At 43.2% G+C, this 72,089-nt stretch overlaps 1 protein-coding gene and 1 long non-coding RNA gene across 8 annotated transcripts; one reads left to right on the top strand and one right to left on the bottom strand.

Annotated features, from left to right (window-relative positions):
• Positions 1 to 35,216: 35,216 nt before the first annotated feature.
• On the bottom strand, positions 35,217 to 41,943 carry LOC147034118 (uncharacterized). Of its 4 annotated transcripts, none has more exons than XR_015056993.1 (3): positions 40,773 to 41,022; positions 37,988 to 38,127; positions 35,217 to 37,229 (listed from the first exon to the last, which is right to left on the bottom strand). XR_015056993.1 is itself a non-coding variant. In XM_085876652.1 (3 exons), exons 1-3 carry the CDS (start codon positions 41,857 to 41,859, stop codon positions 36,792 to 36,794), a joined length of 621 nt encoding a protein of 206 aa, XP_085732778.1. In that variant the 5' UTR covers positions 41,860 to 41,943; the 3' UTR covers positions 35,217 to 36,791. The 4 variants fall into 4 exon arrangements, 2 of the variants coding, with proteins under 2 accessions (XP_085732778.1, XP_085732786.1); XR_015056994.1 differs by lacking the exon at positions 40,773 to 41,022 and adding an exon at positions 39,511 to 40,414; XM_085876652.1 differs by lacking the exon at positions 40,773 to 41,022 and adding an exon at positions 41,817 to 41,943.
• On the top strand, positions 37,106 to 60,371 carry LOC147034117 (uncharacterized). Of its 4 annotated transcripts, XR_015056997.1 has the most exons (4): positions 42,039 to 42,165; positions 43,185 to 43,264; positions 52,705 to 52,864; positions 55,085 to 60,371. It is a non-coding gene; the product is annotated as an uncharacterized LOC147034117 (long non-coding RNA). The 4 variants fall into 4 exon arrangements; XR_015056999.1 differs by lacking the exons at positions 42,039 to 42,165; positions 43,185 to 43,264 and adding an exon at positions 37,106 to 37,174; XR_015057000.1 differs by lacking the exons at positions 42,039 to 42,165; positions 43,185 to 43,264 and adding an exon at positions 41,069 to 41,168.
• Positions 60,372 to 72,089: the final 11,718 nt, after the last annotated feature.

Raw genomic sequence — 72,089 nt, 5'->3', positions numbered from 1 at the left:
TAGTACCACTGTGGCCCAATAGAGAAGCGGGATTCAGGTCACAGCGCGTCACTTCGGGTCGTCACCCACCCTTCGCCCGGGGCTTACAAAAGGCGGATTAAGGAGTCGTCCGCCCTCTTCTTCGCCTCTCTGCCTCGCCCTCTTCTTCGCCTCTCTGCCTCGCCCTCTTCTTCGCCTCTCTTCCCCTCCCTCTTCTTCGCCTCTCTGCCTCGCCCTCTTCTTCGCCTCTCTGCCTCGCCCTCTTCTTCGCCTCTCTGCCTCGCCCTCTTCTTCGCCTCTCAGCCTCGCCCTCTTCTTCGCCTCTCTGCCTCGCCCTCTTCTTCGCCTCTCAGCCTCGCCCTCTTCTTCGCCTCTCTGCCTCGCTCTCTCCTTCACCCCTCCGCCTCGCCCTCTTCTTCGCATCTCTGCCTCGCCCTCTCCTTCACCCCTCTGCTTCGCCCTCTTCACTGCTCCTCGTCTGCCCGTCGCTGGATCTTCACTCGTGGTTGTGTGACAGACGTTCTTCTTCCGGATGAAAAGTGCGGAGCGCACTTTGCCACGAGCCCCGGCAAAGTGACTAAGCCGGAGATAACGCGCCGACTCTTGATGTGGGAATGCTCAAGCGGAGCGTCCCACGGAAGTACACGCTACACTCACAGACCAATGCATAACTAGGCTAGGGATCTTTGCCTGACACATCTTCTCCTCTCTCTCTCTCTCTCTCTCTCTCTCTCTCTCTCTCTCTCTCTCTCTCTCTCTCTCTCTCTCTCTCTCTCTCTCTCTCTCTCTCTCTCTCTCTCTCTCTCTCTCTCTCCCTCCACCCCTTCTACCTCGTCCCCTTTGGATGCACAAAAGAGCATCCATTACTGATTCGCAATCACAGTTTCCTCTGGCACGACACAGCACCTCCCATATTGCACTACACCACACCCTCACTCCCACACCTTGGACAACAGTATTTCTCCCCCTACCTCCCCCAAAGCATACTGCATTGCGTTGGTCAGCCGATGGCGCCAGCTATTGCGAGGCCGTTTATCCTCATCTGCTCTCCTTCTTTGTGGCTATCTAATCTTCCTCGGGTTTGTGTGAGTGTTTGTGATGGCGCCTGTCGTAGCATAAGTTAAGATTGTAGAAGTGATAACGGGATAAGTCTGCTCTGTGTCTGCATTTGTAAATTGCTTGCCTTTTGTCACACCCCATGAATTCCTTGCTATCCCGACTGTAAATAATAATAAACCCCATTTACTGTGCCACATACATTTCCTCGATTGAGTGTAAATATATGATTTGTATATAAATGTTCCCAGCTCGTTTTTATCTTTTCCTTCATTGGTCCAGCATGGTTCGTATTCCAGCCGAGCCAGGACGTTATCCTCCAACGATCTGTTTTTTTCTAGCCGGTCCGTCCTTGGGCAGTTACGCTCGGCTGCATATGATCTTGTAAGGTGATCCCATTGGAACAAGGCGTACCGAGGGTGTGTCCCTCCGTAATTAGATCACGTGACCATTAGGTAAATGGTACTTATTTACAGAGGACCCTAAGTCACGTGAACGAGTTATTGGCGATCCCAGTCGATTAGCGACCCGCCGTGTCACAAAGTTATTCGTGTGTGACGGCCTGCAATTCTGGAGAGTCTGGTGGGAACCCGAGGTAGCTTCCCCCTCCCCCCAGTCTTCTTTCCCCTGACCCTGGGTCCGCAACACTTTGGTGTCTGGAACGGGATTCGAACCTGGGGTGTGCTTAATGTACCCCCAAAATTAAAAGCAGGTGAGGATGTAAATTTTATTTAATTATTTGTGCGGACTATGGTGGACCAAGCCGAGTTCGTTCTGGTGGGTTTTGAAACAACAATGTTTGAGGAATCCATGGCTCAGGACGACAGTTTTGACGGAGATCGTTCCCTGCAGCAATACCCAGAGGTAATGTTGCGGGCAACCGCGACAGCAACAATGCTTGGGGACCCCTACCACCAAATTTCCTTCATGGAGTCCCTAGCGATTCCAGTCGGCGCCACACCAAACAATAGTAGATCGGCCTCGCCAAAGCCGCTGGACATGCACCATTTTATAGAAATGATGACTCGTATAATGGATGATATGAAAGTGGATATACGTGTCGGACAAAATCAACAAATGAGTGATATGCAAACACTGAGAGAGGAAATGAAGGCAGGTCAGGAGGAAATTCGCTTCGTGCTTCATGCTCCGTCGCCCCGAGCGAGGTTTATTGTTTGTGTGTGTGTGTGTGTGTGTGTGTGTGTGTGTGTGTGTGTGTGTGTGTGTGTGTGTGTGTGTGTGTGTGTGTGTGTGTGTGTATATACATATATATATAGACAGATAGATAAAGAGAGAAATTAAGTTCAAAGGTCACATGAAAAATATTGTTATGGTTTTGTACAACTTACCCCAGAGGGAGACCATACATGGACACTGAGGTGACCTGAGGAACAGTTATTTACCTCTGCCACTGAAGGTGATGGAGGATATGTTTTCACCCCTTTCCGTCTGTTTGTTACTAACGAAATCTAAAGATTTCGTAAGTATATTGATGCCTTCCGTTTCTGTTTGTTTGTTTGTTTGTAGGCACGATAACTCGAGAACGGAAGAAGCTACCGATGTCAAATTACACCACGTGATTCAGGAGGGTGATGGCTAGTGCTGATTAGATTTTGGTCAAAATCGGTCAAAGGTCAAGGTCACAGTGAGGTCAAACATCCAAAAAATGATAACTCGAGAACGGAAGAAGCTCCCAATGTGAAATTACACCACCTGATTCAGGAGGGTGGTGGCTTGCGCTGATTAGATTTTGGTCAAAATCGGTCAAAGGTCAAGGTCACAGTGAGGTCAAACATCCAAAATGTTCGATTTTTGATGGTTTGGTACAGAAACAACGTAGAAACTTCTGGTTTGCGTCGCTACCTTCTCGAGAGACAGCTTTTATTAGACAAGGTCAGAGGTCAAGTTGACGATTTCGTAAGTACCAGTCTGTGACTGCTTGTTTGTTTGTTTGTTTGTTTGTAGGCATGATAACTCGAGAACGGAAGAAGCTACCAATGTCAAATTACACCATGTGATTCAGGAGGGTGATGGCTAGTGCTGGTTAGATTTTGGTCAAAATCGGTCAAAGGTCAAGGTCACAGTGAGGTGAAATATTCGATTTTTGATGGTTTGGTACAGATAACTTGAGAACGGAAGAAGCAACCAATGTCAAATTACACCACGTGATTCAGGAGGGTGGTGGCTAGCGCTGACTAGATTTTGGTCAAAATCGGTCAAAGGTCAAGGTCACAGTGAGGTCAAACATCCAAAACATTCGATTTTTGATGGTTTGGTACAGAATCATCATAGAAACTTCTGGTTTGCGTCGCTACCTTCTCTCGAGACAGCTTTTATTAGACAAGGTCAGAGGTCAAGTTGACGATTTCGTAAGTACCAGTCTATGACTGCTTGTTTGTTTGTTTGTGTACAGGATATCTCAAAAAGTTGAGGACGGATTCGGACGAAACTTAGTGAACATGTTGGGGGTGTGACACGGAAGAATTGATTTAATTTTGGTGAAGATCCAGATCCGGATCCGACTACTAGAATTCTTTAAGTGATCCATCATCATTGAGAGAGAGGGCCAAAAACGATATAGTACTGTACAGCATGATATTTACCTCCACCACTGAAGGTGAATGAGGTTTTGTTTTCACCCCTTTCTGTCTGTTTGTTTCGTGCAAAATCGAAGATTTTTCAAGTATATTGGTTGGTCGATTTTGGTCGTCGGTCTGTCTGTTTGTCACCTCCAGGTCACAATTTTCAACCATCGTCATGAAACTTCACCACATGGTAGAGTTTGGCATAAGGAAGAAGCCCTTCGTTTTTGAGATCAAAAGGTCAAAAGGTCAACAACTTAGGTGGAATTTCTAAAATCCTCAATTTTCATCCTATTGACTTGAAATTTGAAGAGGATTTATATTTCATGTCAATTAATTCAACCACCATTTATTTTGGAGGTCCACATCGGCCAAAAGGTCAGCATCGGCCAGATGTCTAAAATTGTCAATTTTCATCCAATTCACTTGAAATTTGAAGAGGAATCACGCATTTGGTCATTGAATTCAACCACCAGTTATTTTTGAGGTCAAATTTGATCCATGGATTTTGCAAGGATCGTGCTCTGCATGACGTCGTCTTCTTGTTTGTTACTTGACAAAATATACGATTTTGTCAAGTACAAGTGCATGCCCGTAGGTGCGCGCCAGTACGTGCATGGCCGTACGTGCAAACAAACAAACAAAAAAACTTTCAAACAGTGTGCTAGAAACAACAACCACACAGGCCGTTCCTTCGCTCTCACGTGGCCGTACGTGCGTGGCCATACGTGCATGGCCGTACGTGGGGAAAAAAAAGAAAAGAACAAATACTTTAAAACCGCTTGCCAGAAACAACCACACAGGCTGTTCCTTCGCTCTCGCGTGCCCGTACGTGCGTGGCCGTACGTGCAAAAAAAAAAGTAAAAAACTTTCAAACCGCGAGCCAGAAACAACCACACAGGCTGTTCCTGCGCTCTCGCGTGGCCGTACGTGCAAACCAAAAAATAAAAATAAAAAACTTTCAAACCGCGAACCAGAAACAATCACACAGTCCGTTCCTTCGCTCTTGCGTGCCCGTACGTGCAAACCCCCCTCCCCCTAAAAAAAAAACTTTCAAACCGCGAGCCAGAAACAACAACACAGGCCGTTCCTTCGCTCTCGTAAACGACGACTGGATTGGGGCGTTGTGTTTATCTATAAATGCGCATAAGAAATCGAGAAATTATAAGAATACATTAAGTCATCATCCGGAAGTAGTGTGTGCCTGTACGGAATGTTCACATGCATTCCACGAATTATCGTTTGCATTGAAGTAACAACTGCTGTGATACTTACACACACATAGTTAATTAAAATCCACATTAAAATCAAGTTTACCTCCCTGTCTTTGCTTGCCATGACATTCGCTGCCATTTACCATTGGCACTCCTACACCACGGTAACTAAGGCACCGATCGATCCCCAACGTCACCTGCACGGCACGTGACGTCATCGTCGGCCGGCCGCGCACCGGCCTACACAGCCACGCCTACGCAGCAACGTGTCCTGTGATTGGTAACTAAATGGTGCATCGGCCATGCCTACGCAGCACATGTCCTGTCATTGGTTGGTAAATAAATGGCCATAACTTGGGAATCACTTGTCCGATTAATATCAAATCTTGAAAAGGCACATCCTCAGGTCCCCAGCAATATAGCTGGCAAGTTTCAATTAGATCGGACCAGTGGTTGTCGGGAAACAGCGGTCACAGACACACAGACACAGACACACAGACAGACACACACACAGACACACACACAGATTGCTGGAATTATAGATAGATGAAATGAGGTCAATGAGATGACAAATGAAGGGGTTGAATGCAGACTGCAGAGCAATGAGTAAGGAAACCCTTCGTTGTGAATCGTTTTTACCACCAAATTGAGATGTACAGTATTTCGTTGGCAAGCATGTCGAGTAGAGCTGAATTCCTTAACACTTCCAAAGGCCACAGCGTTTTGACAATTGGAAAAAAAAGTTGTGCACTTTTCTTGATAAATTATTTTTGGAACAATTTTTCTTCAATAAATAAATAATATTAAAAATTGTCTCCATGTACATTGTACACACCTTTATCTCGTTAGCACCTCTTCATAAACAACATCGCTGAGGAAACGGCACTTCTTCTTTGTTTCCTCGTCCAGGGCAAGAATGCGGAGGCTGCTGGATCTGCCAACGTTTTGATAAATTATTAGTTTTAATGGCCAATTATTCAATTAACACCAATGTATTTTGCCTTTTCGCAATGAAAAACACAAAGAGAAGAGAAAAAACCCATAATGGCGAACGCGGCTGAGTTTCTCTTCCCCATCGACCACGCATACGCAGCAACGCTTCCTGTCATTGGTTGATAGAAAATTGGCCGCAGCAACGGTTCCTGTCATTGGTTGGTAAATAAATGGCCATAACTTGGTAAGCACTTGTCCGATTAATATCAAACCTTGAAAAGGCACATCCTCAGGTCCCCAGCAATATACCTGGCAAGTTTCAATTAGATCGGACCAGCGGTTGTCGAGAAACAGCGGTCACAAACACACACACACACACACACACACACACACACACACACACACACACACACACACACACACACACACACACACACACACACACATTGCTGGAATTATAGATAGATGTTGGTCAGTTCAGTTTGTTTGTTTGTGTGTACGTCTCGCTCTACAGGTCGCATTTCGAGTCGGAATGTCATGGAACTTCACCAATGGACTTATTGGCCACCAGAATAGAACCCGATAACTTTCGGCATGTCAAGGTCAAAGGTCAAGGTCAGGAAAAATTCCTGAAAATGGTGAAAATCCGTATCTTTTAGCATGGGCCGATTTTCAAAAATTCATGTCTCCGCCAAATCTTAACGGATTCCTTTCAAATTTGAAACACGGACGTAGGAGGGGAGTATCTTTGACTGGATTAAAAATTGATCACATCCGTTACGGATTACGGAGGTGATAAGTATTTTAATTTAACATGGTAAGTGCTACCATGTTATAAGTGCTACCATCTATGGTTTTTAATGGTAGTTATGATCACTTATGAATTTCGACAAGTCCTGGCCCGATGGGCCATTTTTATTTGTTTGTTTGTGCACAGGATATCTCAAAAGTTGTGGACGGATCCAGATTAAATTTTGTGGACAGGTTCGGTGTGTGACAAGGACGACCCGATTCGATTTTGGTGAAGATCCGCGCCCGGATACGACTACTAGAATTTTAAAACGTGATTCTTCACCATTGAGAGATCGGGCAAAAAACTATATTTCGCACAATATCTCAAAAAGTTGTGGACGGATTTGGATGAAACTTAGTGGACATATTGGGTGTGTGACAAGAACAAATTGATTCGATTTTAGTGAAGATCCAGATCCGGATCTGATAATTTTTTCAGTTATTCTTTACCATTGACAGGTAGGGCGAAACCAATATATAGCACGATATCTCAAAAGGTTGTGGACGGATTCGGATGAAACTTGGTGTACACGTGCGTGTGAAAAGAACAAATTGATTTGATTTTGGTGAAGATCCGAATCCAGATCCAGATACGATAATTTAATTTTTATTCAAAATTGCATTGTGCCTGATATGTTCTTGTGGATCAGGCATTGCATGGCGGAGGGATGCACTCTACGGAGTGCCCTTCTCGTTGATTTTGTTTTCGTTTTCAGATATCTCCTTTGACACGTGATGTCACATTTACTGTGAATGGCGTCCCCACAAGAAAAAGCGCAGCGTGTTGCCTGGTTTATTGAGAGCAACAAATCGGTTACGCAGGTTCAACAGAGCTTCAGGATGACTTATGGAAGGCAGACATTATAGAGAAAAATGTTTCACGAGTGGCAGAGAAAGTTTATGAAAACTGCTAGCATCCTGCAGAGGTAGGGGGCAGGCCAGCCAAGCACAAGTGGTGAAGATGCTGAACACGTTTGTGGTGTCTTTCGAGTGCAGTCCCCACAAGTCAATTTGAACTGCCACCAGTGAGCTGCAGCTGTTCCACTCAACTGTACATAAAGTGATGCACATGTGACTGTGGATGTACGCGTACAAAGTTTTTCAGCTGGTGCAGGCACTCAGGCCGGATGACTGCACACAACGATTTACAGTGGACATTTTAGAATGCTTAGACGAAGACTATGGAATCCTATGACGTGTGCCCTTCTCAGGTGAGTCAACTTTCCAATTTTGGGGAGGTTAACAGATAACTTCAGGATTTGGGGCTCTGACCCTTTCCATGATTTCTGAAAACTGGAGCACGACAGCCAAAATGTTAACGTTTTCTGTGGCATCATGCATGACCGAATCATTGGGCCTTTCTTCTTTGCTGAAGCCACGAACAAGTCTGAAAATTACCTGGATATGTTGGGGGAACTTGGCACTACCAAAATCAATGGTCCTGCATCCAGAGGTCATTTACCAACAGGACAGAGCTCCGCTGCACTGGAGTCTGATAGTTTGCAATTTTCTCTAAACGCTTCAATGATCGGTGTGACAATCCGATTCAGAGGTCACAAGTTTGCCGGACTTAACCGCTCTGGATTTTTTTTTCTATGGGATTAAGTGAAGGACATTTACCATTTTGAATGGTAAAGTGCAACTTCCCCAAAAAGAAAAATTTCATCATGGAAAAAGTTTACACACATTTATTTTATGAATGGAGAAATACAGGATGGGTGGATGACATTTTTGGTGGGGAAGTGTTGTACTTTTTGCTTCAAATGCTCGCCCTTCTGAAAGATACAACCTCTTTTTATTCGTGTGTACTTACTTCCTGGAATTTGAATAAATTCCTCATTATGCAGGAAATATGACCTTCGTTGACACCGAGGCGAGAGTAGAAAATGTTCACAATGGCAGTGAGAATTATAGTTTAAACAAATGTGCAGTACTGTATTTCTCAGGTTATTCTCATTTGCTATTGTTTCCGTGAAGTTGTTTTCCCAGTGGCTCACTTTACAAAAAAAAATAAGGAATACAATCAACACAACGACAAAGTTTAATTCTTGTGACCTTTAATTAATATAAAAGGAAGCAGTGGGTTGACTCTGTGTGTCTCTCTCTCTCCCTTTCTCCTCTCTATGTCTCTCTGTCTGTCTGTTTCTCTGTCTCTGTCTCTCTATGTGTCTCTGTGTCTCCCAGTTGAAAATAATCAGAGTTAATAACCTGCAAATTTCTGGTTCACTGATCCTAAAACATGTCATGCTTCTGGCAATCAACACATCATACTCTGGAATTACTTCATCGAGTCCTATTTTGAGAGGAAACCTTTCTATTTTCTGCAGGAATGGAAATCCCGCTTCTGGTTCTTCGACTTGCAGAACAACCAAACAAAGCATTTGATTTCACAACAGTGGTGTCACTTTGTTTGCCCTGAAGCACCACTTGCATTAGTCTATAAATTTTTTTTTTCTAAATATGGAAAATAAACCACATCATATACCCGTGCTATATATTCTAACCACCTAATAATGTCTTCTCTGTCTCTCTCTCTGTCTGTCTGTCTGTCTGTCTGTCTGTCTGTCTGTCTGTCTCTCTCTCTCTCTCTCTCTCTCTCTCTCTCTCTCTCTCTCGCTCTCTCTCTCTCTCTCTCTCTCTCTCTCTCTCTCTCTCTCGCTCTCTCTCTCTCTCTCACTTATGCCTTGTTAGCAGTTATCAGAAGTGAATTTTGAAATAATACCCCGCTTCTCATTGTCATGAATATTACACCACCGTAAAGGCCGAGCCGAGTGCTCAATGTAATGTCATAATGATGTCCCAGATGTAACGCATCTTACGGCACTGCCATCTTACTAAATCTGTCATTCAGAACGTCACCTATGAACTTCACATCGAGTCAGATATATATATATATATATATATATATATGTGCGTGTTATTGTGTTCAACTGCCGTCAGCTAAGCGACGGGACAGATTGAGTGCTGGACGCCAGGATGCCATGCACATCCATAGAGGCCGAGCTTGGCACGATACGTAATGGCATGATGTTGTCCCAGTGAAAAGAGCATGACAGACAGATAGACATACATACAGACGGACGGATGGGTGGAGAAATCCAGCTCCTTTAACATATAGATGAACGAGTGTGTTTATTTGTTTATTTATTACTTATACGTTTCCAAAAACCTGCGCCAATTTCACCAACATTTGATCGACCGCCTTGTTTTCACCAGGCTAAGATGCGAGGTCAACATCACAATGTAAACTTTCAATTCGTCATCAAATTGAGGTTAAAACATGAAATAATGGTGCCTTCAGCGACCTCGCATCTTGCGTCACGTAACTTATGCCGGTCTCTCATCTCACGCTGGCTCGTGTTGTGGTGCATCACTAGCTCAGCCAAGAAAGGAATGGAGCTTGGGCTGTACATGCGCATCTAGCCAGTCTGTAGACATTGCGTACTGCCTGCTGCATGCATGGTCAGATATAATGGATGATCATGAGACCTGTATTTATGATTGCTTATTTATGACATCCTTAGATAACAATCATCTCAATGATTTGCTAAAGTACAAAATTATAACCCAATCTTAATTGCATGACTGTGTATGTGTGTGTATATCGATATATATATATATATATATATATATATATATATATATATATATATATATATATATATATATATATATATATATATGTATGAGTTTTTTTTTTGCTGGAATCTTCAAACACGTTACCGTTTTTGGACGTGTTGGTTGATAGATCCAACCTCGGTTTCACAACATCCGTCTACCGGAAGCCGACTTTCACAGGGCAGTATACTCGCTGGGACTCCTACAGCTCCACGAGATACAAAATTGCGTTGATCAATATCCAGGTTAACAGAGCACAGAAGATTTGTTCACCTTGTAATCTTCCTGCTGAAATTGACAAAATCATGAATATACTCGGAGAGAATGGTTATCCTGAGCATATAGTTAAGAGATACATACACAAGTTTCTAAACTTGACAAAAGATCGGAAGATTGGTCCGGACAAATGTCCAGTCTATATCAGGATTCCCTGGAAAGGGCAATCATCACGAAGGTTTGAAGTACAAATCAAACACATTGTATCCAACACGTTTCTGGCTGTGCAACCCCGAGTAATCTTTACCTCTCGCCGTTTGCTGACGTCGGTCAACAAGGATGTGCTACCCACCTCACAAACCAGCAATGTTATTTATGAGTTTAAGTGCCGATGTGAGGCTCAGTACGTGGGCCGCACAACACTAAGATTGGCTGATCGGATCAAACAACACATCCCTTTGGCGATTCGAAGAAAGATTGTGAGGGTTGGAACACAACCAGTGCGAGTATGGAGAAATATCCAGTAACCACCGACAACTGTACCTGCTTCATCTGCCATTGCACAGCACCTGGTTGCCAACCCTATCTGTGCAGACCAGTACAATGCAGATATGTTCAGGATATTGAGCTGAGGTCGGAGCTCGTTTCATTTCCGTATGTTGGAAGCAACCTTCATCCTTACCACCGATCCAATACTATGTCATCAAAAGGAATTTGTAAGATCTCTGTGTCTCTTTCAGCATGGAAAGATCAAGGGAAGTACGGTAATAAATGGTGAATGGACCTTCAGGGAAACCCATCCCCCCTCTCTCCAGGATGCGGTTGCAAGTGTCAATCATCGACGAACTCTGCTCCAGCCAATGGGAGCTCGAGGTGAAGATGATGAGCCGACCAATGGGCGTTCGGTTTGACCATGACATCATTATGGTTGAACCAATCAGCGTCTACCTTAATGAGACCATCGTACAAAGCACGCGCCTTCACTTGCTGCGATTTTTACCCTGAAGAGTGCAGCACAAAAAGCTTCAGTCACTATTATGTCATGTTTGTTTGTATCCATATTATTTCTACTTTACAATTAAGAGGTTTACCATCCAGATTTTACTCTTAAAATTTGGCTCATGGAAGATTCAGGTGTTGGGGACGTCTCAAGGGAAGCAAACACAGTGGGGCATCAGGCAGGCACAACAAACGAGAGAAAGAATGAGCAGGAAATGAGCAGATGAAAAAGAAAATGATCGTGAACACCTTTGAGAATAAATATTGAAACTTTCATTCAAGCATAAATTGTGGTGTTACCAGTGCATTGGTTGTGAAAAACAGAGTTGCTTCTTTTTTTCCCCACTTTAGCATGTTATTATTATAGACTGTCTAAAACCAGGAAGTATTACAAGGAAAGTAAATGTCTTCCAAGAGAGTCATCATTTGCTATTCCATGAGCCTCAATCGTATTTAAATAAATAAATAAGTAAAAATCAATGATTGCTTATTACTGTTTCTCACAAGTTGTCACCGGCCTGTGATCTCGCGAAGCTCTGACCACACCAGTTATGAAACAGCATGACAACAAATTTAAACCTCCAGGGATAGCAAATGAACCAGATAGTTTGTGACAAAATGGCAGACACACAAGGCAAACCGTTTCTTCAGAGATAAGAATATAATGCATGCATTACGTAAGACGGTATAAATCCATCCATTGGGACCATACTCTGTGCAGAGTGTTGGCGCTGCCTCAGCAGTCTCATTGGTTAGTGGGTACAATCCTGGACGGGTCGCCACTCCGACACAGGATACCGGCAAGCTGGCACTCATTTTGCCGACCTCGGAAGGACGACAGGCAGAGTCAACCCCACCTGGTATTAATTCAACAGCTGAGGGGTTTTGAACTTGGATCCTAGGATCCCAAGGCCACCACCCAAACCATGAAGCCAACACCAGGCATACAGTATATATGCAATTCCTGAAACAAAACAAAAAAACCCCACAATACATCAACCTATCTCCAAATTGGAAGTGCAGCAAACCACAATTATATGAAATGGCAAATGTGAATATAGGCTAAATTACCCACACACATCATTACAACACTAGATCACGGCATTTACAACACAGGTCAGATCAGGTCAGGTATGGGAGCATGTGCCAGAACAGCGCGTCGCTGCGTCCACTTTCCGCCGGTACACCAGGGGCCTCCGTCTGGCCATCCCCCAGGCAGATGCCAGGCCCATCCCCATCTCCTTGAGATGATGGTCAACCTGCTGCAACCACGAGGCACGTGGTCGGCCCACTGGCCTCCTCCACTCATGAGACTCCCTCGCGAGAGAATCTGGTGAACAGGATCAGCGTCAGGAAAAAGAGCCACATGTCCATACAGCCGCAACTGACGCTCACGGACCATGCAGGCGACAAATCTCATCCAAGTCTCTCAGCAACCGCTCATTGGACACAAAATCTGACCAGCGATAGCCAAGGATTCTCCGAAGAGACCTGGTACCAAAGGAATTAAGTCTCCGTCTCAGATCCTTGGTCAGAGTCCAAGTCTCGCATCCATAGAGCAAGACTGGAAGTACCAAGGACCTGAAGACTCGGACTTTCGTCCTCCCGCACAGGTACCGGCAGCACCACACCCCCATGATCCAGTGAACCCATGACTCCCCAGGCCCGACCCAGACGTCTATTGACCTCTGGCTCACAGCCAGCAGAGACATGAATATCACTGCCAAGGTAAGTGAATCTCTCCGTGACCTCAACATCCTCACCACAAACAGGCACAGACAGGACAGCAGCATCCAAGATGTCACCGAAAGCAGAGATCTTCGTTTTGACCCAAGAAACCCATAATCCCAGCGGCTCCGACTCCTCATTCAGCACCTCGAGGGCCCCCAAAAGGATATCTAAAGTCTCCGCAAAGATGACTGCATCATCTGAAAATCAAGGTCCGAGATCTTGACATTCCCAAACAATGCACCGCAGCTTGATCTCTCCGACATCCTCCCAAAAACCCAGTCCATACAAGTGCTGAAAAGTGCGGGGGCCAGTACACACCCCTGACGAACTCCAGTAACAACTGGAAATAAGTCAGAGATGGTACCACCACACTTCACAGCACTCTCAGTAACAGAGTAGAGTTCAGACATCAGATCGATCAGTTTTGGTGGCACCCCACGAAGACCAAGAATCCTCCAGAGGACATCCCGATTCACTGAATCGAACGCTTTACAGAGATCAACATAGGCTGCAAGCAGCCCCTGCCGAAACTCTCGTCTGCGTTCGGTGAGGACACGAAGAGCAAGGATACGGTCAATCGTTGACCTCTTTGGTGTAAAGCCTGACTGCTCTGGACGCTGGTGCTCAAGCAGATGGTGGCGAACCCTTTCAAGAATTATCCGAGCAAAGACCTTGCCCGGCACTGAGAGCAGCGTCACCCCTCGGTAGTTGTTGCAGTCTTGGCGATCACCCTTCCCTTTCCAGAGAGGAACAACAAGGCCCCTCTTCCAGTCAGTTGGGATGATGCCTGTGTTCCAGGCAGAGCACAAAACTGCATGCAACGACACGAGTGCAGCATTTCCACCAGCCTTGAGAAGTTCGGCATGGATGCCACGGATCCCTGGAGCTTTGCCCCGTTTCAACTGGTTCACCGCAGCCTGTGTTTCCACAAGCGTAGGTGGACCACAGTTGATTCGAGGGTCAGCAACAGGGATTGTAACACCCTTGATGTCCAACTCGACAGCTGGGGGATCAGCCTGGTACAACCGCTCAAAGTAACCGACCCAGCGGGCCTTCACTTCAGACTCCTCTGTCAAGAGCCTACTACTCTCTGCTCGAACTGCAGTGCTCCGAGGGATGGGCTTGGATGAACGCAATGCGCAAATTCCCCTGTAAGCGGGATGAGAATCACCTGTCCACAGGTGATGCTCGACCCCCTCACAGATTCCTCGCACATAGGCCTCCTTGTCCACCCTCAGTGCACGTACAGTTTTACGCCTCAGCTCCCTGAACAGCTCAGCTCTGCCATTCAGCATGGCCCTGCGACTCTGGTCAATGGTATCCGGTGTCCCTTGAGAGACAAAATTCTTCTTTGCCCTGCGGTGAGTTCCAAGACCTCCACCGGCAACATCAAGCACGGTGGTCTTGAAGGCACGCCACAACTCTTCAGGACCCCCCAAAGCACCCAGACCCCCCAAGTGTCCACTCAGCCTGTTCGCAAACTCCTCAGCTACTCTCTCATCCCTGAGCTTGCCAACATCCAGCCGAGGCTGGGATGGTACCATTCTCCAGGATTTAAGGTGCAGCTTTAGAGTTGCTACAACAAGCCTGTGGTCAGTATTGAGGAACTGAGCACTCCGGTAGACCCTGCAGTTCTGGATCATCCTCCAACGACCGTCAATGAGGACATGGTCAATCTCCTTTGCCACACCGCCAGCGTTGAGCTTGTGGGCGCTGAAACCATGAACCAGCCACCCTAAGTCCATGACTTCTTGCAAAGTCAAGGAGCTTAGTGCTATTCTGGTTCATATTTCCTGACCCATGGGGACCAACATACACCTCATAACCATCCCTATCAGTTCCAGTCGATGCATTGAAATCCCCCAAGACTAGAAGTGTATCTCATCTGGGGCACTGATCAAACACAGACTCGAGCGTGGCGTAGAATGCATCCTTCACGGTGAGATCACTCGCCTCAGTCGGAGCATAAACAGAGACCAGGGAAATGACACCTAAGGAGTGACGAATCCTTCATCTCATAATACGCTCGTTGACCGATGTTACCTCAATTATCATTGGGGTCAGCTTATTGGACACAGCTACAGCAACTCCTTGGGTATGGTAACCATCAGAGCGACCAGACCAATAGTAGGTGCAACCACCCACCATTATCTCGCCGCAATCCGGTCTCCGAACCTCAGAGAGAGCTGCAATCCCGATGTCCAAACGCTTGAGCTCAGATGATAACAGAGACAGGTGATCATCCTCTCTTAGGGATAGGACATTCCAGGCACCCAAGGAGATCGCCGTCTGGTGGACGACACCTCAGCACCACTCCGACACACTCTCCCGCAATCCGACCCAGGGATGTTACCCCCGTGGTTTCCCTCCTCTCATCAAAGATTGGGGGTCCCGAAGGCTTTGCCCCAATCCCGTCATCCGGTGAGCTGCCCTGAGAAGGGAAGCTGCGCAGGAGGTACTCCCACGGAGTGGGTTTTCAGATATTTTTGCGTTTTTGTGTTTTGCGGAATGAAGGGTTTTACGGTGGCCGGAGTGCAAATCCTGCCACTAACCTCCTAATAAAAAATAACCCAACTGCAGGAGGACGTCCGCAGACACATTTGGGCACTAGATATGGATGGCCGTTGGCTCACAAGGAGCTCCTCCGCCCATTGACAGGTTTTGTTTTTAATCCTGCTGGGTGTCCATATCCAAACACCCTCCTCACCAGAAAACCTGGTGGGGGAGACGGTTTAGTCGCCAACAACAGGTTAGTGCAGGTTTACATGGTACCTGTAGTAGGTCACAGATCTAACCTGACCTGACACAACACAGGAACGAGCAGTAACCCAATGATGATGACATAGCCTCCTTTGTTTCAACACAAAAAAGGGTTCCTTGCATGAAGTGGGTCGATATTGATCTATAAAAATGCTGGCACGAAGTGGGTCGATATTGATCTGTAAAAACAGAAGTGTGTGCCAGCTGGTTCTCTTTGATTTGATCAAGCTTGTGGATCGCAAGCAAAACGTTGCCTGAGGCTGACCCTGCTCATTCCCAAGTGTACCAAATTTTAGAGTGGAGTTCATTTCTATTCATTGGTTGGCTGTGCTTTTCTTCTTATTAGCATGGATAATCCCATCCGTATTAACCTAGTGATCTATATATCTCGGCCCTTTACCCGACCTCCAGTCCTGAGGCCGCCGACCACAAATAACTTTCCTGTCTGACGGGTAGCTCGGCAACTGTGGCTGCCAATTAGAACCGCCAAGCCAATCAGTGTTTTTGCTCCTTGGTTATGTTGGCACAGAAACTACAATTAGGTGTCAGGCCCTCAAGAGACACCCATACATTTATCAGGTATGGCCGAGCGAACCGCCAATATCTGTTGGCGAATCACAGAGTCAATTAGTGGGGCAAAACTTTCCATCTAAACTTAAAGATGATGTCGGAACAATGGCGGAAAGGATAAAAGCCAGCAGGCCGGAAATGTTTAACAGTTCAACCAACACATTTATTCAACAAGCACAACAAGGTTTATTCAGTCAGCAATGGCAGGTATTTACAATGGAAATCATGAGCATGTATTTATAATGAATGGACAGAAATCACAATGAAAATGCACAAGAGAACAGTACTTATTCTTAACGCTTAAGGAGCCCACTTACACATTATTATTTATGCTAAACATCGGACATGGCCATCACTCATTCCCAGGATCAATCATTCATGGCCATTAATGTAGAGAAGAAGTGGAGTGCAGAGCAAGCATGGGTATGGCTCCTCACCTTACAAAGATGCATGTAAGCTCGCGCAGTGTATCAGCTCGCACCACATGCAGACTTGCAGTGTGTAGCATGCAAGCTTCCCCTTGGTGGCTCGCACGGTCCAAATGATCCTTTAGCTCATGTATAATCTGTTGATTTGTAAGACATGAAAGGAATGAAGAGACCATTACAGGGCAAATGATTTTCTCCATTGTGTCCAAAAAAGGGGGTTTTGCAGAAATGAAAATAACGAATCTATCTATTTTCCATGGCGTACAAGCACCCAATTAAGAATCTTTTGTATGAGTTGGAGTAATTCAGATCCATTCTTTTAAAGTAATATGGGTAGGCTGATTCGTGATGTTCGTGTTTAAGGGATGGTTTCAAATGTGGATTGGAAAAGGAGGGAGGGAGAGGTTTGAGGGGGGCAAAGAGCAGGATCGTGAATTATGGGTTTTGAAAGGCAAAGAGCGAGATCGTGAGGATAGTTACAGGGTTTGAAAGGAAAAGGGCGAGGTACTGGCGATGGATGATAGCTGGAACTAAAAAAGGGTCAAAAGATGGATTGATAGATGGAGAGATTAAAGAGAACTTGAACATGTGAACTCATGACACATCTCCCTTCCAAAATCCCTCTATACAAAACACAGGAAATCTATCTCACATAAACTAAAGAATATATCTGTCTGGGGAAAATGCAAATTATATATATATATATATATATATATATATATATATATATATATATATATATATATATATATATATATATATATATTTTGTTGTGGTGCCGGGTTTGGTGGCGAGGACGACCGCTAGATGGAGCAGTTCGGCCATCTCCCACCGAACACCGGAATTGAAGGTCGTAACCTTCGGATAACTCCGAAGGTCATGGGTCCCTTAGTGGACCATGGATGCCAATGTTTTGATGGCACGGGGTAGGGTTAATTGTCTCATTCCAATTTACCTAAGTACCCACGCCGTCTAACTTCCGGGGAAGCCACACCCTCGGCCGACTTTGTCCGAACCGAGTCGCTGTTACTGACTCGGATCCGGCATAACCGAGCGGGGATTACCAAAGCCTGCCGGACCAAATGAACAATTTACGGCACAAACGACCTCCCTATTTCTCAAGCCCGCACCATGCTGGGTCAATGGTAGAAACGACAGGCAACGAGCTGGTACATTTAACAGGGGTTTATTTACAATAATCAGGAAGGGAGACACAGAGCAGACTTGATCGCGAATATGCAGGAAAATGTACAATGGAATCACTTAAACAGTTCTACTTACAGACACACACACCCAGAAATAAATGGACATCGTGGGTCTTTATTCGGCCCTTCAGCCGAGGAGGATAGTTCAGCTGGGGGTCAGAATCTGGCCGGGTACCTGGCCGCCTCGTGCGGTTTCACCGACTCCAACCCATCATGGTGGGACTCCAACCCACGACCCGGAATCCAACTAGCCCCCGATCCTGGCTGCCACGAACGACAATATGAGCACCACGGAACACCTCCACCACGACCACCAGCACCACGAGGAACCCGAAAAAGGCCGCAGACCGCCAAAAGACCTTGAAAAAGACTTCAGACCCGACCAAGACCGCAGACGAAAGATCAAAGAGCCCCGAACCCCGACATGACCACCTTTCTTATCCCCCCCCCACGCGGGTGGAGGGATCCGCTCTTCGGTAACTCGCCTCCGGATTGGTCGGGCAGCGTCGGGCGATCAGTGTCCTCCCCTCATTGGATGAGGCGAACATCCCATCTGGCTGTGGCAGGGTTGGCCCTGAGGTGATCTCACCCCCGATTGGATGAGGGGAACTTCCATCTGGCTGGGGCAGAGTCGGCCCTGAGACGAGGGGGCTCCGCCCAGGTCCGTCACCTTGAACATGTAGAGAATGGCGCCGTGGTGTGAAGTGGATTGATGTAGAAAACTACTAAAAAATAACTCGCAGCGCACATACACTTAATCACCCATTAAACATAGGGAAGGGAGCCTAACTATAAACACATACTTATCGAAATAACTGAACTGTGGGGACTCTGGCTGTTGAGTGCAAATGGCTGCCAGATTCGTAACAATATATATATATATATATATATATATATATATATATATATATATATATATATATATATATATATATATATATATATATATATATATATATATATAAACAGGTGTTTGGGACTTCAGAACTTTAATATGGATACAAACAAACACGACATAATAGTGACCGAAACTTTTCGTGCTGCACTCTTCAGGGTAAAAATCGCAACAAGTGAAGGAGGCAGTGAAGACGTGTGCTTAATACGCAGGTCTCAATAAGGTAGACGCTGATTGGTTCAACCGTAATGACGTCACGGTTAATCCGAATGTCCATTGGTCGGCTCATCATCTTCACCTCGAGCTCCAATTGGCTGGAGCAGAGTTGGTCGATGATTGACGTTTGCAACCGCATCCTGGAGAGAGGGGGGATGAGTTTCCCCTAAGGTCCATTCACCATTTGTTACCGTACTTCCCTTGATCTTTCCATGCTGAAAGAGACACAGAGATCGTACAAATTCCTTTTAACGAAATAGTATTGGATCGGTGGTAAGGATGAAGGTTGCTTCCAACATACGTAAATGAAACGAGCTCCGACCTCGGCTCAATGTCCTGAACATATCTGCGTTGTACTGGTCTGCACAGATAGGGTTGGAAACCAGGTGCTGTGCAATGGCAGATGAAGCAGGTACAGTGGCTGGTGGTTGCTGAATATTTCTACATGCTCGCATTGGTTGTGTTCTAACCCTCACCATCTTTCTTCAAATCGCCAAAGGGATGTGTTGTTTGATCCGATCAGCCAATCTTGGTGTTGTGCGGCCCACATACCGAGCTTCACATCGGCACTTAAACTCATAAATAACATTGCTGGTTTGTGAGGTGGGTATACATCCTTGTTGACCGACGTCAGCAAACGGCGAGAGGTAAAGATTACTCGGGGTTGCACAGCCAGAATCGTGTTGGACACAATATGTTTGATTTCTACTTCAAACCTTCGTGATGATTGCCCTTTTCAGAGTATCCTGATATAGACTGGACATTTGTCCGGACCAATCTTCCGATCTTTTGTCATGTTTCGAAACTTGCGTATGTATCTCAAAACTATATTCTCAGGATAACCATTCTCACAGAGTATATTCATGATTTTGTCAATTTCAGCAGAAAGATTACAAGGTGAACAAATCCTCTGTGCTCTGTTAACCAGGATATTGATCAAGGCAATTTTGTATCTCGTGGAGCTGTAGGAGTCCCAGCGAGTATACTGCCCTGTGAAAGTCGGCTTCCGGTAGACGGATGTTGTGAAACCGAGGTTGGATCTATCAACCAACACGTCCAAAAACGGTAACGTGTTTGAAGATTCCAGCTCCATGGTAAACTTCAGCGCTGGATGGTGAGTGTTGAGCCATGCCTGGAAATTGTCACATGTCATCCTAGACTCTAAGCAAAAATGTCATCAACATACCGATTGGATACGATAGGGGAATCGACCCCTTGCCAACCAGTTAGTTTCTGCATTTCATGAAAGCGGACAAAGATATTTGCAAGAGCTGGGCCTAATGGAGAACCCATGGCCACACCGTCCATTTGAACATACATCATGTTGTTAAAACTGAATTCCACCTCCCTTGTTGCTGTGTTTATTAATTCCACGAAGATGTGTTCCGAGATCATCAGTTGTTCCAGATCGGTGTGATATAGCAAATGTGCGCATATCTCAATCGTCTCCGTCAATGGGACATTCGTGAACAAGCTTTTAATACCATCCCCCTCTCTCCAGGATGTGGTTGCAACCGTCAATCATTGACGAACTCTGCTCCAGCCAATGGGAGCTCGAGGTGAAGATGATGAGCCGACCAATGGGCGTTCGGTTTAACCATGATGTCATTACGGTTAAACCAATCAGCTTCTACCTTATTGAGACCTGTGTATAAAGCGCACGCCTTCACTTCCTTCTTCACTTGCTGCGATTTTTACCCTGAAGAGTGCAGCACAAAAAGCTTCGGTCACTATTATGTCGTGTTTGTTTGTATCCATATTAAAGATCTGTAGTACCAAGCATCCGTTTAATAGAAATAATGTAGAGACAGTAAAATGGTGACCACAACTGGGGCACTACTGAAAAGCACATCTGAAAAATATTTTGTGACAATGTAGAGTCAGAAGTCTGCTATTTCACTCATGTAGCAAATACTGGCCTTAATTTGTGTGTATACTGTATATACATATATTTATCTGTATATTACAAAAACTCTCATATTGTATGTATGTTCCCGAAATACAGCCAAAACGGTACACGATAGCGCAAAAATTTTCACCCCACCTCACTCACCATTCGCCTGTGGCGTGCAGTATCAAGTTTCGTTAAAATCGGGAAACGAAAAAAAATAATTAAAAAAGCAATTCTTGATTCAGTCAAGTACTCTTTGGGAGTATTTGATCAATGCAAATGACCTCAGCGGTATAGTTCGCTGGAGCTATCTTTATTTTTATGTATTTTAAAAATCAACCGCTGTCACAACGGGAACCCAAACGGGTTCACGGGTCGTCTAGTATATTACTAAAACTCTCATCTTGTATGTATGTATGTATGTTCCCGAAATACAGCCAAAACGGTACACGATTGCGCAAAAATTTTAGGGGCACCTTACTCACTATTCACCTGCGGTGTGCAGTATCAAGTTTCATTCAAATCGGGCAACTAAAAAAATTATTAAAAAATCAATTCCCTATTCAGACAAGTACTCTTCGGGAGTATTTGATCAATGCAAACCTCAGTGGTATAGTTCACTGGAGCTATATATTTTTTTCTTGAAATGATTTATTAAAAAACTCAAACATTTGGTATAGACAAAGAACGATTTCTTTTAAAACATAAGATAAACATTGTCATTTTGATCTGTTACTTCTATGTTCATTCATAAAAAAAAAATTGTGTTTAGAAGATGACGCACAATAATTTATTCGACTTTCTTTTCTCCGTTTTTTTTTCACATTGATGCGCAATATCAAGTTTCGTTCAAATCGGGCAACGAAAAAAACTTATTAAAAAATCAATTCCCGATTCAGTCAAGTACTCTTCGGGAGTATTTGATCAATGCAAACAACCTCAGCAGTGTACTTCACAGGAGCTATCTTTTTTTTTTCTTGAAATGATTTTTTCAATCAACCGCTGTCACAACGGGAACCAAACAGGTTCACGGGTCATCTAGTATATATATATATATATATATATATATATATATATATATATATATATATATATATATATATATATATATATATATATATATATATATATATATATATATACAGCTCTGGAAAAATTAAGAGACCATTGCAAAATTATCAGTTTTTCTGGTTTTACTATTAATAGGTATGTCTTTGAGTGAAAAGAAACATTTTTGTTCAATTCTATAAACTACTGACAACATTTCTTCCAAATTCCGAATAAAAATAGTCATTTAGAGCATTTATTTGCAGAAAATGACAACTGGTCAAAATAACAACAAAGATTGTGTTTTCAGACCTCAAATAATACAAACAAAACAAGTTCATATTCATTTTTAAACAACACAATACTAATGCTTTAACTTAGGAAGAGTTCAGAAATCAATATTTTGTGGAATAACCCTGATTTTCAATCACAGCTTTCATGTGTCTTGGCATGCTCTCCACCAGTCTTTCACATTGCTGTTGGGTGACTTTATGCCACTCCTGGCGCAAAAATTCAAGCAGCTCGGCTTTGTTTGATAGCTAGTGACCATCCATCTTCCTCTTGATCACATTCCAGAGGTTTTCAATGGGGTTCAGGTCTGGAGATTGGCTTGGCCATGACAGGGTCTTGATCTGATGGTCCTCCATCCACACCTTGATTGACCTGGCTGTGTGGCATGGAGCATTGTCCTGCTGGAAAAACCAATCCTCAGAGGTGGGGAACATTGTCAGAGCAGAAGGAAACAAGTGTTCTTCCAGGACAACCTTGTACGTGGCTTGATTCATGAGTCCTTCAGAAAGACAAATCTGCCCGATTCCAGCCTTGCTGCAGCATCTCAGATCACCGATCCTCCTCCAAATTTCACAGTGGGAGCGAGACACTGTGGCTTGTAGGCCTCTCCAGGTCTCCGTCTAACCATTAGATGACCAGGTGTTGGGCAAAGCTGAAAATTGGACTCATCAGAGAAGATGACCTCACTCCAGTCCTCTACGGTCCAATCCTTATGGTCTTTTGAAAACCTCAGCCTGGCTCTTCTTTGCTTCTCATTGACGAAGGGCTTTTTTCTGGCTTTGCACGACTTCAGCCCTGCCCCGAGGAGCCTGTTTAGAACCGTCCTCACCGTGCACTTCACCCCAGCTTCCGTTTGCCATTCTTTTTGTAGGTCACTTGATGTCATCCTACGGTTGTTGAGTGACATTCATATGAGTTGGCGGTCATTCCGGTCAGTGGAAAGTGGTTTTCACCCTCTGCCAGTCTGTAGCTTTGTTGTCCCCAATGTCTGCTGCTTGACCTTGTTATTATGAACCGCCATCTTTGAAATTTTAAGGGTGGAAGCAACATGACGCTCACTGTATCCCTCTGCCAGTAAAGCCAGAATTGAACCCTTCTTTACCTCACTCAAAACTTTTCTTTTCAACTCTTTTGGGATGGACAATAGTTGTTTTTTTAAATTCCAATTACTTTTGACGTACTACTAGCACTGTTTTTGCCATCCAGCTGGTCCAATTGCAAGAGGATAGCGATGACCATAGCAGTGGTTTTTATACTTTTCCTTGTTAAATAAGATTCGGTTTAGGTGATCACCTAATCAGTACCTCACTAAGTAGAATGAGGTGTGCCTGTGTTGGAATTCAACAGACACTGGAATGGAATGGCTGTCGTACATGTAGAGATGCTGATTTACAAAATTTTTGGAGTGGTCTCTTATTTTTTTTACAGAGCTGTGTGTGTAATATATATATATATATATATATATATATATATATATATATATATATATATATATATATATATATATATATATATATATATATATATATATATATATATATATATTGTTACGGCTGTGGAAATTCACAGAACACCATAAAGGTCTTTCGTTCAGTTCGATCGATAAGTCTGTGTTCAGTTAGATTTCCCCACTGTTGTTTAATGGGAATTTATTCGTGTCACAGGGCTGTGATCTTTGAGATAGCCGTTTTTCTTTCACTATCGTTATTTTGGACCACCACCACCACCACCAACATCGCTCTCAAGCAACCGCTTCGGACCCACCGTCCTTCCACCACCACAACCACATGCACCTCTCAACAAACCATGCCATCCTGATCAACTTAACCACAACCCTCATAACCACACCACCGCGTTTCCACCTCGGCACACGGTTGCTAGAGGCCTGGCCTTCGTCGAGGGAAAGCAGGCAGTCCCCGTTTCCCCCCTCCCCCGGACAAATGGCGTCCCCACGGTTAATTCTGCCTGGCGTGTGGAAGAAGACAACCACAGCGGCGAGGGAGCACCCCCGATTTGGCGGGAAAACGCTTCGTCCGGGAAGGTTCCCGCATGTTCTGGAAGGAGGGCGGGGCGAGAGCGGAGGGGTGGAGCGTGGGAAATAAAAAGGGCGCACGGAGCGTTCGTTCTCTCTCTCAGGCATTCGTTCTCTCTCTCGATGGTTGCTGGAGTTGTCGCGGCCAATGGACGCCGCGGAAGGACCTGGGCTGCTTCTGCCCGAGCTGCGTGGAGGACTGGGCTCGTGTCGGAGTCGGGAGCTTGGAGCTTGCAGTCAGTGGAAAGTCCAGGCGTCTCGAAGGAGACGCGAGCTGGAGGAGCAGCCTTACCTGCTGTGTCGCGCAAACCGCGCGTTCGTGTGGAGAGAGCTCGCTGGCCGCTGAGCAAGGCCTGGGCTCAACCGCGGCTACGCTCCCGCCATGGGGAAGGAGCATCATGGGTCACCCAAGCCAGTGACCCCGAGGGTGCAGGTAACCTGCAACGGTCTTGTGGGACTCATTCGGTCTGCCAAGTCCCACGCCATAAAGACCCAAGAGGTTCAGTCTGACCCCATTGCCTTTGATGGCGTCTTTCCTGCTTTTCTTTGAACGAATGTTGTGGCGCAGTGTCTTGCGAAGTAAAACTGTGTTTGTGACTGTACATTGATAATTGCTCATAGTCGGTTGTCGTGTTTTTACCTTGCTCGTGTCTTGTCCCCTTCCCCCATTGATCGCATGGCTGTATATGTGCATCTGTGTAGTAAATAAATGTGCTTGTGTGAATGTAACCCCGTTCGTCGTGTCATTTTCTCCTTATTGAACTGCCATGTTGTTTCACGGAATAGTAGTGGGTTTTTTAAATAACCATTAAATAGAATCGGGTCTGGCGAGGTCTGGCAATAATACCCGCTCGGTTATCCCAGAACGGAATGGACCACTTAAGCGGTTCGTGTCCAAGCAGGCCTCTGCCGAGGTACGGTTCCTCGGTAGGTTACCTGCGTGAGTACTTAAGTATATCGACATTCGGCGATTGACCCTATTTTGCATGGGTAGAATACGAACTGGACCATGGTGGGTGGTTAAGGACCCACCCGTGACTGGTTTCTGGCGTTGTTCCAGAAAGTCACGACTGAATTGCTCGTTCGGTGGGCGAACATTCGTAACAATATATATATATATATAATATTAATTTTTATCTATATATATATATATAATATTAATTTTTATCTATATATATATATAATATTAATTTTTATCTATATATATATATATATATATATATATATATATATATATATATATATATATATATATATATATATATATATATATATATATATATATATATATATATATATACACATGATGACCCGTGAACCCATTTGGTTCCCGTTGTGACAGCGGTTGATTGAAAAAATCATTTCAAGAAAAAAATAAAAAAGATAACTCCTGCGAAGTATACTGCTGAGGTTGTTTGCGTTGATCAAATACTCCCGAAGAGTACTTGACTGAATCGGGAATTGATTTTTTAATAAGTTTTTTCGTTGCCCGATTTGAACGAAACTTGATATTGCGAATCAATGTGAAAAAAAACGGAGAAAAAAAAGTCGAATACATGAGCCAAACCCGTGCTCTGTGCGAAGTTTCGAAAGTGAGGGTTCGTGAGGACGTCAATATATCCGGTGTTCACAATGTGATTTATCGAATTTCTTTATATACAATGTTTCTTGTTGCATTTTTTGTGTCAAATTCACCTTCTGAGGAAATCAGCATGTGCAGAAGAGGGTTTTACATGGCAGACGCTATTTTCTCGGAGTGGCATTATGCCTCTCAGCGGTGACGTCACACGTCGCCATGCAAACAAATGTAAAAATTAGAAAATCGTCAAAAATTCCCAAACCTCTCCGTGTGGTGCGATCTCACATAGCCCATGCTGTTCATCAGACCACAGAGCACCCGCATGCCGAAAGTGGCGACAATCCGTCAAGCAGTTTCAGAGGCGAAACGTCATATTACGTGCAGCCGTTAACAGAAATAATATATATATATATATATATATATATATATATATATATATATATATATATATATATATATATATATATATATACACACACACACACATACACATACACATGTACATTTTATTTATATTGTTACGGATTCGCGCCCGCTGGCGTGCTGACGGCCACGTAACTCGAATCGCGGCACGTCGCCCACCGGACGGACAATCCAGTCGTGACCCTCTCGGACTAACGCCGGGAACCAGTCACGGGTGGACCTTTCGGTCTCACCGCGATCGAGCCAATCGGCCCCCGCGTGGGATAGGGTTGCTCGCCAAATTCGACCTACCTAAGTACCCACACGGAGGGTAGACCGGGCGATCGCACCTCGCCGCAGGTCGACTTCGGACACGGGCCACTTAAGCGACCCGTTCCGTACTATCGGGATAACCGAGCGGTGTTATCGTCGGCCTCGACGGTTCGATTAATTATCGGGCGTATTCAGCCCACTACCAACCCTTTACGTGAAGCAAGATGAGGATTCAATGAAAGAAATGACGAAGCGAAGCGGGAAAACAGTTCAACATAAAGCACATTTATTCGCGATGAACGGAAAGCACACATATTCAATTCCACCAAAAGCACATAGAAAAGGAAAAGAAACACAATGCAATTTTACACAAAAAGCAAATGCGACAATGCAGATCTAATACCGATTACGCGAGCACACGGCAACACTTATACAATTTTACTTCACAGACGGCGCCGACAACACACATTCCCAAAGCAAAAGAAAAGAGAACCACCCTCCAGGATGAGGGGGTAGGCGGGCCTGGGGCCGAGACCGTGTCGGGCCTACCCGTCTGGTGATGAGACGCGGAGCGGCGGTGGTGCCTCAACTCCACGGGCCTCGCGGACAGTGTCTGGTAGGGGGTGGGAAAAGGGGGCCCCCTTGGTCGCACTATCTCAGCGCGGGGGGAAACAGGAGGGGGTTGCTGATGCTCGGGGAAAGGAGGATTTTTACTCTGTCTCGGGTCCCGCGACGAGCGTCTCCACCTCGACCAGGTCGCGCCGTCGGCCTCCCTGGTGTGCAGCTCCCGGCACCGACGCGAGCACCCCCTCGTCTGCCTTCGCCGCCGCCGCCTCTCCACAGCTCCGTCCTCTTCGCTCCGACTCCAACTCCGAACTCTTCCTCCTGCGAACTCCCCCTGCGAACTCCCAACTCCAACGCACACGACCAACTTTTCTGACGAACGCAGCCGCTTATATAAGCCCCGTGGCTTCGCCTTTGACCCCCTGCCTTCGACCTTTCACCTCGCTCCCCATTGGCCCGAGAAAAAGTGGGCGTGAATGCATTTTGATCCATGAATTTGCATATAGCGACCGCCCTCCAACGCCCTGGAGGCGGGGCCAAATCGCCCCTTGCTCACCGATTGGACGGAACAAAAGTGGGCGCGAGTCGTTTTTGATCCGTTTTTGGAGCGGAAAGTCCGTGGTTTTGTACACGCTGTTCGGCGCGCGCCCTGCACGAGTCCAATACCGGTACCCACAAGCGGCGCAAGAACGGTGGCGATGCGACGGTTGCGAGGTGTGACGGCAAAGGTCGTGGCTGCTGTGGTGAAGCGGCGCCGCGGTGGGTGGTTGATGTTGTGATAACTGTTGAGACGTGGTTGGCGGTGGTAATCATGGCGGTTGGTCCAAAATAAAGATAGTAAAAGAAAAACGGCTATCCTGAAGAGTCGCAGCACGCATGAATGACATGTATTCCCACTAGACAACGGGTTTGGGCCTAACTACACATATACTTACGGAGATATCTCACCTAAGGGACCTGAATGGTGGTTTGCGAATTTGGTCAACCACAACAATATATACACATTTATTTATATATACATTTACATATCCATTTATTTATATATTGTTGCGGGCCGGGGACCGGTGGTGAGAACAACCGTAAGGTGGGGGAAGTTACGTCATCTCCCACCAGACTCCTGGAATTGTCGGCCATCGCTCATGGATAATTCAATGAGGCGGCGGTTCGCTTCACCGACCGTGGACGCCAATACCTCCACCGCGTAGCGTCGGATCCGGATCTGAACCCGATCACTCTACCAACTACCAACTACCTCTCCGTTTCGGATGCAGCCGAGAACGGACCCGCCAAGAACGTACCAGCTAGAATGAACAGATTAATTATCGGGGATAAAGACCCGGCTAAAAACTTAGATCCGAACCATGCTGGACCAATGGAGGAAAAGACAAAAACGAACTGGGAACATTTCTACAATAATTTATTTACAATAAAGCGAGGAAAGTTATGTGGTACAGGTAACAGGTTTATTGGGATGTTATGCAGGGGAAGATGAGAGAAAGATGTAGTGCGAAAATTTTACAACAACTTTTAAAGCAGACACAGAGCAGACTTGTCGCGAGAATAATACAGTCACAAGGTTCGAATAACTTATACAGTTCTACTTAATGGACGGTGACACACACTCGGACAAAATACACCCAGTTGAAGGCAAAGGACTTTTGTAGCCAGGGAGGGAGGGAGTTGAGGTCACAGTTCTCGGTACCTGAGTTTCAGGGAAAGGGATGCTCCGTGGTGCGGTACCTGAGTGACAATGGTCGCGCAGCTCGGCCCACAGCCGCACGTGTGGAGTTCGTGTGTGTGTGTGTGTGTGTGTGTGTGTGTGTGTGTGTGTGTGTGTGTGTGTGTGTGTGTGTGTGTGTGTGTGTGTGTGTGTGTGTGTGTGTGTGTGTGTGTGGAATCCAAGGCAGCCAGGATAATTGGGTATCTCCTGCAATGAGGCTGAGTCTTTGGGTCTCTCACTCCCTCACTCTCAACGAACGACTTCCAAAGAACTCCTTGGATCCTCCACAGATCTTTCTTTAAACGATCCTGGTCTGGGACAGGATTCGGGATTCGGGCAATTCGTTGCAGTTTCGCTTCCTTTCCAGACCCCCAAGGAACTCGAGACTCCAGCACAGAACGAACTGTCTCAGCACTTCACGAACTCTCCGAACTCCAAGCACTCCACCCTGAGGATGGTGTCGTAATTTATCCATCTCCCTCAGCGGGGAGGGGCCTTGGTGAAACTGACGTCACTGTCCACCTTGATTGGACGGGGCTTCCATGGGTCCGCCCTTTCTGGGCGGGGTTTCGGCCATACTGGGAATCCCGCCTCCTCCACACGTGCGGATTCGCCAAAAAGGAACGACTGGAAGAGGATTTTGCCTCGGACAGCGAGTCGTCGGTTAGGCCTAGGTCACATTTGCCACGGCGGCCGTGGAGTCTCCAAAATCTACGGCCACTAGCAATTATACGGCGGCCACAGTATTTCCATGGTCACACAATGTAGCAGTCACATATGTTTTTATTTTTCAGGGAGCCGCACGGCGTATTTAGGCCTAAGTCACATTTGCTCTACGGCGAGGATACGGCATCCGTACGCCCTCTGAATTGACAGAAACGTGCGACGGCCGCAGAGTTTCTGAGGTGGCCCTACGCCATTTGGCTATCTTTTACAGGCCGTAGGGGTCGCCGTGGAATTATAACGCGGAGTTATAACTTTTTTCATTTCTACGTTGGCCGTAGCAATTCGACATGCCGTAGTTGTGACGTAGTTGTGTTCCACATCGACCGTACGTAAGGCGTACGGTGGGCTTGCGTTATTCGTGCTGCTGCCGTAATCTCTTATCAATGAAAAATGAATTTTGCCCTAAAAACCGAATACATTTTAAAAAACCGAACACAACGTGGCGTTCATGTTTGTTCACGCGTCTCCCCCACCTGTTCGAGCCGCATCTTCGAGCTTTGTTCATCCAGTTCGTCGGTGGAAGTCCTCGTGAAAACATCTCTCGTGTGTCGATCGCTACTTTACCTCGCGTTTTCACCTTCATTTGTGCTGCTTTTTTTTTTTTTTTACTCATCTTGTGTTTTAATTAATAACAAAAAGCAATCCGATCACGTGGTGTGACGGACTGTCGGGCAAGGATTTAATTTCACAGAAAAACCGGTTGTAATTTGGAATATCCATGATTACCTCAGCCCGATGCGTTTGATGAAAGTGATTGTGGTTCTGGGGGCATCATGTTTGATGAGCTGCCCTGGGGGCAGCGCTCGCAGAGTGCGCGAGCGATCGGAACCCAGGCCAGAGCTTGAGCCTGTGTGGACCTTTGGATGTGGTGATTGTACCAGTTTACATACAATACACCGACGCCGAAGGTCATTTACTCATCTTATTTTACCTTAAACATGGGGAATTTCAGTTGAAAGTGGATTTTCTTGTGGTCCAGGAACAGATTAATTCACTCTATTATTTATTATTGGGAAAATAGTTTGGGAATCGAACTTTTTGCAATCCGAACAGCCTCCTGGAACGAATTCAATTCGGATTCTGGGGGCACCACATTCTGGTATGTTCCGAACTGTTATATTTTTATTTCAGTAAAAAAAGAACTGGTATATATACCCACTCGTTACCGTCCGTCTGGTCGCCTGTTCGCCTTAGGGCCCCCCTGCGGTCACCTTGCGGCACTTTGAGACTACCTTGAAAATTCTATGGCCGCCGCAGGGACGCCATCAGGTCACCGTGCGACATCAAATGAAAGACCTACGGCACCCCCACGTTTTCGGTCTCCACAATTTATTAATACCCCGTGCGGCTCCCCGAAAAATAAAAACATATGTGACTGCTACATTGTGTGACCGTGGAAATACTGCGGCCACCATATAATTGCTAGTGGACGTAGATTTTGGAGACCCCACGGCCGCCGTGGCAAATGTGACCGAGGCCTTAGGCAAGTAGGTGAACACGCGGTTGTTAATCCCACACGTGAGTAGCAAGCGAGAGGAGGGGCAAGCAGGCAGAGGCTACCGTGGGTTGTCGTGGATTTGCCTTTGCAATGAAATGGAGTGGGGATAAAAAGCTTTATTAATCTAACTAAAAAAACATCGCAACGCTCCCCTTTAATTTCCCACTAAACACAAGGAAGTGATCTGTCTTCACATATACTTAATGGAATAACTAACTTGGGACACCTGTATGTTGCATGCATATGGTTCGTCGAACCGTAACAAAATATATACATATATCTTGAAACATGTCTTTCCATTCTGACAAATCTCACACTCTCAATATGTCTCTCTGAAAGGATATAAATATATATATATTTTGTATACAATGTCGAGGCTCGTATGAGAGCCAACACACAGAACATACAACAAGGGGAGCAGGAGACAAGAGGGGTGGGAGAGAGAGAAGGACAAAGGTGTGGAACAGAGACATGAGGAGATCTGTGAAAGGGAGAGGGATGGGGTGGGGTACACAGGGTAAACAAGATAGACACTTCAGGGACTTTCAGGTCCTTACACGAAAAGGACTTTCAGGTAGGAAAAAAGGGAATTTGAGGGAGGTGGGTTTGGGGTGGATTAATGGGGGTAGAAAAGATCGTGGTTTTGGATGGGGGATGATAGGTGGTGGTGAACAGCTGTTTTTAAGACCTGGAGGGAAGAGTGGGATTGAAGAGAGTGTGGATGTTTGTTCCAAGGGGGGGGGGGGATGAAAGAGTGGAGGTGAGCAGTGATTCTTGATTTTGTTCGTTTTTACCAGAAAGGGGTTGCTGGTGTATCTTGTGCCGGAGAGGTGACGGTAGAAGACAGATAGACCCCAACCTGTCCTGCGGTGAGAGAGTGAGAGACCCAAATAATGAGCCTCATCACTGGAGATACCAATGATCCTAAATGCCTGGGTTTCCACAGCGTGAAGCCGAGAAAGGTGAGAGGCGGGAGCAACAGCCCAGAGGGGCGAGTAGTACCCCATCAGGCTGCGGACAAAAGCTTATTTGGTGGTCAGGAGTTCTGGTGTGCCAAGGAAGGACTTTGCACGATGGAGGATTCCCAGTCGGCGACTGGCTTTGGAGGCCAGGTTGGAAATGTGGCTTTCCCAGGAAAGGTCGTGGCAGATAGTGATGCCCAGAAGCTTGAATGAAAAGACTTCTTTCAGAGGATTGTTGAGAAAGTAGATGGGGGGAGGGGAGTGGGGGTTTCCAGACGGTCCTTTCAGAGAGACATAGTGATAGTGTGAGATTTGTCAAGATGGAAAGACATGTTCCAAATTTTGGACCAGCTTGTGATTTTATCCAGATCTGCAGAGGATGAAGAGGTTGCTGCTTGCCGATCTGAGGGATGACAGATAGTACAACAGAGGGTGGAGTCATCAGCAAAGAGATAAAGAGGATTTTCCAGAGAGACAGAGAGATCATTGATGAAAACCATAAAAAGAACAGGGCCCAGAACACTGCCTTGAGGAACTCCAGCCTGGACAGGAAGAGGGGATGACAGAACTCCATTAAGGGCCACATGTGGGCTGCGACAGGAGAGGAAGTCTGCGAGCCATGCGTGGAGATGGCCTTGGATACCATGGGAAGAGAGTTTGGTGAGCAGGGCAGGATGCCAGACCGTATTGAGGATCTCCATCCATTGTTGGGAGAGCAGAAGCAGCATATCCAGGGTAGAGTGACCTGTTCTGAATCCATATTGGTGATCGAAAATCAAGCCATTGGAGAAGAGAAAGGATTTATTGTCTGAAGTGATGATGGATTCCATAACCTTGCTGATGATTGGGAGAAGGCTGATTGGCCTGTCGTTGCAGGGATCTTATTTTGCACCTTTCTTCTGCAGAGCGGTAAAATAAAAGATGTGTTTGAGGAAGACAAGTTTGCAAAACCTCAAGAGGTGTCGGTCTCTCAGCTATTGTGCAGACATGTACACCTCTGACATCTACCCAAACATCCCCCTACCCCCCCTCCCACGTCTTCATTATCTTTCTGATCCCCTTACACCCCCTCTCCCCCTCACCCCACATCTTCTGTGCTGCTTAGCAGCAGTTAAAGGCCAATCTGGTGAAAACATTGGCTCTATGAACCTTTGTTTTCAAATAGCTCGAGTAGATTGTATTGTGCTCCTCGATTATTTGCCATTTTGTGGTCTCTTCTTTATTTGAAATGTCTCAACTCCACTCAGTTCTTCTCTTATTTATATAATATATCATTACTGGAAAAACAAACACGGAAATTTGTACAATACACTCATATTTTGTATATAAGCCCTTTGCTTTATGCAGGTTGTTTGGCATTCTCATATGAGCATCAATGATGCTGGAATCCCATGAAGGTTCAGAACCTTATACTATGTTGATTTGTCCATTATCTACTCATGTCCTTGTATTTCACGTAAAAGCCTTCCAAATGTCTTTGTCTTCCATGAGATACATGTATAAGCTCATCAATAAGTGTAGATTGTGTTTCAAAAAGGATAAAAGAAACATTACTTTGTATTCATGCTGCCATATAGTTCGTTTCTCATTGCACGCTTGTACAATTGTGTTCCAACACATTGATAATGGGTCAACGGGACAATGTGGATGCAACAAGGGGGTGAACAAACTGAGCAAGTAGAGATAAGAGGAAAGGAAATGTAGCAAATTGGAAATTGATGGGGAAATGTAATTGGGGATTGGGGAGGGGGGGGAGGAAGGAGGTGGCAAAAATGTGGACAGATAATGTCACAGGTATGGATTGAGGATGGCTTGAGGTGTGTGCACTGCCGACTTGAAGTTCCGATGAGAAGAGTGCAATTGACCAGACAGAAGAAGGAAATTCTGCAAGCAGGAGAAAAGAGGAACAAAGGAAAGAATGAGAGCTGGAGTGACTGGAGTCGTGAGGGCAGAGTTAGCAGGACTTGAGAAGAGGCAGTAGAAAACACTAACCTGTCTGCAATGAGAAATGTATTCTTTTTTTTTTCTTTTTAATGTGTATTATCCTTGTTCAGCATTTCATAATGGTTTACGAATATTGATTGTTATTTATGCAGTGTGTATGTAGTATGTCACCTCATCTGTTTAATCTTGTCTATCTTGTCTACTCGTACACAAAATTTCCCTGCCATTGGACACTGGTGGCAGGAGTGACAAATGCTGGAAGTGAAGAAAAAAAAATCCCCGAAAAAAAAAGAACCATACAAATTTTTTTGATGGAAACTTTGACAGATATTTTGACAGTTTATAGCACACAATAAATGTCTACAATGCTCAAATGCTCCACTCCTTGAAACAGTGTCAGGTAAATACATTATGGAATTTGCCCAGAGGGGTCAATTTAAATATTTAAGTTAATGCTCCATCTCAGATATTGCGGTTTTTTTTAAGCCCTTATGAAATTTTAACTCGTTTCTTCAAAGGACTGCCAAAGCATGAAAAAGTAACATGACTTCTTGCTTTCATCATCAATATCCATCCGATGATCTCGCAGGTAATTGGGGCGTCATGCTGGTGTTTCTACAGGGAAATGCCAGGTGTTGCTGATCTCCTCTCCAGGCCAAATTGGGGCAGGACTTGAGAATTTATTAAATGTGTTGGTGATAACTCACCTACTCTTCACAAAAGACAGCATGGGATCTTTCATTCCCACTAGTTAATGGCAGCAGACAGGACATCCAGTTTAATGTTCATTAGAGGGATGGCGTACACATTGATACAACCAATGCCCTGCCTGTGAAACACCACTCAGATAGTTTTATAATCAGGTGGGGATTCTAACCAGGACTAGATAGCTCAGAGGAGAATGCTACTTCTGCAACATCAATCTTTGCTTTGTTTAGTCCTCCAAGAGCCCTGGTCTTTGAATAAATGAAAGTAGAAAGTGGTTTTAATACAGTACTTAACAAAATAAGCATCTTTTTTATCAACATTGAAATACCCAGAAAGAATGAAAAAAAAAATTCAAACACAACATCAGTTTTTCAATATTCTTTATACTTCATCAACAATGTCAACAAAATGCAGGTCACAGCCATGAAATGAATGAATACAAACTGAGAACTTGAACCCAAAGGAATGTAAATGTAAATAATTTATTCTTTTAATTCATTCTGCTCTAAGAATAAATTATTTATTTAAAATAAAATAACATTTAAATAATGGAGAGGTATTTGCAAATTTTGAAACTTACAGTATTTGCATGAGATTCTGCATAGAAATAAAATATATGACGTGAACAATGGAATCTGTTTTATAAAATAATAAATTACAAAATAAAATGAGCCATCACATAATGGTAGCAGCAAGAGAAAAAGGGGAAATATCGAGTTTGTTGTTCCCCTGCATAAAGTATGAGATATTTAAACTCTTTCTATAAATAAATAAGACATTTGTTAAAAAAAATAGAAATAAAAAAGTTATTTGAAAATGTGAATGACATTGAACATACAAAAATATATAACTTAGAATCTATAAATACCACAACGGGGGATGAAACATGAAACGTCGTTCCCAGATTAGAAATTGCAATTGAGGTGTTGAGGGATTTCGGAGCAGATTAAAGTAACTGCCCTGGAACTTGCCCTGGAACTTGCCCTGGAACCCTGGAACCCACTGATCAATGTTTTTATAGTTTGAGTACGATTTTAGCTTGTGCTACATGTGCATGAGACAAATGATCATTTTAAATATAAATGTTGGAGAAATATTGCATCAAACAGTGCTTAAAATATGGTGTTTACCATTTCAGAATCAAAGACCAGAATGGGTCCTCACAGTGCATGACAGTGTGTGTGCAAATGGGTACAATAGTTTAAAATACTGCAGCCTGTATAACAGGTGTCACAAAATCCTTGTGGATTACATTATGAGAATTCAACAAGTTTATTTTATACTGTAGTGGATCGCTTCAGTTTACTTTGATGTTACCTTAATTATTTTTTTTCCATTTTTTATTTGTATTGATGCACAATAGCTTGTCTCGCTTTCTGTTTTTTATTATCATGAACTCAAATTCAATGTTACTCTTTCGTTGGTTTTAAACACCATAATGTTTTGCGGTGAACATGATCAGTTTTGACACGAATGCAGACCAATTTCCTTCCGTTTTTCTAAGAATTTTCCTCCTTCAGGAGAATTGTATTGTACTTTTACTGTTCTGAGATTGTTTACTTTGTAGAAAATGTAAACTCTTCACATTTGATCTTCTGCAAGAAGTATTCAATTTTATAAACGGTCGATCATCAAAGGTACCTGTCATAATATTTATTGTTATTGACATTGTAGGATAACTTATTTATAAATATAATAAATATTTTTTTTATATACACTGAGAATGAGAGAGAGAATGGTCTAAGAAATATGATAAACGTTGATGAAGAGGCAAAACATATAAGGAGGGAAAGTTTAAGATGAAGAAAAAGATAGCATGGTGGAGGGTAAAACGATATAGTACCTGTTTATCAAAAACTGTTTTGTTGTTTTTTTTCAAACGCAAATCAATTTTCGCATAAATACATTCATAACACAGACTTGCATACATCAATTCCCTTTTGCTACTTTTGCATATTTTTTAATGGCTGGATTTATCACGCACCAGCTCATCATCCATGCTTGTGAGAAGCCTATCAAGCCAATTCTCCAGGTCCATAAGGATGGCAAGCGTGCGAGTACGCTTCTCCATTTCAGTTCTGGGAGATTCAGACATCTGAATCCCATCATCTTCATTGCCCACAATCTCCAATGTGCAGATTCGTTTGAGTCGATTCATTTGTAATCTCAGCTCAGATAGCAACTTAAGTACTTCGTTGTGGAGTTTGTATGTGATGTTTTGTTCAAAAAACGCATGGTTTAAGGTAACCACGTACAACGTGATGGATTTTTGGCAGGTGCAGATATCCTCGAGTCCAAAGGTGTTGTCTATTCCAGTGGAAGGATCAGGCAGAGAATGTTCAGGTAACATATCAATGAATCCCATATCAGTTGAGAAGGGTGGACCAACCCACTGCGTCTGCAAATGAGTTAAAATGGCAAAAACATTATAGACTGTTGATTATAATAAGTCATCATCATTTTAATCGTCATCATTCCCTTACTCAATGAAGTATTGTGTATATATAATACAACATTGGCTCATGTAAGAGCAATGTGACAGAGGATATTAACTCATTATTTCTCTCTGGTGACAGGTGAGAGGGTATCAAGGTGAGAAAAGTTCTCTTTTAGGAGAGTAACAAAATAACAGAGGCAACATTTGAATTGTAACCTTAATCTCAAACTTCATAATATGCAACAATTGTTATTTTTTACACATCAGTCATCCAACTTTCTAAACTCATTCAAGCTATACCTTCCTTTGTCCATATCTGTTTTATCAAGTCACATCAGATCACGTTTCATCTTTTCGTTTTACTTGCTACTCCCCACTATATACAATATTATTTCTTACATTCTGCTTTTATTTCGTCCACTTTATCAATCTCCAGATCTCTCCCATTTTAAAATAATTTTCTTTTTCACTGTGTAAATGCATCTTCATTACATTAATATTTTCCTTCAAAAGAAACACAATGACCTCAAAAAGCTAATGGACATATGCATGCATGAGGTAGGAAAGTAATGTGTATGCAGGCAGGAAATAAGGACAAAATGAGTGTAGATGAGCAAAGGATGTGAAGTGTGATGACAAGTCACAATATCCAAGTGAGATTTTTCCATTTGGCATAAGGATGTAAAACTGCGTTTGATGCAAAAAAAAAAAAAACTCACGTAATTTTCTTTAAGTTCCTTCACGCTGAAATACAGACTTGAAAGACGAACGGAAAGATGCTTGAGATCATATTCGGTAGTTGCTGGTGCAGTTTCATATGGTGAAGCACAAAGGACAAGGCACATTGCCACGAGAAAACCTGTAAAATACTCATCCAGTTAGGTCACTTGAGTAAACTAGCTATAGTTCTAATTCCAATAAAGTCCGAAGCCTTACAATACATTTAATCCTCCAACCCTTGATATAAATATTCTCAGACCTAACCCCAGGGTTGATCCTCTATGTCTAAACCCAGCCCCAACTCATGTTTATTAATAGCCCATCAACCTTTTTGTCTTGCTCACATGTATACAATTTTGATCTTCCTCTATGTTACTTTGTGCCTGTCTGTTAGCTCTTGCCACTCCATCTCATTTCCTTTTGTAATTTTACCCTTTCCTCTTTACTCACAAAAGCTTCCTCAAAACCATTTAGTTTCCCAAGTTTTGTAATACGACCACTCTCTGTCTTGCTTATTTGTTGTTCTAGTTCGGTTTATTTGGTGTTATGATTCTTCATCTTTTCTAACCATATTTAATAAGAAAATTCCACCTAATCTGCAAGTTTCTCATTTCTCAAAATACTATTTCTCATTCTCTATGAAGAAATTCTTAATTCACAATTTCTTCATTCAAAATATCCGAATTCCAAATGTCTTGATCTCAGTTCTCCCAATCTTCCATCACTCAATCTTTTCAAATTCATGACGATAAAGATGTCTCCATTACATTTCTCTCCATATTAATCTTCCATCTGTAATTTTCAACTTAAAAATCCCTTAATTAAAACTAGTATTCAGTGTTTCCCCATAAACTCTCCATTTTATTTTCTTGAATGTAGCCAATTATTTGATTAAAATCATTTCCCCCTTGCCTATTCTCACACGGAACTCTCCAAGCTCCTAGATCTTTGATTGTTTAGATTCCCCCTTTCCTTGTTTTATTCAGAGTATCCTGTACTCTCCAATTTACACTTAAAATTATCGATAACTATGCTACAATCTCATACATATTCTCGCTGTTCTTCTACTTTTGATTCGCCAGTAGCTACACCAATTCGTCTTCCCATCTGTCTTCTCTCTTCCATGATTTCTCTATTTCTAAATTTTCTGCTCACCGCTTCTCTCCATGCCGTCTGTTTCAGCAGCCACTCTTTCTCCTCCTGTTTTAAAGGCTGCCTCAAACTGCCGTGGGCGGTCAAAAAAAAACCCACAAGCATCGAAACCACAAGCCAGTGGGAAGAGAAAGAGGGTGGATTGGTGGATGGAGGAGGGGAGGGGGTGAAGACATGTGGAAAAGTATATGCATTGGAGTGGAAGACAGAAAACAACAAATAAACCAGAAAAAGGTTTCAGAGAAAGAGAATGAGAGATACCCAGACAAAAAGACACGTAGTGAAAGACTGGAAGGACAAAATGAGGTCACACTTGAAGAAAAAAAAAAGGAAAGACAGAAGAAAATACAGAGTTCATAGAACACCTTACCCCCATGCAGTCTTGAGAAAAATGATGTGGGAAGTTGTCTTTTATATTCTTGCTTTTAATTTTGCACTAAGCAAACAGCAATAGGTACAGCCATATTTGAATGCTGAAACGCAAAGTTACTCTGCCCTCAGGTCATGAGACAGCATAAATATTTGTACACGTACTGCAAATGGAATGTTTTTGGAAGTGTTCAAGTATATAATTCATTTTATATAAAATAAGGGTTTTAAAGGCTGAAGAAAAAAAACCAAATTACTTTTTTTGGAAGTTTGCCGCCGTTGATGCACCGTCTTTTACACCACTATATTTAATATGTTAAATTAGTTATTTGTGCGTGTTATTCATTTCCTTTATGACGTCCTTAACAACAGTAACTTTCCTGCCTGGAATGATTTTCAATTCTGTTTGACTGTAAGACAAGCAGACAGACAAAAAACAATTACCTTACGCCTCTGTGTGCGTGTGCGATCGGGACGAGATTCTGTACAATTTGCCGAATAAATAGCCAAAGTACTAATAAACTGCAGGTTCATGTTCCGATTAGTGTTGTACAGTGTTCAAAATATAAAATTTAGTTGAAATTAAGCTGTTCCTCGAACTGTCAGACCAACATATAAAGTGAACCAATTGCTTAACTCTGCTTTTCACACACAGGTTAATAAAGAGCTGTTTTGGGGAAACAATATGGATTTGAGTCAGGCTATTTAACCTGTGGTGCACTCTTTTGTGTTTCAGCATGCTTATTAGTTTGCATTTCTAGTGAACATCATTTTCGTACTTTGCATTGGCATTTAAAGTTTTAAAACTTCTTTGATGTAACAATACCCAACCACTAAAAAAAATTTTCATCATTAAATCTTTACATGTAAAAGCTGACCACTCACACCATATTCAATGCCCTTTATCATGTTTTCAATACTATGTGTATATAATATATGTGTACAAGATATATATATATATATATATATATATATATATATATATATATATATATATATATATATATATATATGTACGCACAGTATGTGCAATGATGAGTAATTACAAGTTTTGTATTTGTGGAAGGGGGATATAAACGAAATGTTCTTCTTTCTCTCACCCCCCTTTCCCTCCCTGGAGAGACCGGTCCACCCGGTTTCCGGTAATCAAAGCAATGTATAAAATGTAGTGTAATGTAAACTCCAAACTTGTGCCACGATGCAAACATGGCCTTTCAGATACATGTCTCAACGCCATACACATGCTCCCTTCCTGCCACCTACCTTCTTAAATCTCTCATGGGACAAGTTGTACGTGTACTCTTGTTTCGGTTTCAGTCATATAGTTGTTGTCAGCGTAGCTCTTTTTATTTTCCTCTTTTCTTTACTAAATACCAGATTATGCTATTCCATTTAGTCAGTTTCCCCATTCGTTGGCCCCTACAACTCTCCACTTTCAAGTCTCGATCTACAGTTCTGAAGCTCCTAAATTCTCACCAAACAAACAATCTCACTCCTCCCCTCCCCCGCCCCCCTTTCTTCCGCTGTCAACGCCCCCTCTTCTTTTTACTCAGTTTCTTAATATTTTTTTTGTTTCCCCAAACTTCTCACCAACTCTGTTTCACTTTTCGGTTTCGAAGCACTCCGAGGGAAATGGAAACGGTCAAAAGAAAGGAAGATGTAAGATGTCCAAAAATACTATACGGGGTTTATTACACAACTGGGATGTGTTCCATCACCAATCATCTTGCGAAAGCTTGCCAGGCCAGCCTTTCCTCCTTAACCGTTTCGTTGGAGTGCTTGCTTGAGTCATTAAGTTACTTGGCAAGCGCTCTTCAAGCTGATTGGTGATGGTGTGTGCTTGTCATTAACCCTATACATTTTAACAATAGTGTAGGAATTAAATGTAGGGCCTATTATTATAACAGCCTCAAGAATGAGGCTTGTTACCTCGATGAAGTGTGAAAGGATATTTGTAAGACAATAATTATTTGGAGAAGTAAGGCTACAAGAGGGTGTGGAGTTTTAAGTAAGGTAAGATGTCGAGTCAACAAAGAAAGACAAAGTATGAAACGTTTCTTATGTTGTCATGAGATAGTAGTTAGAGTTGCATTTAATATGCAGTGCTTATATTAATTGATTTAATTATGATCATTCAAAAGCTGAGCCACATCATTTTTCTAATATAAAGCACACCAGGCAGTTGTTTTTTTTTATGTGTAAGCAGCAGCGCTCAAAGAAAACCTTTAGGTACCGGTACAAGGCAATTGTACTTTCAGATACAAATACTGTAACAACAAACACAAAAGTAAAAGCCAGTTGTCCCACCATGCATTTGTCGCATTTCCATGTCAGCACTGCAGTCGAACATAAGTCATGCCTCGTGAAAACATAGAAACGTTAAATTAGTGTGCAAACAAACAGACAACTGCACTTGTATCTCGTTCAAACAGAACACGATAGTACCCCAAGGGAGGTGATGAAGAGGAGGAGTCAGGCAAGGTGACATAAGCCACCAGTAAAGTAGGTAAACTTGGGAAATGATGAATATGGAAATGCCAACACCCAGAGGCAGTGTCACTTCATCATCAGGTACTCTCTCTGATCCGGAAGTTGGCTATTATGGAGCACCATTCCAATCCATCCTCGAGGGCTCTGCCATATCGTAACACATCAGGTAACGTGAGAACTAGCCTAATCCAAATAGTAATCTATAAATTTGTCTTTCCTTTTTTGTGTACATGATAAGAATCAAATCGAGTATCATGGTTGATTCCTATCATGTAAAACACAGCAGAAAAAATTCCAATGCTTCCATAGCTAAAGACAATATTTTCCTTTCTGTACATGCCAAGCCGTGTAATCGCGAATTACATTCCAATCATTACATGCCAAGTTGTATTAAAGAGGATCCATTGCTTTCATTGCATGCCAAGACGTGTTATTGTGAATTGCATACATGTTTGCATTTGTAAAGATGTTTCTGCAAGAATTTGCTTTCCTTAGCATCTAGAGGTGTGCTTATACTGTGCTCAACTGCCAATAGTTCTTGCTGGACAGGCCGACCATGAGCATTTATGTGTTTTCAGTCCTCGTTAGTGGCCAGCCCAGCAGGAACTGTGGACTATGTTAGGAGGCCAAATGAGAAGAAGGACTTTCGTTTTGTAAACGGGCTTACCTTTGGACAAAGGCATGGTGATTTGTGCAAGCGAGGTTAGTTTGTGGTACTAGTCTTGAGAGCAGTCTGATGTGCAAATCCAAGTCCTGTTGTGGTCTGAGAGGTCCATGCTGAATCAAACAAGACCAAACAGGTGTAAGCTGTGTATTTTGAGCTGTCTCAATAATTGAAATCACAAGAAATAAATAAATCAACAGTTCAATGCAGGGAGAAGCTGAAAAAATTTAGAATACAGAAAACTCAAAGATCATAAGTAAGCAAGTCAGACCAAAAGAATTGGTTGTACGATGAATTTGATTCCATTTTGAGAGATAGACCAGCAACTATTAGACTTGTTATGGCAAGGCCTACTATTCCAAAGCATCTGGTAATATTCAGAGATAACATAAAGTAGTTTTATATATTTGCCTGTATAAGTTGTAAGAACATGTGTGTTAATTTTTCTTGATGTGTATTGTATATGTGTACCAAGCTTGCACCTCTGAACTTTTATCTACTTACAAGGCCTTCATCCGCAGAGTGATGGAGTACTGCTCTCGCCCTTTGGGCTGGTGCACCCGCCTCCCAGCTTTCTCAACTTGATGCCGTGGAAACCAAGGTTGTCAAAATCAGTGGTATCTTCTGCAATTAAGCTGAATCTCTGGGCTTATCACTTTCACATCACAGGCAGTTTGCTGGACTCTATCTTCTACCACCTCCTTTCTGATCAAGCACCCTCTGCTCTTTCCATGCGTTGTCCCTCAAGATTCTGCAGGGTGCACGTGGTCCACCATTAACCCCCTACCAGTGAAACTCCCAAAATCCAGGCTCACTACTCAACTCCATTCATTCATTCATTCTTTTTTCTCTCCCACCTGTAGAATGAACTTCCTCAGTCTGTTCAGTTTCATCCTTCCCTCCACTGTTTCAAAACAGCTGTTCACCGCCATCTCAGGTCACCCCCCCTCCCCCCAACGATACCCATGATCATTTCTACCCTCATTAACCCTCCCTGAGCCCACATCTTTCCATGTTTTTCAGCCCCTCACCCTCTTCAATTTATATTATTTTTAATTTGTTCCATTTCTGCTTCTTACCCAGTTTTCCTTTCATTTCTGGAACTGAGAATTTTCATCTGCATCCAGCTTGTTCACCCCCTGTGTCCTCCCCTTGCTCTCTTTCTTCCCCATGTCCTTCATGCTTCCAAGTCTCCCTCTATTTTGCCCCTCTATCCTGCTGTTGGTGTGTTTACTCCCTCCCACTTCCTCCTTCCACTGTTCCTTTTGTTCTGTTACGTCTTGGTCCTTCCTGTGTTCTAGTACCTACACGAGCCTCGACTATATACAAACCACCGTGCAGCTTCGACATCACAACGTCGTCAGATATGCCTCTGCTCACATTATTACATCATTATACATACTTGTACCAAGTTTGATTTAAATCCTTGAACCCAGATATAAAAATATTGAAAAAGTCTGGCTGCCAAAACCATGTGTCCCATCAGGTTGAAATCTAAAACAAATATTCCCCATGATTACTAGATCATAATTGTGACGTTTCACGGTCGTTGATGAAGCTGTTCAAGAGAAATAATTTTTTCATGATTTTTGTCCAATCCAATATGACTGCCAGACCATGTAACCTATTAATTATTCGTGAACACCCTGGCCTATGTGTGAGGAATCAGTGAGGGGGAAGAGCATCACCTGTGGTCAAGTGATTCTCGTCATCCTTACAGGGGAATTCGTGCATTGTGTTCCTCCAAGCACGTCCCTCGGTGTTCTGCAGAGAGAGCGGAGGGTGATGGGCTCTTTACAGAGGAGTCCGAAGTGAAGGCCCGCTGGGCCGGTTACTTTGAGCGGCTGTACCATGCTGATCCACCAGCTGTCGAGTTGGATGTCAAGGGTGTTACTATCCTTATTGCTGACCCTCCAATCAACTGTGATCCATCTTTGTTTGTGGAAACACAGGCTGCGGTGAACCGGTTGAAATGGGGTAAAGCTCTTGGGATCTGTGGCATCCATGATGAACTTTGCAAGGCTGATGGAAATGCTGTACTCAGGTCGTTGCATGCAGTTCTGTGCTCTGCCTGGAACACAGGCATCATCCCAACTGATTGGAAGAGGGGCCTTGTTGTCTCTCTCTGGAAAGGGAATGGTGATAACCAAGACTGCAACAACTACCGAGGGGTGACGCTGCTCTCAGTGCCGGGCAAGGTCTTTACTCGGATAATTCTTGATAGGGTTCGCCACGATCATACCTGTAAAGTTTCACCTCGATGTGTTCAGCCGTTTCGGAGAATAAGATTTTTGAAGGTTTTTATGTTAAATATAATGTGGCTGCTGAACCACATGATTGATGACGTCATCCCCCCCCCCCCCACCCAATACAATTTAGCCCGAGATGACCCTCAAAATTTTTAGACTGATTGGACGAAGCGTTTGATGTATGCAATTATTACGTCATAACGAAGCAACCTTTGACAACATCAAAAAAAAAATCACACGCGTTTCCCATGGGGAGTATGTCACATGTGCCATGTTTCATTTTTAGCTCACCTGGACTTTAGTCAGGTGAGCTTATGCGATCAAGCAGTGTTCGTATGTGAGTGATTGAGTGAGTGAGTCAGTCCGTGAACACTTCAGTTATTATCGCTTGAAGCAAACCCACGATTTTGATGAAACTTGGCCACAAGCTTAATATCTGATGCCTAACGAAGGTATATTGACCGTATCAAAATCTGCACACATGAAGTGAGTCTACGGGGGGGGGGGTTGACCCCCCCCACAAAATCGGTATTTGCTCTCTTTTCCAAAACTACATACACAATTTCGGTGAAACTTGACCACAACCTTCATCACCTGAAATGTACCAAAAAGTGTTCACCGCATCAAAATCTACACTCATTAAGGGGTCTATGGGGTGGGGTGGGGCTGTTGAACTCCCTAAAATAGTATTTGCTTTCTTCTCAGAAACTACACACACAATTTTGCTAAACTTGACCACAACCTTCATCACCTGAAATGTATCAAAGTTTGTCGACTGCATCAAAATTTGTGGTTATTAATGGGGTCATTGGGTGGGGGTTTGACCCCCCCCCCCAAAAAATAGGTATTTGCTGTCTCCTCCGAAACTATAAACACGATTTTGATGAAACTGGGAAACTGGACCACAACCTTCATCACCCATGATGGACCAAAGTTTATCTACCACATCAAAATGCGCACTCATTAAAGGGGTCTACAGTGGGGGGGGGGGTTGACCCCCATCCCAAAATTAGGTATTTGCTCTCTTCTCCAAAACTACACACACTATTTTGATTGAATTTGACCACAACATTCTTCACCCGTGATGCACCAAAGTTTATCGACCGCATCAAAATCTGCACTCATTAAGGGGGTCGATGAGGTGGAGGGGGGTTTGTTTGACCCCCCAAAATAGGTATTTGCTGTCTTCTCAGAAGCTACACACACAATTTCAATGAAAGTTAACCCTCATCAACCATGACGTACCAAGGTGTATTGACTATATCAAAATCTGCGCTAATTAAGGGTGTCTACTGGCGGTTTTTGACCCCTAAAATAGTTATTTACTCTCTTCTCTGAAACTACACACATGATTTTGATGAAACTTGACCACAACCTTCATCACCCATCATGTACCAAAGTTTGTTCATGGCATAAAAAAAATTCAGGGTCTAAGGGGGGTTTAAGTGATTGTTGCTCCTGATCCAGGTGAGCTTTAGGACAGGCGGTCCTATTTTCTTTCCATGGAGCGGTTTTTGAGATCCAGAGGTGTAATTTTTTTTCCTTTTTTCTAACATGGCTGCCACACCACGTGACTTATGACATCATAATTACAATTGAAACATTCTACATGAGCCGTCGCACCTATCCTGAAACTTTCATGTCAATCGGATAAGCAGTTGCAGAGAAAACAGAGGAAATGTGCATGGACAGAGATACGTATGTGCGTAAGGATGGACGGGCGGACAACCCAAAAACGCAATAACTCTGTCAGTGGAGGCATAAATAAAGATGTCCTGGACAGCTTCATCATCTCATAGTGTTATTCAACTTGGCCAATTGGAGCAATACAAACACACCTTATAACGCTACCAGATAGTCTAAATTGAATGTTTATGTTTGATCATCTGACTATTATTATTTCATATGCTGCTTGGGGCTGCTGGTTACATCATTGATGGGAGCACAGCTGTGCTGCTGATGCAGTGTCTCCTGTTTCCAGTAAGCTGGTACTCATTTTGCCAACCTCAGAAGGAAGACAGGTTGAGTCAACCTACCTTGTGTTATTTAGTAGACACCAGGCGCTCAAACTCAAGACTAAGATCTTAAGGCTGTCACCTTAACCGTTAAGCCAACATTAGGCTTATCGTCTGACTTATTGCATGACATCAAAACATCTTTATTCCTCACTTCTCCTGATTTTCCTGCAGTTCTCCTTGCTCTTGAAGCCTAAAACACTTTATTAATACAGCATATCCATCCACTATTTTTACCCTGCGCATGTGAAGCGAAATGCAGGGTTAAGCAATTGGTTTACTTTGTCTGTCTGTCTGTCTGTCTGTCTGTCTCTCTATCTGTCCACAAACATCATTTTCTGATCGAGGAACAACTTAATTTACATCGAATATTATGTTTTGAACATGAATCGGAAAACAAACCTGCAGTTTAGCGGTACTTCGGCTCTGAATCCAGCAAATTGTATGGAATCTTGACCCAAACGCACATACGCAGATAGGAGTGAGATACATTTTTACTCTGCCTGCCTGACAGTCATACAAAATTGAAAATCATTCAAAACTGGTAACTTACTGTTTTTTTTTAGAGATTTCATAAAGGATACAAACGGACGTGAAGGACTAATGTAATGTGTTAAATAAAGTGGTGTGAAAGACGGTGCATCAACGGTGGTAAACTTCAAAAATAAGGTTTTGGGTTTTTTGTCTTCTTAAATCTTCAAAATATTTATTTAATTTCAATTGAATTATATACTTGAACACTGTAGAATACAAATCGCCTTTTTAGCACTTTCAAAAACAGTCCATTTAGCAGTAGTGGGGCAACTTAGCATAACAATTGTACATTTTGTGAGGAAAGCACCAAATTTGGCACACTCGTAGCCGATCATATTATGAACAGATTTGGATATTGTGCCATCTCAAAATTTTTGATGGCAGTGGAAAATCGCTGCCACAGCCATTAGCGGCTGAATTTGAGATGGCCCAATATCCAAATCTGTTCATAATATGATCGCCTACTAGTGGGCCAAATTTGGTGCTTTCCTCACAAAATGCACAATCGTTATGCTATATTTAGCTAAGTTGCCCCACTACAGTATTTGGACGAAATATTATGGCATTTTACGTCGTCTTGACCAATCAAATTTGCCGCTCGCCGACCCTCCCTGTGTACTTTTTCTCAAGATTGCACAAGATAACGTGTTCTATGAACTCTATAGTGATTTTCTGAATTGGGGAGAGACCTTGCCTCCATTTTGAATTCTACAAGCCTTCAGAACAGGTGTTTGGCTGACAGGCCTGTCAGGTTTGCATTGATACAAGGAAATACATGGAAATCTAACACAGGTGGAAAAAAAACCCCCACAGTTTTTTCACTGATTACTGATGGCCTGCCACAATTTTTTGCATGAGGCTAGTGTAATATTCCCTTGTGGTTGTACTTTTGTGATGCTTCGAGTCAATCAGCAGGATTCCCTCAACATCTTATAAAAATCAAGGCCATGATATTGCCCTTTGAGGGCTTCCATTGCCTGCATTCCAATTTTTTGTTTTGGATCCCAGTGGTGAAGCAACGTCTCGTCTTGAACTTCAGTTTGAGAAGCTCATGACACATTGTTACGAATCTGGAAACCATTCGCATTTACACATACGGTTGACTCAAAGTTAAGTTATTTTGTTAAGTATATGTGGATAGTTAGAATCCCTCCCCAATGTCTAATGGGTTAATTTCATATGTGTGCTGCGAGTTTCTTTCGAGTTAGTTTTCTACATCAATCCCCTCCACTCCTTCAGCTCCATTACGCACGTATTCAAGGTCACGAACGTGGACGGCGTTTCCATCGCTTCAGGGCCGACTCCGCCCCAGCAAGATGGAATGTTCCTCCCATCAAATCAGGGGTGAGATCGCCTCAGCTCTGATTCCGTCCCATCAAATAAAAATGTCTCCCCTCTCGACACTGGGAAGACAAAAGAGCCTCTCTCGGGGGAGGAGCACCGAGACGCCGACACGCCCCCCCTCCTCCAATCGCGGCTGGCCACCACGACACCCGAAAACACCCCATCCAATCTGAAGGCGAGTTACCCGAGAGCGGATCCCTCCACTCCGCACGTGGGAGGGATAAGAGGGATCGCGAGCTGTATCCGTGGGTGTTGTTCCTTGGTTCCTTGGAGGTCGTTCCATGCTTCTGGTCTGCTGGGCTCTCCTGGTCGTCGGTCATTGTTCGTGGCTGGCCAGGTCATTTGTAGGATTTGTGGTGGGTTGAGTTGGAGCGCTCAAGCTGGGGATCCCCGTTCCCGTCCATGGACTCCAAGCTCCACAAGTGCGAGTCGGTAAAACTGCGCGAGGCGGCCAGGTACCTGACCAGACTCTGACCCCCAGCTTGCCTATACTCTGGGGCTGGAGGGTCCAATAAAGGCCAGCCAGCTCCATTTCTTTTTGCATGTGTGTGTCCGTCTGTGGCCAGTCTTGTAAGTAAAACTGTTAAGTGATTGCCATTGTACATTTGCCTGCATTTATATTCGTGATTAAGTCTGCTCTGTGTTTCCCTCCCTATTGCCTATTGTAAATAAATAACTGTTAAATGTTCCAGTTAGTTGTCTGTGTTTTCCTTCATTGACCCAGTATGGTTCGGGCTTGAGAATTAGGGAGGCCGATTGTGCTGTAAATTGTTATTTGGGCCGGCGCGGCTTTGGTAATTCCTGCTCAGTTACGTCGGATCCGAGTCGGTAACAGCCACTCGGTTTGGATAAAGCCGGCCGAGGGTGTGGCTTCCCCGGAAGCAAGACCCTCGCGGCTAATTAGGTAAATTGGAATCAGACAAAAAGACCCTAAACCGTGCGGTCTAAATATTGGCGTCCACGGTCCATTAAGCGACCCATCGACTTCGGAGTTATCCGGAGTGACGACCTCCAATTCCAGGTGTTTGGGGCGGGGGGTGGGGGGGAGACGGGCCAACTGCTCCATCTAGCAGTCGTTCCCCATCCCCGAACCCGGCACCACAATCTGATGTGTGTTGTTACCATCGATCTTGAGTACGGTAATGAAGTTTTGGGGGACCCATCTTGCTGAGACGATAATGTTTGTGGATGATCAAGAAAATGCAACCTCAAGAAATTCCAAGTTCTGTGGGTGTTTTTGGTAACATGAACACAGTGAACCACCACGATTAACGCCTAAACCTGGTCAAAAAGATCATGGATATGGAAGAAGCAGCGAAATTGGTGATTCGTAAGTTATGATGATATTGTAAGAAATATATTTTCAAAACATCCCCTACCCTTTCCACCTTAAGAAGAGACTTGGGTGCGTTTTTTCCTAATGGTCTGGATTGAAAACGGATTCTGCAGGTAAGCACGTCCGATTCCCTTGGGTTCCATATGTTACCCCTAAGCCGATCAGGGTTTGGAACCAGTCATGGTTTCTTCTCCGTCTCAGAGGCAGGAAAGCCTTTGCTAAGATTCCCATCAGATACAACCACCATTTCCAAAATACTTTGGAGAGAAGGGTGGTGATGTATGTCTCGGCAGCTGTGACGCCCACTCTAAATTGACCACAGGCTATACCTCAGATTTTTCTATGATTTACCAAATGTACCATGACTCTTCACATTTCCCAGCACACACGTTGAGATGGACTGGATGCCTGGGAAGGCCCGATGTTTAACATTCTGTCCCACCTTTCTCACCAAAATCTATTTCAGTTTTACACCATGCAATCGTTTTTAACCTCAAGTTTACTAATGTCTTGAATGGTGCTGCCATGTAATTTCCTTGTAGTTTTCATTTTTCTTCTTCTTGTTCTTGATCTTGAATTGCCTGTTCAAGTATCCTCGGTTTTTACTGTTTACATGAGTGCTTTATTAGACTTCCCACTCCGTAAAATGCCTCTTTTGATGTAATCCATGAATGCATTTTTAAAATGCACTGGTTTTAGTGTCTTTTCGATCTCGATCTTAATACACCAGTTAGCGTTAGTGCTTTTCTCACCATACACCAGTTAGTGTCCTTTCGATCTCCGACCAACTCACCTCTTCCACCCCACCTCCACCCTCAAACAGGCATCTTTTTCATCTCCATTCTTTTGTGGCCTCTCTTTTCCTGCCTGTGGAATCTGCCCTCCTTGGTCCGTCCAATCATGTTTATTCTTCTCTCCACTCCTCAATGTTTGCAGATCACTTCCATCTGATACCATCTCCCATTTTCACTGATGATCTTTTCTTCTATTCTTGCTAACCCTGCTGCCATACCACCACCAGCTTTGTTGTTTAATATGCACAGGCTCCCTTCAGAAAAAAAAAGACCTTCATCCTCTGTCGTTTCATTTCTCCATGATTCTCCATTTTGTATTTAACAAGAATATAAGTCCCCAAGCTCACCTTAAAAATCGGACTTGTAGATTTTAACCTTTGAGTAATTAAATAAGGAACGAGGGAGTGGAGATACTAATGTTTATATAACTAAATGTATAATTCAAGGTGGTATGTAGGCAGCAGTCATGGTAAAGTGTATATATAAATAAATAAATAAATAAACAATTCAAAGTGGAACACAGGTACCATAGAATGGTTAAAGTATATAAATAACCATAGAATGGTTAAAAGTATATAAATAACGATAGAATGGTTAAAAGTATATAAATAAATAGCTGGATAGGTCAAGGTGGTATGCCATTGGTGGTGATGGTAAAGTGTATATAAATAAATATATTATTCAAGGGGGTATGTACATACTGGTGATGGTAAAGTGTATGTATAGCTATACTAATAGAAGGGTGTGTGTGTGTGTGTGTGTGTGTGTGTGTGTGTGTGTGTGTGTGTGTGTGTGTGTGTGTGTGTGTGTGTGTGTGTGTGTGTGTGTGTGTGTGTGTGTGTCAGTGTGTCTCCTCCATAACTCCAAAACCATAAAACCTTGCAGCCTGAAACATTGCATGCATACGAAGAAAACTCCAAGGAAGTGCAAGAGCTAAAATTGGGTGTTTGAGTTAATTAAAACCTCTTTTAAAGATAATTTAAGGGTGCTCATCACAAAAAACCCCCCAAAATAAGCCTTCCCAAGATGGCGTGCCACCATCTTGGTCAGTTCTCTGTTCTTGCTGGAGTCTTCAGCCGCCATTTTGTTCAGCCTATTCAAACATGCCTCTTCGGAAACACGATCTACTCTCACGGACTAATTAAAGTATATAATCAAAATATTATGTCGGATTTGAGAATCGAATCTGTTGAACAAAATAAGTATCGAAATCTGGAGTGAAATCCGAAAATTTGAAGAAATTAGCGGGTTTTTTTTTAATAACTATCTGCATTTATTTAAGCAAAGCGTTAAACTTTACTTTTTCTATTGTTCCGGAGATTATATTGAGTGAACAAAAGATTGTGGAATGTGCAGAAAGCGTAACTTGATTGAGTGAAACGCCGTGCTTAAGAACCTGATTTTGTAATCCATGAATGCATAGTCCACAGGGGGTCGTTTTTTTTGGCAATTTCATACGCAGTTTGCTGTTTCCGTTTTGGGTGATTTGCTAACATTACAAAATATATATATATATATATATATATATATATATATATATATATATATATATATATATATATATATATACATATACATATATATATATTTATATATTATTATTATTATTATTATTATTATTATTATTATTATTATTATAGTTCCGCCAAAATATTAACAGTCGGTAGTTTCTGCAAGTGAAGCGGTATGTAGACAGCACACATGGATGTGGTAGAAATGGGAACAAATGACTCTCAGTGGGGTGTGTGTGCGGTGCGCGGGTTTTATAGGCACGCGATCTGAACTTGAACTTGGGCCTTTGGTGTGTGGTGCTGCTGAGGAGGCTATGTGACCGTCTCACGAACCATGTACTTCTGCAGCGCTGAAGCCTGGAAGCCACGCAGGACGTGCCACCGTGCAGTGCAGGTGTGGGGAAATCCGTGCATGTGGGTGAGTGAAAGGGTCAGTAAATCGCCGGTGCACGTGCACTTTTAGTATAGACCCTGAAGAGGTTGGAGGAATGTGTGGAGGACTGTTGGGATTGGGGGGGGGACTGTGGAGAGGAATGGGGGACTGTGGAGAGGAATGTGTGGTGGGGGATTGTGGGGAGGAATGTGTGGGGGGGGGACTGTGGGGAGGAATGTGTGGGGGAGGGACTGTGGAGAGGAATGGGGGACTGTGGAGAGGAATGTGTGGTGGGGGATTGTGGGGAGGAATGTGTGGGGGGGACTGTGGGGAGGAATGTGTGGGGGAGGGACTGTGGAGAGGAATGGGGGACTGTGGAGAGGAATGTGTGGTGGGGGGATTGTGGGGAGGAATGTGTGGGGGGGGGACTGTGGGGAGGAGTAGATGGGGGGGGGGAACTGCATGCAGGCAGGCCTTTACCAAATAGCATCAGTTTAGATTTTTAAATGTCACCGCCTGGTTTTATATAGAACATGTTGGTTAGAAGGAAAACGCTGCTGTTTGGACATGTTTTATCGCCCCGGTAATGCCCTGGTACACTGCCTTCCCATTTCCTCCCTTCCCCTCACCTTCCCAGTCCCTCCCCTCGCATCACCTTTCCATTCCTTCCCCTCCCCTCACTCTGCTTTCCCATTCTCTCCCCTCTCGCCGCTTTCCCAGTCCCTCCCCTCGCACTGCTTTCCCAGTCCCTCCCCTCGCACCGCTTTCTGATTTCCTCCTCTCATGCCGCTTTCCCATTCCCTCCCATCGCGCCACTTTCCCAGTCCCTCCCCTCATGCCACTTTCCCAGTCCCTCCCCTCATGCCACCTACCCATTCCCTCCCATCCCCCCTTCCCTCCCACCCCCATCCCATCGTGCCACCTTTCCATTCCATCCCCTCACGCCGCCTTCCTATTCCCTCCCACTGGTGCCACCTTCCCATTCCCTCCCCTCCCCTCGCGCCACCTTCCCATTCCCTCCCTCCCATCGCGCCACCTTCCCATTCCCTCCCCCCTCGCACCACCTTCCCATTCCCTCATGCTGCCTTCCCATTCCCTCTCCTCCCCTCATGCTGCCTTCACTTTTATTGAACCCACTTCCACAAGCCCCGACGCTGGCTTCCATCACTATAAAGAGAAAAACTCTTGTCTGAGTATATCTACAGTGGGAGATCTCTAAAGGATGGGAGGAACGGTGTTTTCTCACCTGAGGAACTCACAGAAAAGATAGACCTGCAGACAATAAGAGTTCCTTTTCGGATACTCCGAGAGGTTAAAAACTCATTACCTCCTGACTGCCTGGCTTTCCTGGAAAAACCTTGCAAAGGTGGGGAAGCTATGCAGGTTCACCCCCTACTTCCGTAGCTTTTATGATGAAACTGCGCAGACTCAATCACTTTCAAGCACCACCTGCACATAACATGAGCAAGGTCTGTAGCACAGCTGAGGTGTCCTGCAAATCAACAAGAAAATAAATATATGCATGAGTAATCCACTCACTCCATTTTGTTGAGTTAGCAAATCGGACGGATACTCCCTGGCGTGAGGTCCTTCTGCCTCCGATGCCTACCCATCCAAGTTGGGAATCTCCTTATCTCCATCCAACACCAAGGGTAGTGGGGGACCTAAGTTGGAGATTGCTTCACGGGGCGCTACCGCAAAAGTTTTGAAGCACTGCTGCAACACTTCACAAACTTTCCTGGTGTATGTTGCTTCTGTGGGAATGCAGAAACCATATTTCTTGCAGTGCCTGCATCTTCAAACAATTATTTTGCTGATGAAAAACCTGCTCTTAGGCTTTTGGATTAATTTTTCCCAAACACTTTTTATTTCCGGTCACCCTGTAAAGAAGGAGAGTCGATCATGGGATCTCCTGGTTAACTTTATTTTGGCCTCTGCAAAACTTCCCCATTATAACACGAGAAAGGTAAAGATTGAAGGCAGTGCATTGCAATATCGTTTTGCATATCTGAGAGTGTTATTATATTCACGAATCACTTAGGTGTTTAAGGTGGCACAATATTCCCAAACTACCGAGAGTTTTAAAGAAATTTGGATGATAAATGATGCACTTAGCAGTCTTTCCCACCAAATCTCTTACTTTTACTTGTCTGATTATTATTATTATCATTATATTTTTGGAAATACTTCATTATGTTTTAGTCTCCCTCCTTATTTGTCTTGGTAGTGCTTTCTCTTTAAAATGTTCTACCTTGTCTGCTGCAGTTATAACCATGGACTTGCAAAGATGAGGAAGTCGATCGACATGAAACAGGAAACTTATGTCTGTCTGAGCTTTCCTGTGCCCTGAGCGCAAGCCTCTAAAGTACTACTACTACTACTACTACTACTACTACTACTACTACTACTACTACTACTACTACTACTACTACTACTACTACTACTACTACGACGATGATTGCAACTAGTATTACTATTACTATTCTAACAGCCTCAATTATTCAAACTTTCTTGTGGGATCAACTGGCGAATTTTGTCTTCCTTCCTGAAAGTTCCTGAAGTCTCCATCTTGTAATCCCCATGCTCCCTGCCCCATCCCTCTCCCTTCCACAATTCTCCTAATGTCTCTGTTTCCCACTGTTTTGTCCTTCCCTCTCCCACCCCATCTTGTCTCCTGCCCCACTTGTTGTGCATTGTGTGTTATCTCTCATACGAGCCTCGACAATGTATACCAAAAAAAAAATAAAATGAAAATAATGTTTTTAGCACAAGTCTTTCACGAACCGAATGGCCAGGTCTGACGTTCGACTGAAGATGATTTATGCTTAATTTGTAATCTCTTCAGGGTGCGGAAATAACTCACCTACTCTATGCAAAAGACACCGTAATAACTTTGATATCCACAAACTATTGCCAGCAGGCAGAACTCTGAGCTTAACGTCCATCCAAGGGACCGCACCCACTTTGTGATGCAACACTCTGCTTGCGAAGCACCAGTTGGAGTTTGTAGTCGGGTCTGGCATCAAACCCAGGCTAGACAGCTCAAACGTAAGTGTGCTACCTCCACACCATGCTGTCAGAAAAGCAACAACAAGAAAAAAAAAATCTAAAGTATTTCTAAAATTAAATTCAAAATCCTCTCTGACCTGCATTCATAAACTCGTTCATGTTGCTTCACGACTCTCAATGATGAACAACTTCGATTGCAACATTCATGTTGCATTCAGTAGTTATTTGTGAATGTTTGGACAATTTCGGGAATGTAATGGCTGGGATTAAACAGCGGGAAAGATAGATGATTATCATGATGCGGTGTTCACTTCTGAATTGGTCGACTTAAAAGTGCATCATTAAAATGAATCACGAATGAATGTTCTTTATATTTTTACGCAAAAAAAGTTGAGTTTGTGATTTTTTTTTTAATTTTTTTTTTCATGGTTTGACCAATGAAAGTTATTCGACTGAAACGTTTTTCTAATTCTCTTGATACCAAGCAGCCAACATCAAAACTGTAATTTATAGATCGTTACATATCGGTGAATGAAAAATAAAATTCCCTGCAAAATTTTATTCACATTCATTCAATGAATAGCCTTGGAATTAAAAAAAAAAAAATTATTTCATTTGATTATGAATAAGATTGGATCGATAATTCGTATGTTGTTTTTTTTTCTATAATTCCAATTTGAGGCCCATGAAAGAGTGAAAGTTAAATGGATGGGTAAAGTTAAAACTATGAGTTAAGGATAGCAGGATGGCCGAGTTTATGCCCACTCTCTTCTGAGCTGTCTGTCTTCAGTTCGAATGTTGATCCAGCTATAAACTGTCACCCTGGTGCATCGATCAACATGTGCACCATCCATCGGAGGGAGGTAATGCTGGAGGACCTGTTAGCCGCACCTGGGGCACTGGTGGCTGTTGAAGATCCCATGGGTGTATTTTGTCGAGAGTAGACAAGTTATGACCAGCACTCTGAACAAATTACAAATTCCTGCTCAAACCACCCTCAGTCGAATGTCAGGCCTTGCCAGCTTGGGCCAAAAACATTTTCCGGCCAACCCCACAAGGCATGGAATCATTGGGGCTGTTAATGTAGTCGTATTCATAGCAGTCGTAGCAAAAGCTATGAGTTAAGTAGGCATTGAGTATGCTGACATCTCAGAGGAAACCGATGTCAAAAGATGGCATTTGTGGTATCCAGAATGCCACAGGGAGAGGCTTGATTTCTCCCAAGGTCAGTGGCTGTATTTGTCTGCAGTCAAATCTGACATTGTTTAATGTCTATCTGCATATGATTTGTGTGCAGCCCCTCCATGAGCCTGAGCCCATGCAAATAAATACTGTATATAAATTAGAGAGTTCATAGAACAGCTTACCCTGCACAATCTCGAGTCTTTTAAACTCTTCCTTTGTGTTTCCAATGAGGATCTATATTTCCTACGATCCACAATTTTGTCCGAATCTTGATATTCCCAAACGCCCAGGGCATGAGTGGCAAATTTGATTGCTCGAGATGGCAGAAAATGGCACAATATTTTGTCCAATTACTGTTTAACTGGAGGTTTTTGGAAGTGCAAGGTGGTGTGTGTTCTACAGTGTTCAAGTATATAATTAAATTGAAATAAAATAAAGGTTTTAAAGGCTGTAGAAAAGAAAAACACAACTATATAATTCAATTGAAATAAAATAAAGGTTTTAAATGCTGTAGAAAAGAAAAACACAAGTACATAATTCAATTGAAATAAAATAAATGTTTTCAAGACTGTAGAAAAACAAACAAGAATTATATAATTCAATTGAAATAAAGTAAAGGTTTTAAAGACTAGAAAAGAAAAACACAAGTGCATAATTCAATTTAAATAAAACAAGTAAAAAAAGACATAGAATGTCATAGCCCCCATTGTTTTAGTAATTTTGCTGTATGGAGTAAAAGGGCGAGCCACATTTATGTACAACTAAAAATGGCCGCCAGTCAACCAGTCAGTCATCTTTGATCAGATCGCAAAATAAAGTAAGGGGCGCGTGTATGCCACTATGTACTGGGCTTGTGCCAAGTTTGAACAAAATTGGACGATGCATGTCTGAGAAATGTTTGGGGACACATTCAAGTAACAACATGGCCGCCGGTCAGCCATCTTCAATGTGATCTCCAAAAAAAAAAAATGATATGCTTATGTAAACCATCATTCATTAACTGAGTGTCAAGTTTGAACAATATTAGTAAATGCATGTCTGAGAAATGGTTGAGGACATGTTCAAGATCAGGATTTTTACAACTAAAATGGCCGCCAGTCAGCCATCTTGAATCTGATGTCGACAAAAATTGACGTGCATGTATATACCATCATGTGCTGTCTTTGTGTCAAGTACAAATAAAATTGTTCGAGATATGTTTGCGCGTAGCACGCACGCACGGACACGAAAATCGAGACCAAATGCTTCAGCCCCCATTTCGGACGAAGTCCAACGGGGGCTAATAAGAGGTTTTAAAGACTAGAAAAAAAATACGAAGTATATAATTCAATTTAAATAAAAGAAAGGTTTTAAAGGCTTAAAAAATAAACACAAGCTTTTTTCGGAAGTTCACTGCTGTTGATGTCGGCCAAAATACAATGACGTGAATGATGTTATGATTTATTTGAAATGATTTAAGAGTTGAGTAAAAAAAAATCTTACCCCTCTCTGCACAAAAAGTCATTCTAAGTTTGTATCACAAACAGACTGGATGAGCATGTATGTCATGATGCTCTAAACATCGATAAAATGGAAAGTTTGGAGATTCATTTTGAAAGTGTAATAGAAAAAAAAAAATATGGTTTTAACAATTTTCTTTAATGATTTTATCACTATTTTACCCAAAGACAATTTGAATAGGGGGTCTACAGGGTATCATTTCCTACAAGCTTGACATAATTTCACATAATTCCTTTACTCAGTGCATAAAGAATCACCAAAGTGGTTTTCCTCATCCGGCTAGCTTATCGTCCTGGTGCTAAACCCGAGAGGAAATTGGAATTTGCTGGTAAGGGTACACATCATTTTGTCTTCCGAGAGAAATCCGATACATACAAGTACAAGAGTAGTTAGGTGCGCATGACGACGTCTTTTTCAAGTGAGATAGGAATACATGGATGCTACTTCTACTGCACAACTGATTTAATGGCACAAATTATTCCCACATTCTTGTGGTTTCAGTTGGGGAGAGTTTTTGACCCGAGTCTTTCAAGCTGGCCAGACTTGACGTTCGAGTGATGGTGCAGGAATTTGGAATTTGGCCAGGATGCCGGTGATAACTCAACCACCTTTCGCCAAAGACACCGTGAGATCTTTAATGTGTCCACCAACGACCAACGTTGGCAGACAGGTCCTCCAGCGTGATGTCCATCTGAGGGTCGACGCACACATTGATGCCTCGCCATGCATGTGAAACACCAGGATGACAGTTTATATCTGGGTTGGGATTCAAACCCAGGCAAGACAGCTTAGAGGTGAGTGTGCATACCTCAAAGCTATCCTGCCATCCCATGGGAATCCAGGGATAGTATGGTGAAAAAAAAAAACAGCAAAGTCATTTCACAAAGGTCATGTTCTAAGCAGTCGTGGACTTCATGACCATTGTTGGCACTGATTATAACAGTTCAACTGTCAGACTCCGACGGTCACTGGCCATGAAGGACTAAGTAATGTTGTCAAGCGTGATGTGATATCTGAAATAGGATGACCTAAAATTGTGATGCAATTCCATCATAGAATGCGGGTTTTAACTGTCTTCATACATGGGGGTTTATTGTGCTATGCTTACTTGAGGGCAAAGGAGTATAAGGAGCGACTATATGAGCACCTGGTTACACAATGTGATCACATTACAAAGTCAAATGGGAAAACACCTAATTCTTTCATTCCAATCATTGGTTGTACAATTGTATTGTGCGTTTGTGGTGTTGTACGGACTGTGTGGTTAGAGCAGGATATGCTGTCGGCACAGATAGCAATAGCATTTCTATAATTTTGTTTAATATATGGATATGCATGGTGTGTATGTATATAAGCAATTATATGTATGTAATTATATGCATGTATGTATATATATATATATATATATATATATATATATATATTTTAATCTTACATTTGGTGTTGTAGTTGGGTTAAAGCAGAACTACAACTTTATAAAAACGAATCTACCGTAGTCTGCCATTCTCCAAACCACCTTTCCGCCACTTGCTTCTTGTGCTTTCCTTTTGGTTTCGTCACACTCCCCATATCTTCCCCCTCTAATCTCCCATTTCCTCTCCTTTTCCTTTCCCTTTCTCTCCCACCACTCACTCTCTCTCTTCACGTGTCATGACATCTATTTCTGACCATATATTTCTATGGGGGAGCATATCTCAGACATAGCACATACAAAGTGTGTGATCAGGAGTGAAGACAGTAAGAGGGATAAAATGACACCCATTCCCTAGCAAAAGGCCTTTTGGCCCATTGTGACATGAACCAACCTCATTGTTGAAGAACAATACATTTAATGTTAGGTCAGGCGATTAGCAACAACAACAAAATCCGTTCAATCTTGCATGCTAACCTGTTCAACCTCACATGCGAACTTGTTAAATCTTACATGCTATCCTGTTCAACTTTACAAGCAAACTGTCAAAAGTTTTGTCAACTGAAATGCATGATCAGCCTTCGGCTTGGGATCTGCGGTATGAATTTGTACATTTTTCTACCTCTGGAAATCTGCAGTCAGAACTTGTACATCTTCCTCCCTCTGGGAATTTGCAGTGTGAACTTGTACATCCTTGTCCCTCTGGGAATCTGGAGTGTCAATCCATACATATTCTACCTCTGGGAATCTGCAGTCAGAACTTGTACATCTTCCTCCCTCTGGGAATTTGCGGTATTAACTTGTACATCTTCGTCCCTCTGGGAATCTGCAGTATGAAGTTGTACATATTCCTACATCTGGGAATCTGCAGTATGAACTTGTACATCTTCCTACATTTGGGAATCTGCAGTATGAACATGTATGTCTTCCTGCCTCTGGGAATCTGCAGTATGAAGTTGTAAATCTTCCTACCTCTGGAAATCTGCAGTATGAACATGTATGTCTAACTGCCTCTGGAAATCTGCAGTATGAACATGTATGTCTAACTGCCTCTGGGAATCTGCAGTATGAAGTTGTACATCTTCCTACCTCTGGGAATCTGCAGTATGAACATGTATGTTTTCTTGCCTCTGGGAATCTGCAGTATGAACATGTATGTCTTCCTATCTCTGGGAATCTGCAGTATGAACTTGTACATCTTCCTACATTTGGGAATCTGCAGTATGAACATGTATGTCTTCCTGCCTCTGGGAATCTGCAGTATGAAGTTGTAAATCTTCCTACCTCTGGAAATCTGCAGTATGAACATGTATGTCTAACTGCCTCTGGGAATCTGCAGTATGAAGTTGTACATCTTCCTACCTCTGGGAATCTGCAGTATGAACATGTATGTTTTCTTGCCTCTGGGAATCTGCAGTATGAAGTTGTACATCTTCCTATCTCTGGGAATCTGCAGTATGAACATGTATGTCTTCCTATCTCTGGGAATCTGCAGTATGAACATGTATGTCTTCCTATCTCTGGGAATCTGCAGTATGAACATGTATGTCTTCCTATCTCTGGGAATCTGCAGTATGAACATGTATGTTTTCTTGCCTCTGGGAATCTGCAGTATGAACATGTATGTCTTCCTATCTCTGGGAATCTGCAGTATGAACATGTATGTCTTCCTATCTCTGGGAATCTGCAGTATGAACATGTATGTCTAACTGCCTCTGGGAATCTGCAGTATGAAGTTGTACATCTTCCTACCTCTGGGAATCTGCAGTATGAACATGTATGTTTTCTTGCCTCTGGGAATCTGCAGTATGAAGTTGTATATCTTCCTATCTCTGGGAATCTGCAGTATGAACATGTATGTCTTCCTATCTCTGGGAATCTGCAGTATGAACATGTATGTCTTCCTATCTCTGGGAATCTGCAGTATGAACATGTATGTCTTCCTATCTCTGGGAATCTGCAGTATGAACATGTATGTCTTCCTATCTCTGGGAATCTGCAGTATGAACATGTATGTCTTCCTATCTCTGGGAATCTGCAGTATGAACATGTATGTCTTCCTATCTCTGGGAATCTGCAGTATGAACATGTATGTCTTCCTATCTCTGGGAATCTGCAGTATGAACATGTATGTTTTCTTGCCTCTGGGAATCTGCAGTATGAACTTTTACATCTTCCTACCTCTTGGAATCTGTAGTATGAACTTGTATATCTTCTTACCTCGTAGCCTCATTCTGTGAAACGTTATAGTTGGCTTGTTCTACCAGTTGCCTTCATTCATACAAAATATGTTCATAGAGGAAGAATGTTATTTTGAATAACGAAGGGATTTCAGGGTGTAAGATAAATGTGAAGAGAGGTGATTATTGCAAAATGAGAGCGTTATGACATACCCACAAATAGTATACAGTAATACATTGCTTGTGACCACGACCGTTGTTTGTGTTGGATAAAAAGAAAGCACCCGAATACCCAAGTTATGTTGTAGTCCTCATACCTGCCTTCAGAAAGACTGGTTTTCCATCATATTATTGTCCCCACACTTTTTTAACGTGAGGGGGGGGGGGAGGAGTATTGTAATTAGCTCTGTCTGTACGTTCATTTCATGAACCGTCTTATACTCAATCAACATTGGGGGGGGGGGGGAACACATGAAATATGTAACAATTTTGGTGATTTAACCACTGGTTCATGTCCCAGGGGTTGGGGACTCAAGAACACGGGGATCAAAACAGAAGATTTTTTTTCAACTCAAAATTTGATATCGAGTCATTCCTGGCAGAACATTTTGCCATCTTTCAATTTTGCTTTTGATGGGAAGCATGAGGATTTGTGATGGAATGCCATAGACTTCACTCTAGTGTAGTACTTTGGCTTACAATCATAGAGCTGGCAGGATAGCTTCCTGGAATGCACACTCACCTTTGAGCTGTCTCGCCTGAGTTTGAAGATTGACCCAGCTATAAACTATCATCATGGTGTCTCGCAGGCAGAACGAGGCATCAGTGCGTGTACCATCCCGTTACAATATCAATTGATAAAATACTTTACAGCAAGTGCGTACGAGTGGCATTTAAGAAATAAGATAATACGGGATTGTACCAAAATTACTGAAGGCCTTGCTAGTTGTCAGAGAAAAAAATCAAATCACTCCTTGTTACATGCAAGTAGCCTCGGTGGTACTAGTAACCTCGGTGATCGTATTGGTGAGTTTGGTCGTTTTTCCAAGCCCTGTACTCGATTACCGCGGTACGATTGAAAGCAGAAACACATCATCTCTCCGCTTCGAGAGCCATGTACGAATTCGTGGTGGAAACGTGGTTTCTCCTTGTTGGAGAAATACACCATGACGGAGCGTGAGATTGTGCTGGGAGAAAGGGGACAGAGGAGAGATTCTACTCTGAAAAAAGGTGGTGTTGGACTTCTGAAGGAAACTGCTTGTGACTGCTGCTTCTTCCTTGTTAGAGAAATGCAATGAGTTTCCTAAACGCCCAAGTTATTATCATTAAAAAAAAAATTAAAAACTGATCCTCATCAAGAAATGTAACATTGCGATAAGCCAACACCACCCTTTTTGGAGGTACTACATGCGCCCAGGTATCAAAGCAATATACAGAAGAAGATCGAAACTCTAATACCCAGGACAACTTTAGTGCGCAACACCTGTCTGGCCTGTTTGGACCAGCACTTCTGTCCTTGCATCGCCTTTCACCTCCAAGGAAAATGGATCAGCAAGCAATGAAAACTTTACTGGCTGGGAGAGTTGAGAAAGATGACTTGCACACGGATTGCCGATGTCTCTGGAATACGAGACGTTCATTCAAGAATTGACTATGTAGTCTGTAAAAAAAAAAATCATAAATGATGAGTGTTGTCCGAATGACAAAAAGGGAGGAATGTAGATGCATTTCTCTGAAATTAGCATAATGGGTTTGAAGGTGATAAAAACAATAATAAAATGTTGATCATTAAAACTTGATATTAAAATAAATGAATTAAACCTGAAATAGAAAATGTACTCAAATATGATATGATTCTCTGTGTTCGAACATGTATCTATTTTAATTTAAATTAACAAAATCATATCTTTCCTTTGTATGGAAAGATCGACCTGACTATTAAAATTGGGATGAGTAAGTTGAGGTCAGTAAAAAGAATTGCCTATCATTTAAAAACTATCGAAAGGAATTTTTCTAAAAGGCACTAACAAGTTGGAATGTGGGTCAGAGAAAATGTTCAGATGTATTCACTAAGCTGTAATCGCTTCAAGATAATATATCTTCCCAGTCTGGGAGAAGCAGATTGACTTTTAAACCTACATATTACAGAAATTTATCAAAATGCCCAAAATAATTGAAGTTTGACATCATTCCAGCATTGTGCCTGGAGAGGATTAACACATCTGGATTTGAAATATATGTGACAACCATTCAACCAGGTCAAGCTGGGGCTGTATGAAAGTCAAAGATAAGCTTCACCTGGAGGATGTCAAGACCTGACAAAGTTGGCACCAGCATCTGAAAAAAAATTAAAATACTGTCTCACTGAACACAACAGAAGGAACTAAAATTCTCCATGTATTTCAGAGATCTGAAGCAAGTCTGAGTCCAAGTCCTCCATATGCACATTTGAATGTATTTGTTTATGTTGTTTGTTAAATAAATGTTCAAATGTACAGGATGGCTTAGGAATTTATTTGACACATGCAAAATGGCTTGATTTCCGATCATCAATTTGGTTTCAGACCAGATCACTCTTCCCTGGATATTCTGCTTCGACTCTCCCAACAATGGATGGAGGTCCTCAATGCCGGACATGAGATCAGAGCCATATCCCCAGACATATCGTGTGCTTTTGATATGGTCTGGCACCCTGCCCTGCTCACCAAACTCTTCCTATGGTACCCAAGGCCATCTCCACTCATGGCTCACAGACTTCCTCTCCTGTCGCAGTCAACGTGTGGCCCTTAACGGAGTTCTTTCATCCCCTCTTCCTGTGCAGGCTGGAGTTCCTCAAAGCAGCGTTCTGAGCCCTGTTCTTTTTCTGGTTTTCATCAATGATCTCTCCGACTCTGGAAAATCCTCTTTATATTTTTGCTGATGACTCCACCTTCTGCTGTACCATCTGTCATCCCTCAGACAGGCAAGCAGCAACTTCTTCGCTCTCTGCAGATCTGGGTAAAATCACAAACTGGTCCAACACGTGGAACATGTCTTTTAATCCTGAAAAATATCACACTCTCACTCTGTCTCTCTGAAAGGACCATTTGGAAACCCCCCCCATCCACTTTCTCAACAATCCTCTGGAAGAAGTCCTTTCAAGCTTCCCGGTCTCACTATCTGTTATGACCGTTCCTGGGAAAGGCACATTTCAAACCTGGCCTCCAAAGCCAGTCACCGACTGGGAATCCTCCGTCGTGCAAAGTCCTTCCTCGGCCCACCTGAGCTCCTGACCACTTACAAAGCTTTCATTCGCAGCCTGATGGAGTACTGCTCTCCCCTCTGGGCTGGTGCTCCTGCCTCCCACCTTTCTCGGCTTCACGCTGTGGAAACCAAGGCATTTAGGATCATTGGCATCTCCCACGATGAGGCTGAGTCTTTGGGCCTCTCACTCTCTCACCGCTGGCAGGTCGGTGGTCTTTGTGTCTTCTACCGTCTCCTCTCCGGTCTCGCCCCCCCCCCCCGCCCCGCTCTGTATGCGATTTGTCCACACCATATTTGTGCAGGGTGCTCAAGGTCTGCCACCAACCCCCTTTAGTTTACACTTCAGTGCTGTGCCATTCCAGTCATCACCTGGGAACATCAGGCCACAAACAGGTCAACTTGGCATAACTTTTAACACAAAGTTCAATAACGTCTTGTGTCCAAAACCCATCGCTTTCTCTACCCACCTCACCCAGTCGCACCCAGCTGTCCCTGGACTCTGTGTCCTTTTCTCCTGACAAGGTGGAGAGCTTGCTTTCAAACCTCGACTCAGATTCTGCAACCGGTCCAGATGGTATCAGCCCTCGTGTTCGAAAAACCTGCTCTGCTGCTCTTGCTCACCCTCTCTCTGTTCTATTCACCCTTTCATTGACAAAAGCTCAAATGGTAAATAAATACTGAAGCGGTTAAAAGAAAACCTGGCTGTCTCATGCTGCACTGCAGACCGGCTCGTAAGGCTATTTTTACTGACTGTGACTTTGCCTTTTGACATTTTGACCCAATTATTATTTCGTGTTCTCCATATTCTCAAAATAAGGGTTTGTTTAAAATTTGATGACAAAAGCTCAAATTAAAAAAGCTATGGATTAGACACAAGCACACACAATTGCAAAACCCATCTCCCACTGCAAGACTATTCCTCAGCCTGTCCTAAATGGACACATTATAGCTAAACAAAGCATATTTTCAACATCATCCTCTTGGATTTCCAAATGCTCACTTCACCTTTATTCTAATATCTTCGATCCATCCATCAGGACCATACTCGGTCCAGAGTGTGCTGCCAAAGCAGTCTCCTGGCCTATTGGGCACAATCCTGGACAGGTCACCACTCCGATGCAGGACACTCAAATGGCTCAATCATCCCAGCAAACCGATATTCATTTTGCCAACCTTAAAAGGATGATAGGCTAAGTCAACCCCACCTGGTATTAGTTCAACAGTCAAGCAGGGTTTGAACTAATGCCAGCAGGCAACACCAGGCATATATTCAATCTGCTGCTGTATAATATTTCTACTAAAGGCCCGGTCACACCTTGATGTTTTAGCCAGCAATGGCAACGTATGAAAATGTATGTAAAACGCTGGCTTACGTTGAACTTTTGATGGTTTTTTTTTTTTTAAAGATTCGCACGTATTCATAACTAGTTCGTCGTATGCGTAACATATTAGTAACGGACACAGAACGTTTCGTTGTCTTATAGATAACTTATACCAACGAATGCTTAGCCTGTTGTCGGCGTTCACAACCTATGCCCAACGATAGTCTAACTTATGCATAGCGCGCTGCACGTATCGCCGACGATCACGTGGCGTAGCCTATTAAAAGGCTGCCGCACAATGATTCAAATCATAACCGCCGAAGAAATGGAAGTGTCAACATCGCAGTCACACCTTGGCGATCTTGCCAGCGTATGCCGACCTCTGAAAAATGCGTCCAAAACGCTGGCGCACATCGAATACGGTATGGGTAAGTTTGGTATACGTGAATAGAACGCTAAAGTACGCTATCATACGTCGGAGTAAGTGGAGTACGTCTTGAAATTTGAAATGTGTTAAAAATTTTTACGACGTACTTGCCGTATGACACACGCTCCGCATGCGATGGGAATAAATTGTACGCACGATATGCGATCGTTGGCATACGTTGACAAAAGTTACTTGTAAGTTACTCATAAGTCGAAACACGTCGAGGTAATGGTTAGCGTCAGTGTTCCAGACTCCCTGTTGTTTTTTTTTCTCTCTCTTCGGTATGACGGTGATGTTGACACATCAATTTCTCGTGCGGTTATAATATAATATAATTAATAGCCTTCCGCTCAACGATTTAAATCATAACCGCACTAGAAATCGAAGTGTCAACATCACCGTCATACCGAAGAAAAAAAAAAAAAACAGGGAGTCTGGAACACTGGCGCTAACCATTACCTTGACGTGTTTCGACTTATGAGTAACTTACAAGTAACGTGTGTCGACGTGTGTAAACGATCGCATAACGTGCCTACAACTTATGGCCAGCGTAGCGGAACTTGTGAGTCATATGCTGGCATAAGTCGTAAAATTTCAAGCATGAAAAAATTTGAGGACAACCGCAAAGTACAACGTTTAAAGCCAGCGTACTACGACGTATGGCAGTGTTTTTCAGCGTGCCCTCAATGTTTCCAAACTTACCCATAACGTATTCGACGTGTACCAGCGTTTTAGACAAATTTTTCAAAAATCGGCATAAGCTGGCTAAAACGTCAAGGTGTGACTGGGCCTTAAGACTCTAGAACATCAAAAAATAACATCCTTGATGGCATCATGGAATTCAAAATCATTTACAGGGTAGCCTAAAATAAATAAGCCCCATTTAGGTTTCTATAAACATACATTATAATGTAAAAACAAAATGTACAATATTTTAGATATACTTAAGCAAGCAGAGTACCCACCCGACGGATGATCTTGTCCCAAACATGCAACATGTTCTTCTGACACGTACCTTTATTTGGGCAGTGTATCGGCAACAGACATCTCCGTTTCGACAAAAATATAATAACCCGGGTTACGTGCATGAAGCAAAAACATTCTGCTTATAATTCAAAACACCTCACTGCACTGGAAAACGTGGGGACAGGAATACTGGACTGTAAATGGTGGAGACTTGTAATACCCTCTCCCACCTGGAGGTGGCGCTACACGATACACGTTTACAGAGAGAATTTGCGTCCCTGCCCCCCCCCATCCCCTCAAGGCCACCAACAAAGATAAAAACACCCCTATAGATACATTAATTGGGGAAAGCTGATCCTATGTAGTAAGTCTGGATGTAATTGGCCCAGAACTCTAGGAGTCGCATGACAAACAAACTCCGGTCCGTGAATTATTGCAAGGGTAAAGGATACTGAGTATAACCGAAACGTTCTATATGATGGATGTGGAAGTGTGCGTGACACTAACAACAAAAAGAGCAATCAGAGATTGCAAACCCTTGCCAGAACTTCTTTTGAGTGGTGTATTTTTATAGGTTTTAGGGTAATATCATACTGATCATACTGATCAGATAAAGCGTTTGACTTGTGCAATTATGACGTCATAACAAAGCCACCTATGACATCATCAAAAAATCACACTTGTTTCCCATGGGGAGTACTTCACTTGTATATCACGACATACGGACGTACGTCACGGACTGAATCCAAAAACATAATGCCTCCAAACCTGTTATTTTGGTGTTTTGGGGCATCAATGATTGTGCCGTCCCTCGGATGGACATTCAACTGGGCATCCTGTGTGCTAGCATTAGTGGAGACCGTTAAAGATCCCACGGTGTCCTTCACAAAGAGTAGGCATGCTATCGCCACCACCATGAACAAATTCCACATTCCTGTTCTAACCTACAAGTGGGGAACTGCATCAGCGGCACAGATAAACCCCCAGCAAATGATGCCACCTGCAGACCTTTGCTGCATATGAAAGAAGAAGAAGAAGATGGAAACGTTAAACAGGAGGATATAAAGTTGATATCTTGACAATCAATTAAAAGGGAATCAGTAACCGATGTTCGAATATAACAAGATAGTGCAATTTGAAGTAAATGCATCAATGGATATGCCTCCGCCCATGTTGGATAAGGTCACATGACAAATTAGAGAGAGAGAGAGAGAGAGAGAGAGAGAGAGAGAGAGAGAGAGAGAGAGAGAGAGACCGAGAGAGAGAGACCGAGAGAGAGAGAGAGAGAGAGAGAGAGAGAGAGAGAGAGAGAGAGAGAGAGAGAGAGAGAGAGAGAGAGAGAGAGAGAGAGAGAGAGAGAGAGAGAGAGAGAGAGAGAGAGAGAGAGAGAGAGAGAGAGAGAGAGATAAAAGTGATGGAAAGTGGTGTTGGAGTGAAGGTGTGGAGTCAAACTGTGGAGTCCATTTTAACTCGGACTGCTTGAAAAAGCGTAGAATTAGAGAAAATTCTCCCTATGACTCCAATGGACCGAATTCCAGTGGCCACAGCGACCTCGGCAGCTGGCTTCCATTTATGAGGAAAAGCAGTTCTCAAATGTTTAACCTTGGTGTATCCAGCATCAATAAAATTTTGCATAAAATTGCGACCACCACAAGCCCCTTTAAAAAGAGGGTTTAGAAAAATGGGCTCGTTTAAGAACATTTTGAGAGAGTAGCTACTGTCATCAGGGCGGACGGTGACTGCCTGCCATGCCTCTGGCATACTTCTATAGAACAGGGGCCCTGATGTGATGTCAACTTTCTAGGTGTCCATGAGAAATAGTTCCTGATCATAGCCAAGTTTCCCTGCCTGTCGAAGCAGGCAGTGAGCGAAGGCTTTCCAAGAGACATCCGTGTATAACAGCCTGCGCAATGAAAGGAGGCGAAAAGCCATCACTTTGCTGGTAACGGCAACCAGCCCCTGTCGTCCGTCGGCAATTGGCAGGCTTAGCACACCGGGCTGGAGCCAGTGCTTCCCCCCCAAAAGAAGTCAATAAAAATGGATTGTAGTTTTTTAAGAATGAAATCTGGGGGTTGTAGTGCCGTAAAAATATGCTGAAGCATTGACGCCGCAAGGTTATTAATAACAAGGGTTCGCCCCCGATATGAGATTTTGCTAAGTTGTCCCTTCCATTTTTGTAACCGCATCTCAGTTTTATTTTTTTTAAATTCCCAGTTTTTTAAAACGAAATTTTGAGTGCCAAGGAAGACACCGAGATATAAAAAATTCCATCCCATGCCCATTCAAGTTGTTCAGGCAGGGTCGGAGGAGTGGCGCCATTTTGCGGACCAAGATAGAGAGCTTTGCTCTTTTTCCAGTTCACTTTGGTGGAGCTTGCCAAACTGAATTAATGGACACAGTGGACCAAGGCAGAGACATCCTCATCTGAATGGATAACCGCACAAAGATCATCCGCATAGGAAATTACTTTAACTGGGTTCGCCATTGGTTGGGGAAGAAAACCATGAAGATGTTCCCACAACCGAATGAGCAAAGGCTCGATTACTCGGGAATCGAGAAGGCCGGACAAAGGGCAGCCTTGACGAATGCCTCTACTCGCTGGGAAAGGCTGACATAAAATATTATTAACTTTGAGTAAGCTAAAAATGTTGTTACACAGGAGCTGTATGTGAGAGATAAAAGTTCCCCCAAAACCAAACCCTTGTAAAACAGAAAAAAGATAGAGGTGATCAACAGTGTCAAAGGCTTTTTCCTGGTCCAGAAAAACCAAACCAACATTTTTTTCCTCAAGAGTGCAGATATCAATCATGTCTCGCACAATAAAAATACTGTCGTGCATTGTTCTTTTTGGAACACAATGGGATTGATCAGGGTGTATAATTTCCCCAATCACGGGTCTGAGCCGGTTGGTAAGAACCTTTGAGAATATTTTATAATCCGTGCAAAGCAATGATATAGGGCACCAGTTTCACGGTTGCTGAAGGTCACCTTTTTGGGGGACAAGGGCGAGTACAGCCCTGCGACAGCTTAATGGCAACAGGTTCAATCGGAGACCGTCAATCAGAGCTTCATGTAACTCTGGTCCCAGAAGGTCCCAAAAGGTTTTATAAAGTTCTACAGGCATTCCATCGAGTCCAGAGGCTTTTACTGTTGGTAGAGTATGTAGGGCAGCCTGAAGTTCCTCCAAAGTTATTTCCTTGTCTAGTTGTAGATGTGCGGATTCTGATAAGGTGGGTAGTGAAGAAGTCAGGGATTCCACAATTTCGTTATCAGTGCTTTTGGCTTGGTAGATTTCAGATAAATTATAATCCTTGAGTGAAACTTGGATGTCTTTTTGGCAGTGTGTTATTCTTCCTTCCTTCGTCTTCAGTGAGCCTATCTGCTGACTTGTTTTTTTCCCAAATTCCAGTCCGAAGAAGAACTTGGAGGAAGTATCCAAGTGATACAGGTTTTCCATTCGGAGACGGATCAGAGCTCCCCTGGCCTGCTTTGCACAGAGTCCAGCAAGAAAGGCTTTTTTCTTTGCAAGCAAAAAGTTGGTCCTTTCAATATTAGAGGCTGAGAGGTTGGATTGCAAAGATAGTATTTCTCTGGTAACCAGGGATTGAAGGGCAGAGTCATGTCGAGTTTGATAAGCTCCGTATTTGTTGGCAGAAGGATCTTATCTGTGCTTTGGCATTGTCCCACCATTGCACAAGACGGGGAAAGGAGGGTTTACGTTGGAGTAAAGTTCTCCAAAAGACACGAAAGGCATCAAGGAACAAATGATCCTCCAGGAGGCTTACATTAAAAGTCCAGTCTGCAGCACCTCGGTTTCGAATTGGTAGGTGAATGTGAAGCATGACCATATGATGGTCTGATAAACCACTGGGAACAATACCAGTGTGGATCACAATATTAACAAAATTATTATTAATATAAAAACGGTCTAACCTTGCGAGGGACAGACAGCCATCTAAACACCGACACCACGTATATTGTCATGTTGATGGATTACAAGTCCTCCAAATGTCACTAAGGGAGAAGG

This window comes from Eptatretus burgeri, chromosome 1 (genome assembly GCF_056783735.1).
Source record: "Eptatretus burgeri isolate ZD-2024b chromosome 1, Ebu_testis_v1, whole genome shotgun sequence".
NCBI classification, from domain to species: Eukaryota; Metazoa; Chordata; class Myxini; order Myxiniformes; family Myxinidae; genus Eptatretus; species Eptatretus burgeri.
Note: the sequence above shows the minus strand (reverse complement) of the source record. Positions and strands in the feature narration are given on the sequence as shown.

Coding starts and splice junctions, on each gene's coding strand:
- LOC147034118 (XM_085876652.1), bottom strand. CDS start 41,859: ATGTTCGACTGCAGTGCTGACATGGAAATGCGACAAATGCATG. Junction 38,128..41,816: donor GGAAATGCGACAAATGCATG/GTGGGACAACTG, acceptor AGTATTTTACAG/GTTTTCTCGTGGCAATGTGC. Junction 37,230..37,987: donor AGGAACTTAAAGAAAATTAC/GTGAGTTTTTTT, acceptor ACTCATTTGCAG/ACGCAGTGGGTTGGTCCACC.